At 35.7% G+C, this 72,089-nt stretch overlaps 5 protein-coding genes across 7 annotated transcripts in view; 4 read left to right on the top strand and 1 right to left on the bottom strand.

The window, feature by feature from the left end:
- The window catches only part of LOC117332900, a 9,291-nt gene extending 4,293 nt beyond the window's left edge, over positions 1 to 4,998 (top strand). Inside the window, exons 3-5 of the mRNA XM_033891964.1 lie at positions 1 to 17; positions 203 to 244; positions 3,209 to 4,998. The exon at positions 1 to 17 is cut by the window's left edge and continues 148 nt beyond it. Coding sequence (XP_033747855.1) covers positions 1 to 17; positions 203 to 244; positions 3,209 to 4,998 — 1,849 coding nt within the window. The remainder of the gene's footprint in view (positions 18 to 202; positions 245 to 3,208) is intronic.
- A 970-nt stretch (positions 4,999 to 5,968) lies between these two features.
- On the top strand, positions 5,969 to 7,189 carry LOC117332899 (serine/threonine-protein phosphatase 6 regulatory ankyrin repeat subunit B-like). Its single transcript, XM_033891963.1, has one exon. The coding sequence runs from the start codon at positions 5,969 to 5,971 to the stop codon at positions 7,187 to 7,189; it is 1,221 nt and encodes a 406-aa protein (XP_033747854.1).
- A 16,504-nt stretch (positions 7,190 to 23,693) lies between these two features.
- LOC117333687 (fructose-bisphosphate aldolase-like) lies at positions 23,694 to 46,006 on the bottom strand. 3 transcript variants are annotated; one of them, XM_033893106.1, is made up of 8 exons: positions 45,828 to 46,006; positions 38,664 to 38,784; positions 37,474 to 37,740; positions 33,202 to 33,362; positions 30,631 to 30,714; positions 29,270 to 29,444; positions 26,971 to 27,170; positions 23,694 to 25,294 (listed from the first exon to the last, which is right to left on the bottom strand). In XM_033893106.1, the coding sequence occupies exons 2-8, from the start codon at positions 38,773 to 38,775 to the stop codon at positions 25,202 to 25,204; spliced, it is 1,092 nt and encodes a 363-aa protein (XP_033748997.1). In that variant the 5' UTR covers positions 38,776 to 38,784; positions 45,828 to 46,006; the 3' UTR covers positions 23,694 to 25,201. The 3 variants fall into 3 exon arrangements, with proteins under 3 accessions (XP_033748997.1, XP_033748998.1, XP_033748999.1); XM_033893107.1 differs by lacking the exon at positions 45,828 to 46,006 and adding an exon at positions 40,868 to 40,953; XM_033893108.1 differs by lacking the exons at positions 38,664 to 38,784; positions 45,828 to 46,006 and adding an exon at positions 38,125 to 38,200.
- A 12,380-nt stretch (positions 46,007 to 58,386) lies between these two features.
- LOC117333720 (sigma intracellular receptor 2-like) lies at positions 58,387 to 61,979 on the top strand. The gene is made up of 3 exons (XM_033893143.1): positions 58,387 to 58,544; positions 60,364 to 60,508; positions 61,683 to 61,979. The coding sequence occupies exons 1-3, from the start codon at positions 58,434 to 58,436 to the stop codon at positions 61,931 to 61,933; spliced, it is 507 nt and encodes a 168-aa protein (XP_033749034.1). The 5' UTR covers positions 58,387 to 58,433; the 3' UTR covers positions 61,934 to 61,979.
- A 6,224-nt stretch (positions 61,980 to 68,203) lies between these two features.
- Positions 68,204 to 71,786, top strand: LOC117332919 (U8 snoRNA-decapping enzyme-like). The gene is made up of 4 exons (XM_033891988.1): positions 68,204 to 68,288; positions 68,824 to 69,036; positions 70,572 to 70,838; positions 71,467 to 71,786. The coding sequence occupies exons 2-4, from the start codon at positions 68,833 to 68,835 to the stop codon at positions 71,680 to 71,682; spliced, it is 687 nt and encodes a 228-aa protein (XP_033747879.1). The 5' UTR covers positions 68,204 to 68,288; positions 68,824 to 68,832; the 3' UTR covers positions 71,683 to 71,786.
- The last annotated feature ends 303 nt before the right edge of the window (positions 71,787 to 72,089 follow it).

The following is a 72,089-nucleotide window of genomic DNA, read 5'->3' as shown; positions in this document are numbered from 1 at the left end:
AATGTCATCTATCAAAAGTGAGTGAATGATACATCGGGGCTTTCTAATATGTGTACATTAATATGATTTTCAACTTTTTTTTTTTTTTTTTTTTTGTCAAAACGTTTTTCCGTTTTGTGCTTGAAACAGATCGGTAGTTATACCTTTTTATAACCACTACAATGAGTTCCGACTAAAATACTTTATATTTATTTCATTTTAGAAAGGGAAAATATTGATCAGACGGAGCAACGAAACATTATCAGTAAGTATCAATACATATGTTTCTGTATTTCGTCGGCTAAATTTGTCTTTCCTTTAAGCAATAGAATTTTCAAAACACATGAACGAAAACTAGCTTTATATTGTTTAACTAGCGTCTCTTAATCGTATAAGATTGTCCGGATGGTCTACCTAATGCGTTCTGGTCTGTTTAGTGTTAAGAAAATTACAGTGTGCCATAAAGTCATAACAGCAATAATTAATTGGCTGCAAAAGTTTTTAATACATAATCAATTTTAATAATACAGAATACTTCTGATTCGGCTAAATAAATCGATGATATGATAGACATACACTCACCTATTGGATTATTGAAGCGTCACACACTGAAGGATGACATGTTTTATTAAATAACCCTCTAGAAAAGAAGATATTGTATCAGTTATTTTGAGTAAAACTGACTGCAAGTTAATTTACTAGAAATTTGTTCAACAGGTTGTAAAAAAAACCTATAAACAGTCAAGAGAAATGGAAATCTTTTATAGAAATGGATGATAATTTTAATTGGTGTGATGTATATGCCAATACATTTAACTGTTCAATGGAAACAAAATTGCAAACTTTTCAGTATAAGATTAATCATAGGATTCTTCCAACAAATGATTTGTTAGTGAAAATGAAATTATCTACAAAAGGACTCTGTACATTTTATGATAGGGAATTAGAAACGTTGGAACATATTTTTGTTCATTGCCACTATGTACAGAGATTATATACAGCCATATATCATTCTGGGAAATCCTAGGTTTGGAAAGCTATTAAACCATCTATTAATTCTAATAAAACATCATATATATTATTGTCGCATGAATGACTCCATTCCAAATTTTAGAATATGTAAATTTAGTTTTACCAAAACTATGAAATTAGAGAAACACATTAGAAGGAAAAACAGATCTCTACAGCACTTCTGGAATAAATGGGGTATCCTTGAACAATCTTTGAATATTTTTGACTCCTAATAAGAAAAAACAGAGAAAAAATGTAAAACGCTCTGTTTAACGAAAAGTAAGTTCATTCTCCTTTTCGAATCATTGTACATGTATAAATCACTATTGACTCCACTGTTGGGGTTGTCCAGTGATCGGTTGGGCATTTGGGAGGTTCTCGCCCGCTTCATCTGCAGCTGCCATACACATATCATTCACAGAGTGATCACAATGAGAGTGAAGGATAGTAAGTGATGGCAAAGAGTGAGTGATTACAACGAGAGTGATAACATGAGAGTGATGACAAAGAGTGAGTGATTACAACGAGAGTGAGGACAAAGAGTGAGTGATTATAATGAGAGTGATGACAAAGAGTGAGTGATTATAATGAGAGTGATGACAAAGAGTGAGTGATTATAATGAGAGTGATGACAAAGAGTGAGTGATTATAATGAGAATGATAACAATGAGAGTGATGACAAAGAGTGAGTGATTATAATGAGAGTGATGACAAAGAGTGAGTGATTATAATGAGTGATGACAAAGAGTGAGTGATTATAGTGAGGTGATGACAAAGAGTGAGTGATTATTATGAGAGTGATGACAAAGAATGAGTGATAACAATGAGAGTGATAACAATGAGAGTGATGATAAAGAGAGTGATGACAAAGAGTGAGTGATTATAATGAGAGTGATGACAAAGAGTGAGTGATTACAATGAGAGTGATAACAATGAGAGTGATGACAAAGAGTGAGTGATTACTATGAGAGTGATGACAAAGAGAGAGTGATTACTATGAGAGTGATAACGATGAGGGAGTGATTACAATGAGAGTGATAACAATGAGAGTAATGACAGAGTGAGTGATTGTAGTGAGGTGATGACAAAGAGTGAATGATTACAATGAGAGTGATAACAATGAGAGTAATGACAGAGTGAGTGATTGTAGTGAGAGTGATGACAAAGAATGAGGGATAACAATGAGAGTGATAACAATGAGAGTAATGACAAAGAGTGAGTGATTACTATGAGAGTGATGACAAAGAGTGAGTGATTACAATGAGAGTGATAACAATCAAAGTGATGACAAAGAGTGAGTGATTGCAATGAGAGTGATAACAATGAGAGTGATGACGAAGAGTGAGTGATTACAATGAGAGTGATAACAATGAGAGTAATGACAGAGTGAGTGATTGTAGTGAGGTGATGACAAAGAGTGAATGATTACTATGAGAGTGATAACAATGAGAGTAATGACAGAGTGAGTGATTGTAGTGAGAGTGATGACAAAGAGTGAGTGACTACAATGTGAGTGATAACAATGAGTGATGACAAAGAATGAGTGATTACAATGAGAGTGATGACAAAGAGTGAGTGACTACAATGAGAGTGATAACAATGAGAGTGATGACAAAGAGTGAGTGACTACAATGAGAGCGATAACAATGAGAGTGAGTGGTTGCAGTGGCGAGGATGCACACATGGACCTTGTTTAGGGCTATAATCTACTGTAACGCAATTATGAAATGTTGATACGTTGTTTAGAGTGAAAGTTCACTATTCTGTTGTCAAAATGATGAAAATGATTTGTGTGAGAGTAGGTCTATGTGTGTGTGAGTATGTGTGTGTGTGTGATAATTTGTAAAACTTTCATTAGATGGGATGTAGATATTCTCGTGGCGAGCGAGAGCCCCCCTTTGTGGGGACATGATTTATATATTGAAGGCTGACCCCAAGGCCCCAATCTTGGCAGCCTTCTTATGTTTACATGTCTGGGTCAATAAATGTTAGTGCTGAAAAAAAAATTTAAAAAAAATTTAAAAAAAAAAAAAAGTTTTACAATAGGAAACTGTATCGTTGTATATAGGAGAAATACATCACTGTGTTGAACTTTTTTTTTTTCTTTTTTTTTATGCGGCATAGTTGGTATTCGATAATTAACAAATAATGGTTTTAAGTTCAATGCTATCATACAAAACTAAATCAAGATCAACAGGATATTCATTTATATTTTCAGGTCAAACAGAGAACTGGGTACAGGAACAACGAAGTACATTTCAGTTCGTAACGACGAAGGCCTTTGACTGTGCCAAAGAGAAAATCAAAGAGAAAAGGTTTGTGGTTATAAGGGGAGACTCCGGGTCAGGAAAAACACGTTTAGCTACTGAACTTTTAGATTGGCTTCATTCTCCAGCGCAAATACACGCATTTAACTGCAAGAAACCCTTACGCCTCCCAAGCCTTCAGCGCTGGGATAAGGTCATTTCAGCTAATGCAAATCTTTCCATTTTATTGGATGACCTGTTAGGTTATAGTTCTGAGGTATCACAAGATTTGACATGGTGGAAACAGCATGGCGAAATGCTCAATTCAATCGTAGTCGGGAAGGAATCAGCAAATCATTTGATCATTACATTAAGAAATGACATATATAACGAGTACAAATCTAAGTTCGATTGTCTCTCACTGTTTGATGATGGGCATGTCATTGATCTCAGCTCGCCTGAATACATTTTACGGGAGGAAAGGGAAACCCTTCTCACGACATATACACAGACGATAGATAATTTCAAACCATTTTCAGAAATTGAGATCAATCAAATCACTGCCGTTTCTCCACCGATCGGATTTCCTGAATGTTGCCGTATATTCAGAAAAACGCCAGATTTGCATCCAGAAAGAGTTGAGTATTTTAGAAAACCATTGCAAAGTATTAGATCAGTTATCACGGAAAAGTTTAACAGAGCAAAACAAACAGCGCTGATATACATTTTGTTATCTCGAGAACCTGTCTCAACAAATTTGCTGGATTTTGAAAGTGTATGTTTCGACAAAGAAGGGATAACACGTGCGTTCAATGTCTCTTCTCATGTCTTTCCTGATTCAAAGCATATAACCGCAGACATTGCAACACAACTACCGTGTCTACAGGAAGGCCTTGATGTTTTATGTGATTCATTTGTGCGTAAAGAGAAAGGTATCTATAAATTCTTCCATGACTCGATACAAGACGTTATTGCTATCCTCTATGGGAAGAAAACACCAAGAGGTTTCCTTGATAACTGCCCAAGTAGTTGTTTGCATTATGTAGCAACAAGTGAATGTAAAGATATACTACATAAGGTAGTGATAGAGATGGACAATTATAAAATCGCTTACAAACGTATAGTGCGAGAACTTGAATCAAAGCAGCACTCAAGTTACATTGCGGTATCTTCGATGTCATCATGGAATAACGAAGAATTTCTCATTGGATTTTTCAATTGGCTCAAATCAGAGAAGTATTCCGCAGAAGACTATTTTATTAGATTGGAAACAGGAGAACCATTAATGTATTCGGATAACAGATTGATTCCTTTCATGGATATTGCGAAAAAGAGGGGATACGCTCCAAGTTGCTTTCTGATCTACGCTGCTAAAATGAATTCGATTAACCTGATTAGCCATTTCACTAAACGTTTAGATAGACTAGACTTAACAAACCATATGAAGTATGCATTAGACGTAGCACTCTCAGAAGGAAGCTTTGAGTGCTCGACCTATCTCCTTCACAAAAACATTGAACCTGATGGTACGTCATGCTTCTGTGCAGCACTTGGTGGAAACATTGAAATAATGAAGATATTAGATAAATTACTAAAAAAACTCACAGACAGCGAAAAATGGGATATTTTATGTGCGGCATGCGTTGTTGGACAGCACGAGATGTGTGGCCATCTTTTAGAGATATTCCCGGACCTGTTGTCACACAGGGACAAAAACAACAATGACCATTTGTTACACATAATTGCAAAACAGAGTCTATAGACTGTTTTCGAATAGTAGCTAACTTATTCATTCAGGAATGTCAGAGTAACGAGGAAATAAAACAGTCAATCAAAGCATTAACAAATCAAAACGGTTCCACTGTTTTACACCTGGCATTTCAATCAAAACAAAGAATTATGATAGTGTACCTGATGAAACAATATCCCTATCTGTTAACACAAAATAATCCAACAAGTGTTAATGATCTGTCTTCGACAGCAATGTCTTGTAAACTAGGTATACTTACAGAAAAAGACATTGAAAGTGTTATAAAGAGTATTTTTCAGAACGAAATGATGGAATCGCTGATAGATGAAGATGGTGACTCAATTTTACATTGGATGTGCAGGTGTGGAAATGAAGAACTATGTGTAAAGCTATTACCCATATGTCCGCCGTATTTTCAGAAAAACCACAAAGGTATTAGCTGTCTCCATTACATAGTATCGAGTGGCAAAATAGAATGTTTTAAATCAGCAGCTGCCTTTAATGATTCAGGGTAAAAACAACGAGGAAAGTGAAAAATTCATGGAGAGTCTATTAGACAATGATGGTTGGACAGTTTTACATCAGGCATGTTTGAAAGGGAAACAAAGATATGTGCTTGTACTTAATCGGAGAATATCCTAGATTGCTTTACAAAAAAGACCGACGTGAGCAGCATTGCCTTCATTTGGTCGCTATATCCGGAAATGTAGAGTGTTTTCAATCAATAGCTGATTTAGCTCTAAAAGATATGAATGAATCAGAAAAAGAAATATTCATGGAGAGTCTATTAGACAATGATGGTTGGACAGTTTTACATCATGCATGTTTGAAAGGAAACAAAGATATGTGCTTGTACTTAATCGGAGAATATCCTAGATTGCTTTCCAAAAAAGACCGACGTGAGCAGCATTGCCTTCATTTGGTCGCTTAATCCGGAAATGTAGAGTGTTTTCAATCAATAGCTGATATAGCTCTAAAAGATATGAATGAATCAGAAAAAGAAATATTCATGGAGAGTCTAATAGACAATGATGGTTGGACAGTTTTACATCATGCATGTTTGAAAGGAAACAAAGATATGTGCTTGTACTTAATCGGAGAATATCCTAGATTGCTTTCCAAAAAAGACCGACGTGAGCAGCATTGCCTTCATTTGGTCGCTGAATCCGGAAATGTAGAGTGTTTTCAATCAATAGCTGATTTAGCTCTAAAAGATATGAATGAATCAGAAAAAGAAATATTCATGGAGAGTCTATTAGACAATGATGGTTGGACAGTTTTACATCAGGCATGTTTGAAAGGGAACAAAGATATTTGCTTGTACTTAATCGGAGAATATCCTAGATTGCTTTCCAAAAAAGACCGACGTGAGCAGCATTGCCTTCATTTGGTCGCTGAATCCGGAAATGTAGAGTGTTTTCAATCAATAGCTGATTTAGCTCTAAAAGATATGAATGAATCAGAAAAAGAAATATTCATGGAGAGTCTATTAGACAATGATGGTTTGACAGTTTTACATCGGCCATGTTTGAAAGGAAACAAAGATATTTGCTTGTACTTAATCGGAGAATATCCTAGATTGCTTTCCAAAAAGGACCGACGTGAGCAGCATTGCCTTCATTTGGTCGCTGAATCCGGAAATGTAGAGTGTTTTCAATCAATAGCTGATTTAGCTCTAAAAGATATGAATGAATCAGAAAAAGAAATATTCATGGAGAGTCTATTAGACAATGATGGTTGGACAGTTTTACATCATGCATGTTTGAAAGGAAACAAAGATATTTGCTTGTACTTAATCGGAGAATATCCTAGATTGCTTTACAAAAAAGACCGACGTGAGCAGCATTGCCTTCATTTGGTCGCTATATCCGGAAATGTAGAGTGTTTTCAATCAATAGCTGATTTAGCTCTAAAAGATATGAATGAAACAGAAAAAGAAATATTCATGGAGAGTCTATTAGACAATAATGGTTGGACAGTTTTACATCATGCATGTTTGAAAGGAAACAAAGATATGTGCTTGTACTTAATCGGAGAATATCCTAGATTGCTTTCCAAAAAAGACCGACGTGAGCAGCATTGCCTTCATTTGGTCGCTGAATCCGGAAATGTAGAGTGTTTTCAATCAATAGCTGATTTAGCTCTAAAAGATATGAATGAAATCAGAAAAAGAAATATTCATGGAGAGTCTAATAGACAATAATGGTTGGACAGTTTTACATCATGCATGTTTGAAAGGAAACAAAGATATTTGCTTGTACTTAATCGGAGAATATCCTAGATTGCTTTCCAAAAAAGACCGACGTGAGCAGCATTGCCTTCATTTGGTCGCTGAATCCGGAAATGTAGAGTGTTTTCAATCAATAGCTGATTTAGCTCTAAAAGATATGAATGAAACAGAAAAAGAAATATTCATGGAGAGTCTAATAGACAATAATGGTTGGACAGTTTTACATCATGCATGTTTGAAAGGAAACAAAGATATTTGCTTGTACTTAATCGGAGAATATCCTAGATTGCTTTCCAAAAAAGACCGACGTGAGCAGCATTGCCTTCATTTGGTCGCTGAATCCGGAAATGTAGAGTGTTTTCAATCAATAGCTGATTTAGCTCTAAAAGATATGAATGAAACAGAAAAAGAAATATTCATGGAGAGTCTAATAGACAATAATGGTTGGACAGTTTTACATCATGCATGTTTGAAAGGAAACAAAGATATGTGCTTGTACTTAATCGGAGAATATCCTAGATTGCTTTCCAAAAAAGACCGACGTGAGCAGCATTGCCTTCATTTGGTCGCTGAATCCGGAAATGTAGAGTGTTTTCAATCAATAGCTGATTTAGCTCTAAAAGATATGAATGAAACAGAAAAGAAATATTCATGGAGAGTCTATTAGACAATGATGGTTGGACAGTTTTACATCATGCATGTTTGAAAGGAAACAAAGATATTTGCTTGTACTTAATCGGAGAATATCCTAGATTGCTTTCCAAAAAGACCGACGTGAGCAGCATTGCCTTCATTTGGTCGCTGCAATCCGGAAATGTAGAGTGTTTTCAATCAATAGCTGATTTAGCTCTAAAAGATATGAATGAAACAGAAAAAGAAATATTCATGGAGAGTCTAATTAGACAATAATGGTTGGACAGTTTTACATCATGCATGTTTGAAAGGAAACAAAGATATGTGCTTGTACTTAATCGGAGAATATCCTAGATTGCTTTCCAAAAAGGACCGACGTGAGCAGCATTGCCTTCATTTGGTCGCTGAATCCGGAAATGTAGAGTGTTTTCAATCAATAGCTGATATAGCTCTAAAAGATATCAATAAAACAGACAAAGAAATATTCATGGAGAGTCTAATAGACAATTATGGTTGGACAGTTTTACATCATGCATGTTTGAAAGGAAACAAAGATATTTGCTTGTACTTAATCGGAGAATATCCTAGATTGCTTTACAAAAAAGACCGACGTGAGCAGCATTGCCTTCATTTGGTCGCTGAATCCGGAAATGTAGAGTGTTTTCAATCAATAGCTGATTTAGCTCTAAAAGATATGAATGAAACAGAAAAAGAAATATTCATGGAGAGTCTATTAGACAATAATGGTTGGACAGTTTTACATCATGCATGTTTGAAAGGAAACAAAGATATTTGCTTGTACTTAATCGGAGAATATCCTAGATTGCTTTCCAAAAAGGACCGACGTGAGCAGCATTGCCTTCATTTGGTCGCTGAATCCGGAAATGTAGAGTGTTTTCAATCAATAGCTGATTTAGCTCTAAAAGATATGAATGAATCAGAAAAAGAAATATTCATGGAGAGTCTATTAGACAATGATGGTTGGACAGTTTTACATCATGCATGTTTGAAAGGGAACAAAGATATGTGCTTGTACTTAATCGGAGAATATCCTAGATTGCTTTCCAAAAAAGACCGACGTGAGCAGCATTGCCTTCATTTGGTCGCTGAATCCGGAAATGTAGAGTGTTTTCAATCAATAGCTGATTTAGCTCTAAAAGATATGAATGAATCAGAAAAAGAAATATTCATGGAGAGTCTATTAGACAATGATGGTTTGACAGTTTTACATCATGCATGTTTGAAAGGAAACAAAGATATTGCTTGTACTTAATCGGAGAATATCCTAGATTGCTTTCCAAAAAAGACCGACGTGAGCAGCATTGCCTTCATTTGGTCGCTAATCCGGAAATGTAGAGTGTTTTCAATCAATAGCTGATTTAGCTCTAAAAGATATGAATGAAACAGAAATGGAAAAATTCATTGAGAGTTTAATAGACAATAAGGGTGGGACAGTTTTACATTATGCAGGTTTGAAAGGAAACAAAGATATCTGCTTGTACTTAATCGGACAATATCCTAGATTGCTTTTCAAAAAAGACCGACGTGAGCAGCATTGCCTTCATTTGATTGCAATATCCGGCAATGTAGAGTGTTTTCAATCAATAGCTGATTTAGCTCTCAAAGATATGAATGAAACAGAAAAAGGAATATTCATGGAGAGTCTAATAGACAATGAAGGTTTGACAGTTTTACATCATGCATGTTTGAAAGGAAACAAAGATATTTGCTTGTACATAATTGGAGAATATCCTAGATTGCTTTACAAAAAAAACCGATGTGAGGAGCATTGCCTTCATTTGGTCGCTGAATCTGGAAATGTGGAGTGTTTTCAATCAATAGCTGATTTAGCTCAAAAAGATATTAATGAAACAGACAAAGAAATTTTCATGGAAACTCTAATAGACAATAATGGTTGGACAGTTTTACATCATGCATGTTTGAAAGGAAACAAAGATATTTGCTTGTACTTAATCGGAGAATATCCTAGATTGCTTTCCAAAAAGACCGAGGTGAGCAGCATTGCCTTCATTTGGTCGCTGAATCCGGAAATGTAGAGTGTTTTCAATCAATAGCTGATATAGCTCTAAAAGATATGAATGAATCAGAAAAAGAAATATTCATGGAGAGTCTATTAGACAATGATGGTTGGACAGTTTTACATCATGCATGTTTGAAAGGGAACAAAGATATGTGCTTGTACTTAATCGGAGAATATCCTAGATTGCTTTCCAAAAAGGACCGAAGTGAGCAGCATTGCCTTCATTTGGTCGCTGAATCCGGAAATGTAGAGTGTTTTCAATCAATAGCTGATTTAGCTCTAAAAGATATGAATGAAACAGAAAAAGAAATATTCATGGAGAGTCTAATAGACAATAATGGTTGGACAGTTTTACATCATGCATGTTTGAAAGGAAACAAAGATATTTGCTTGTACTTAATCGGAGAATATCCTAGATTGGTTTACAGAAAAGACCGATTCGATCGTGAGCAGCATTGCCTTCATTTGGTCGCTGAATCCGGAAATGTAGAGTGTTTTCAATCAATAGCTGATTTAGCTCTAAAAGATATGAATGAATCAGAAAAAGAAATATTCATGGAGAGTCTATTAGACAATGATGGTTGGACAGTTTTACATCATGCATGTTTGAAAGGAAACAAAGATATTGCTTGTACTTAATCGGAGAATATCCTAGATTGCTTTACAAAAAAGACCGATTCGATCGTCACTGCCTTCATTTGGTCGCTGAATCCGGAAATGTAGAGTGTTTTCAATCAATAGCTGATTTAGCTCTAAAAGATATGAATGAAACAGAAAAGAAAATTCATGGAGAGTCTATTAGACAATAATGGTTGGACAGTTTTACATCTGCATGTTTGAAAGGAAACAAAGATATGTGCTTGTACTTAATCGGAGAATATCCTAGATTGCTTTCCAAAAAAGACCGACGTGAGCAGCATTGCCTTCATTTGGTCGCTGAATCCGGAAATGTAGAGTGTTTTCAATCAATAGCTGATTTAGCTCTAAAAGATATGAATGAATCAGAAAAAGAAATATTCATGGAGAGTCTATTAGACAATGATGGTTGGACAGTTTTACATCATGCATGTTTGAAAGGAAACAAAGATATTTGCTTGTACTTAATCGGAGAATATCCTAGATTGCTTTCCAAAAAAGACCGACGTGAGCAGCATTGCCTTCATTTTGTCGCTGAATCCGGAAATGTAGAGTGTTTTCAATCAATAGCTGATTTAGCTCTAAAAGATATGAATGAATCAGAAAAAGAAATATTCATGGAGAGTCTAATAGACAATAATGGTTTGACAGTTTTACATCATGCATGTTTGAAAGGAAACAAAGATATGTGCTTGTACTTAATCGGAGAATATCCTAGATTGCTTCCCAAAAAGGACCGACGTGAGCTGCATTGCCTTCATTTCGTCGCTGAATCCGGAAATGTAGAGTGTTTTCAATCAATAGCTGATATAGCTCTAAAAGATATGAATGAAACAGACAAAGAAATATTCATGGAGAGTCTAACAGACAGTCATGGTTGGACAGTTTTACATCATGCATGTTTGACAGGAAACAAAGATATTTGCTTATACTTAATCGGAGAATATCCTAGATTGCTTTCCAAAAAAGACCGATCGTGAGCAGCATTGCCTTCATTTGGTCGCTGAATCCGGAAATGTAGAGTGTTTTCAATCAATAGCTGATTTAGCTCTAAAAGATATGAATGAAACAGACAAAGAAATATTCATGGAGAGTCTAATAGACAATAATGGTTTGACAGTTTTACATCATGCATGTTTGAAAGGAAACAAAGATATTTGCTTGTACTTAATCGGAGAATATCCTAGATTGCTTTCCAAAAAAGACCGACTGTGAGCAGCATTGCCTTCATTTCGGTCGCTGAATCCGGAAATGTAGAGTGTTTTCAATCAATAGCTGCTTTCGTTCTGAACGATATGAACAAAACGGAAATGGAAAAATTCATGGAGACTCTGATAGACAAAAATGGAGAAACATTTTTACATCATGCCGGTAAGAGAGGGAAAACAGAGATGTGTCTGTATTTGATCAGTGAATTTCAATGGTTGTTATCCAAGCGAAGTCAATGTGGCAGTCACTGTCTCCATTATATTACACAATCGGGTCAGATAGAGTGCTTTAAATCTGTACTAGCTCTAATTCTGAAGGGCAAGGATCAGAAAGAGAGAGATAGGTTCATTTTAGATTTAAAAGATAGCAGAGGAATGACTGTATTGGACAAAGCACGTGCAAATGGACAAACAGAAATGTGTTCTTACTTGAAAGTTCAGTTTCATTTTCCGGAACATCATTTCAATTACGCGTAGCTTTGAATAAATGGGGACCGCGGTGGTCGCGTGGTTAAGGTGTCCCGACACTTTATCACTAGCCCTCCTCTGGGTTACGAGTTTGAAACCTAAGTGGGGCAGTTGTCATGTACTGGCTGTAGGCCGGTGTTTTTTCTCCGGGTACCCTGGGTCCGGCTTTCCTCCACCTCGAAAATCTGGAACGTCTTTAAATGACCCTGTCTGTTAATAGGACGTTAAGTTAAACAAAAACAAACCTTGAATAAATACGTTATCGTTTCCATACCGTCACATTAAGTTCTGATGAAATATTTGATGGATAAGATTGATAATAATCCTACGCTCAAATGCTGTGATTAAGCTTCATGAGTGATAGCAGCGATGAACGTTACCATATTATATATATATATAGTAGTAATAATACAAAACACAAACCAGAAAATCACAAGCACTTTCACATGCTTTGAGAGCAAGCTCTTCAGGTGTAATAAGTATATGTGTAGCATGGAAAACTGAGATCAATGACTCCAAAGCATATTACATTAAAGTTGCATATAGAGACATACAAGATATCGTGTTGAGGGGTTGACAGTGTACATTACAACGGGACGGTACAGTAAACCTGTATATAGAGACATACCCGATACCTGTGTTCAGGAGTTGACAGTGTACATTACAACGGGACAATACAGTAAACCTGTATATAGAGACATACCCGATACCTGTGTTCAGGAGTTGATAGTGTACATTACAATGGGACGATACAGTAAACCTGTATATAGAGACATACCCGATACCTGTGTTCAGGAGTTGACAGTGTACATTACAACGGGACGATACAGTAAACCTGCATATAGAGACATACCCGATACCTGTGTTCAGGAGTTGATAGTGTACATTACAATGGGACGATACAGTTAACCTGTATATAGAGACACACCCGATACCTGTGTTCAGGAGTTGATAGTGTACATTACAATGGGACGATACAGTAAACCTGTATATAGAGACATGCCCGATACCTGTGTTCAGGAGTTGATAGTGTACATTACAGTGGAACGATACAGTAAACCTGTATATAGAGACACGCCCGATACCCTTGTTCAGGAGTTGACAGTGTACATTACAATGGGACGATACAGTAAACCTGTATATAGAGACACGCCTGATACCTGTGTTCAGGAGTTGATAGTGTACATTACAGTAGGACGATACAGTTAACCTGTATATAGAGACACGCCCGATATCTGTGTTCAGGAGTTGATAGTGTACATTACAGTGGAACGATACAGTAAACCTGTATATAGAGACACGCCCGATACCTGTGTTCAGGAGTTGATAGTGTACATTACAATGGGACAATACAGTTAACCTGTGTATAGAGACACGCCCGATACCTGTGTTCAGGAGTTGATAGTGTACATTACAATAGGACGATACAGTAAACCTGTATATAGAGACACACTTGATACCTGTGTTCAGGAGTTGATAGTGTACATTACAGTGGGACGATACAGTAAACCTGTATATAAAGACACGCCCGATACCTGTGTTCAGGTGTTGATAGTGTACATTACTTTTGGACGATACAGTAAACCTGTATATAGAGACACGCCCGATACCTGTGTTCAGGTGTTGATAGTGTACATTACTTTGGGATCGTGCAGCAAAACTGTATATAATTATTATTGTTTAACATTTTCCTGGTACACCATTTATAAAAACGGTGTTATTTTCTAATATAACATATATTCTAGTCAGGTTTAAAATAGATTTTCTCATTTTATATGATTCCCCAGAAATGTACATGTATATTGTATTGTCTTTAGCAAGAAGTATCAAAACGTGGTGTATTGAAATAACTGTTTCTGATTAAACATGTATATATTTTGTATTTATTATGTTATTGAAGTAAATGATGAGATAAACTAATAACATCATGAAAATGTAAAACAGTAAAATGTTTTAAAGGTAAAACCGATTTTATATGTTATACAGATGTACAACTGATTTTATCAAAAGTCTGTATAGTCTGTATGATGGAAATTCTGAATTGAAATAAAACACAAGACATTCCGTGTATGGAAGTAAATTAACTTAAAATATACACTCATATTCTAAACATTATAATTAATTAACTGTTACTGAAGGGAAATCGATATTGACCAATTTCAAAATGAAATTCACAAAATACCTTTATCTTATTCATAGTCATACCCATGACGTTGATCAGTGATGTCAATATCATTATTTCATGATGTTGTAGTTCTTGATATAATGGTACATGTATATAATAAGCTTATAATCAGTGATATATTGATATAATGGTACATGTATATAATAAGCTTATAATCAGTGATATATTGATATAATGGTACATGTATATAATAAGCTTATAATCAGTGATATATTGATATAATGGTACATGTATATAATAAGTTTATAATCAGTGATATATTGATATAACGTTACATGTATATAATAAGCTTATAATCAGTGATATATTGATATAATGGTACATGTATATAATAAGCTTATAATCAGTGATATATTGATATAATGGTACATGTATATAATACGTTTATAATCAGTGATATGTTGATATAATGGTACATGTATATAATAAGCTTATAATCAGTGATATGTTGATATAATGGTACATGTATATAATAAGCTTATAATCAGTGATATATTGATATAATGGTACATGTATATAATAAGCTTATAATCAGTGATATATTGATATAATGGTACATGTATATAATAAGTTTATAATCAGTGATATATTGATATAACGTTACATGTATATAATAAGCTTATAATCAGTGATATATTGATATAATGGTACATGTATATAATAAGTTTATAATCAGTGATATATTGATATAATGGTACATGTATATAATAAGTTTATGATTCGTGATATATTAATAAATTGTGTTTAAGTGAGACATGAGATATGAGACACATGTATAGTGATTATAAATGACATCAAAGCAACACGAGAATGTGTACATGCAATTGATTGGTGTTATTCAGCTCACAGGGCTTTAAATAATTAATACAACAGTAATTGTCTATATGAATTAGTATATTATAAGAATAAACAATTTGATTTGATTTACTAACATTATTCAATAAGGTAAAGAGTCAATTTCTATTTGTTTCTGTAAATAGCCATATTTTTATGCAAATATTTGAGTGAAACTATGACTCGCCAAGTTTATATTTTTGTGTGTATTCAACCACACGAGAGAAGTGTCAATTACTCAGTGTGACAAAAAAAACTTGATAATTGTTTTTTGTAACTAGATCATGTTACTTATGTTCATAATTTTATGTAGCTAATACTCGCCATGTTTACATTTTTTGTATTCAACCACACGCGAGAAGGGTAAATTACCCAATGTGACAAAAAACCTGGTAATTGTTTCTGTAAATAGATCATGATTCTTACGCAAATATTTATGTGAAATAATGACTCGCCATGTTTTATATTTTTTTGTATTCAACCACACGAGAAAAGAGTCAATTTCTTATTGTATCTGTAAATAAATTATGTTTCTTATGCATGTATTTATGTGTAGTTTTGACTCACCAAGTTTATATTTTTTGTATTCAACCACTCGTAGGAGAAGAGTCAACCGTTTTTGTAAATAGATGTTTTTATTCATATATTCATATGTTGGTATGACTCGCCAAGTTTATATTTTTGCATTCAACCAAACGTGAGAAGAGTCGATTTCTAATCGTTTCTGTAAAAAGATCATGATTCTTACGCAAATATATATGTGATATAATGACTCGCCAAGTTATATATTTTTTGTATTCAACCACACGAGAAAAGAGTCAATTTCTTATTGTTTCTGTAAATAGATTATGATTCTTGTGCGTAGTTATGACTCGCCAAGTATTATATTTCTGTATTCAACCACACGTGAGAAGGGTCAATTACCCAATGTGACAAAAATCCTGGTAATTGTTTCTGTAAATAGATCGTGTTTCTTATGCAAATATTTATGTTTAGTTATGACTCGCCAAGTTTATACTTTTTGTATTCAACCACTCGTGAGAGAAGAGTCAATTTCTAATCGTTTCTGTAAATAGATGTTTTTATTCATATATTCATATGTTGGTATGACTCGCCAAGTTTATATTTTTGCATTCAATCACACGTGAGAAGGGTCAATTACCCAATGTGACAAAAATCCTTGTAATTGTTTCTGTACATAGATCGTGTTTCTTATGCAAATATTTATGTTTAGTTATGACTCGCCAAGTTTATACTTTTTGTATTCAACCACTCGTGAGAGAAGAGTCAATTTCTAATTGTTTTTGTAAATAGATGTTTTTATTCATATATTCATATGTTGGTATGACTCGCCAAGTTTATATTTTTGCATTCAATCACACGTGAGAAGGGTCAATTACCCAATGTGACAAAAATCCTTGTAATTGTTTCTGTAAATAGATCGTGTTTCTTATGCAAATATTTATGTGAAATAATGACTCGCCAAGTATTACTTTTTTTGGTATTCAACCAAACGAGAGAAGAGTCAATTTCTTATTGTTTCTGTAAATAGGTCATGTTTCTTATGCAAATATTTATGTGAAATAATGACTCGTCAAGTTTTATATTTTTTGTATTCAACCAAACGAGAGGAGTCAATTTCTTATTGTTTCTATAAATAGATAATGTTTATTATGCATATATCTATATGTAGTTATGACTCGCCAAATTTTTTGTATTCAACCACACGTGAGATTATTATTCAACCATTAAATACGGGTACAGAATGTATCCGTATTTAATGGTTCCTACTTTTGTTGTAAATACTGTTATATTTTTTTGTATTCGACCAAAGTCCAAGTGTAATTGAATAAAATGAAGTTTATGAACATGATGATTGCAATTATTATCGTATACATTAGACTCGCTAAATACATATGTAATATTTGCTTGTCGAAATGATGTAAATCAGACATCATGGACGTTATCTCCCCTGCATGTTCCTTGAGATTGTGTAAATATTTACACTAATCAAAATTGAAATTATTTTTGATTAATGGTGTTTCTGTACGTAGTAATTGTATAGTAATCAATTATGTCATTTTTATTTGCAGAACATTGGTAATTTCTCTTGACCTTTTATTGTTGATTACGTGTTCTGTTAATGTTCCAAGAGATATTTCGTATGTTATCTCATAGAAAACAACACTTGGTTACTAACTTACGAAATTATTTCTGTTTCTGATACATATTACCTATATGTTGTATATATATATATATAAGTATGACTCACAAAATTATGTTTGTCTATTTCATACACTGAGTGTTTCTTAAATAATTAATTTTGCCATTGTTTGTACGCTGAGTGCTGCTTTCTGATTGGTTGAATTTTGTTCATACCACTATGAAAAATATACCGAGAAATGCGCGAAAAATGTGACGTCACAATACGACAATTGACGTTGCGTATTTATTTGAGGAAAATAATCCCATGTAAAACCAGTAAAATTATAAATAAAACATGTTTTTAATTAGATACTTATTTTCAAAAATTAATTATAAGCGTTGATGTCTATTTTTTTAGGTTCATAGGGGTATGAAAACAAATTTGGTTGCAAACTTCTGTAAGAATCCGACAGTTTGCAAACATAATTTTTTTCATACCCCAATGAAACAAATAAAAATGACGTCAATGCTTAAATAATGTTTGTTATATCATTTTTGTGGTGGTATTTGTGTATAATGTTTAAACTTTGAGATGTCTGGCTTTATTTTTAAATACACTAAATCACTGTTTTGTTAATTTCTGAAACAAAGGTAACCTATATATATATATCTTATGTAAAACATTTGAGGTACATATAACTGTAAATATTTAAACTTTTATTGTGATTTATTATATAAAGAATTCGACATATTTAAATAGATATGATCAAAACAAACTTTTTATTACAATTCATTACATAAGGAACTGAGCATATTTGAAAAGATATAATCAATCTCATTTCTTATGACGTTTTGTTTCATCAGGAACAGTACATGTTTTAAAAGATAGTATCAGTCATAAACTTCAATTACGATTAATTTTATAAGGAACCGGACGTATTTGAAAAGATATGGTCTGTCGTAAAATTTGATTTTGATAAATTTTATTAGTAACTTGACATATTCAAAAAGATTTGATCAGTACTATCGTATTTTATATTTTTTTCATGATATCAGGAAATGAGAATGTTTATAAAGATACGGTCAGTCCTTAACTTTTATTATGACGTATTATATAAAGAACTCAGCATGTTTGAAACGATACGAACGGTCTTAAACGTTTATTACGAAATTATTATATCAGAAACTGGACATGTTTGAAAAAATATGAACGGTCTCAAACTTTTATTATGATTTATTAAATTAGGAGCTGGACATGTTTGAAGATATGAACGGTCCTAAACTTTTATTACAATTTTATATAAGGAGCTGGCTACTTTGAAAAGATATGAACGTCCTAAACTTTTATCACGAATTATTAGTTAAGGAACTGGACATGTTTGAAAAAATATGAACGGTCCTAAACTTTTATTACGAAATTATTATATAAGGAACTGGACATGTTTGGAAGAATATGACCGGTCCTAAACTTTTATTATGAATTCATAAGGGAACTGGACATGTTTGCAAAGATATGAACGGTCCTAATCTTTCATTACGAAATTATTTTATCAGGAACTAGACATGTTTGAAAAAATATGAACTTTCCTAAACGTTTATAACGATATATTATGGAAGGATCTGGTCCTAAATTTGTATTATGAATTCAAATAGGGAACTGGACATATTTGAAAAGATATGAACGGTCCTAAATTTGTATTATGAATTTATATTAAGAGCTGGACATGTTTGAAAAAATATCAACTTTCCAAAACTTTTATAACGATATATTATCGAAGGAACTGGACATGTTTGAAAAAATATGACCGGGCCTAAACTTTCATTACGATTTTATATAAGGAACTGGACATGTTTGAAAAGATATGACAGGTCCTAAATTTTTATTAAGATCTATTATATAAGGAACTGGACATGTTTGAAAAGATATGACCGGTCCTAATTTTTTATTAAGATTTATTATATAAGGAACTGGACATGTTTGAAAAGATATGACCGGTCCTAAATATTTGTATTAAGATTTTTTTATATAAGGAACTCGACATGTTTGCAAAGATATGAACGTCCTACATTTTTATTAGGATTTATTATATAAGGAACTGGACATGTTTGAAAAGATATGACCGGTCCTAATTTTTCATCTAGATTTATTATATATGGAACTGGACATGTTTGAAAAGATATGACCGGTCCTAAATTTTTATCAAGATTTATTATATAAGGGACTTGACATGTTTGAAAAGATATGACAGGTCCTAAATTTGTATTAAGATTTATTCTATAAGGAACTGGACATGTTTGAAAAGATATGAACGTCCTAAACTTTTATTACGATTTTATATAAGGAACTGGACATGTTTGAAAAGATATGACAGGTCCTCAATATTTGTATTAAGATTTATTATATAAGGAACTGGAAATGTTTGAAAAGATATGAACGTCCTAAATTTTTATTAAGATTTATTATATAAGGAACTGGACATGTTTGAAAAGATATGAACGTCCTAAACTTTTATTACTATTTTGTATAAGGAACTTGACATGTTTGAAAAGATATGACAGGTCCTAAATATTTGTATTAAGATTTATTATATAAGGAACTGGACATGTTTGAAAAGATATGAACGTCCTAAATTTGTATTAAGATTTATTATATAAGGAACTGGACATGTTTGAAAAGATATGAACGTCCTAAATTTTTATTAAGATTTATTATATAAGGAACTGGACATGTTTGAAAAGATATGAACGTCCTAAACTTTTATTACTATTTTATATAAGGAACTTGACATGTTTGAAAAGATATGACAGGTCCTAAATATTTGTATTAAGATTTATTATATAAGGAACTGGACATGTTTGAAAAGATATGAACGTCCTAAACTTTTATTACGATTTTATATAAGGAACTGGTCATATTTGAAAAGATATGAACGGTCCTAAATTTCTATTATGAATTTATAAAGGGAACTAGACATATTGAAAAGACATTATCAGTCCTACACGTTTAATACGATTACATTTATCTATATGGAACTTGGCATATTTGAAAACCTATGAACAGTCCAAAATATGAACTACGACTTATCTTAACAGGAAGTGAACATGTTTGGAAAGATATTATCAGTCCTAAACTTTTAGATTTAGACTCGTATGAAAGAATATTTCAATATTTTGCACTCGTGCTTCGCACTCGTGAAAATATCGATATTATGTCATACTCGTGAAATATATGTTATATGCAACGGGAAACCATTCAATACCCTCTGTATAAATCAGGGTCACGATACTATATATAAAATTTCGATCCTCCTTACGATTTCAGTTTTAAAGAATTAACATCAAACTTCACGTAGTGGAGATTCACACGTTGAACGAGTTTTTGTTTCAAGGTGCCAAAGTCAAGGATAAAGGACATGGTTACTAACTATCCATAATCTTACCACTCTTGAGATTTAATTTAAAAGATTTATATCACATGGTCAAGCACACCTCGAACGAGTTCGTGTTTCAGGGTGCAAAGTTTAAGGTCACGGTTGCAATATATATATATATACATACATAGCTATATTACATTTTCAGCGCCTTACTGACTATATATATTTCCAGAAAATACAATTGCTATGATAATGTGTTATTAGATAATATTTGATGCATAACAAGGTTAACTGTTTTTATCTGGCAATAAGCTATGCATGTATTCGTATATTAAGTCACTGCTATACAATGTACATAGTAATGATATGTTCTTGAATAAGCCTTATGAAGCACAATGTTATAAAAGAAAAAAAAAAAACCGGTTTTTGAAATGTGAGCAATCGACAAAAGTTCTAATAAATATGTTAAGAAGAGGTTTGAAAGTAGTTTTGAATTCAGAAGTAGATTAGCACATTCTGAATAGTAGGACTTGTCAGTGACGGTAAAGAACGAAATTATAAAACCCCAGTATTTTTTTTTTTTTTTTTTTTTTTTACTTCCGTGATATATATTTTTTCTAATTACAAATGCACTTGTTTAATTGATAGGAATTATTAGTCCCTATAATGAAATGTATAGTGTTAACTTGTCAATTTTGGGCTAGGGTTACGGCCTAGCTCTAGCCCTGTTTTAAGACATTCACATTATCTATGCTAACTGAAAGATTTTTGTGTTTTATTTTTATTTTTTTTTATTTTTTTTTACAAGATTCTGTATCTATATGAAAAAAATGTAATGTGTGTTATATTTTTTCATACAATAATAAGAACATTCTTGTTTGTAAGACAAGAATTAAAGATGAATTTTTATTCTTATTTGAAATTACATTAACGGTTTTTAATATTTTTTTGTGTATTTATGTTCTATGAATATATTTTATAGAATGACTATGATTTACTATTTATGTATATTTATATTCTATAAATGTACTTACTTGAATGGCTTATATGATAATCTATGTTTTGATTTTATATTCTATAGTACTTATTAGTAAAAATATCAGCCTAATTTGATATTTGAGGGTTTTTGCAATTCGGTGGCATTTGACATGTTTTGAAGACATGAAATTATGCTGTATTTGTTCATAAGACAAACGAAATGTAAAATATCCATAATTCAATAAATACTAAAATAAATGATAAATTTTATGTTCAATACTGGACATAGATAAATAATGAGTACTATAAAGTATATATACGACCATAAGATAGATCATGTCGTGTAGCCTATTTAAAACATTACGATATGTACAATATTTTAACTGTAACTTTAAAATGTTAAAATAAAGATTTTGTAATATCACTCTTGATTACTTATTCTTAATTAATGTCATTTCATCTCTAAAACATTTGTTCGTCCATTATAACGTATCAAAACGAAGCATCTACAAAACATATCCTGAATGTAACAAAGTTAGTTGATGTTTGTACAAGAGTATAATCACATCAACTTCTACACCGCATTACAATTTTACGCTCAATATGTCTAGGTTAAAGCAAAACAGTCACACTTTACCACTTCCGAAGTAAAAGTACTGTTTGGACCATCAGTCAACGATAAAGGATGAAAGGTCAAGGATAAAAGGTGAAAGGTCAAGGATATGATGAAGGTGAATGACAAAGGAACTATGTCCAATTGGCATTTGATTGCATATTATACAAATTATATCAGCAGGCAGAAAGGATATCAATTCATCGACCTCATACGAATGTAGTTACATATTACGGCTGCTGGAAAAACGAAAACATGTTCATCGTTATGGTATTTTGACCTCGGATCATTTCACTATGCTTCAAAATACCATGCTACACTGGGTTACCTACTTGCCAAACAGCAGTGTGATATTTTTGTTCACTCTAGAAGTTAAACGAACGCTTTTGATATATTTTACAACTGTAACCTTGAAAATAGGTCAAGGTCATATATATGATGAAACTTCATAGTGCTTTCGGTCTTCTGGAATTCAAAGTTAATAAAAGGTATCTACTATATGTGAACTCTCTGGCCTTAAAAATAGGCAAAGTTTGTTTATTCTGGAACTTTTGGGGATTTAATTGAATTTAATTATCAATGATCTAGATTTTATAACACTTGAGAAAATAATTCACATTTTTTTTAAAGCACGTTTGATAAATGCAACATTGAACATAAGGCAAGGTCATTCACATAAGGAAACTTCATAATATTCCATCATTAGTACAGCTGATATAATATCATCCCTCTGGGTTTCTGGAGCTTCAGAAGAATATTTTAAAGCATCGTAGAAACTTTCCTGTACCTTAGCTATATCATAGTTAAATAATAGTACCAAGTTACTTATAGTTTTCTAGAAGAAGTTGACTGACTGACGATCAGTAATTTATCATTCTTCTCTCAATGATTGCAAAAGCTCACCGGCAGCAGCAATCACACTATGCATTTATTTTCTATGCATGTGTAAGCTTGTCATTTTGAAATTGTATGTCACATAATATCGCTCGTAGACCTCTAATGAATGTATAAACCAAATAAGAAGGATGTGGACTTACAAGCTTTTCAAAACATATCTCCAAAATCTTTAAAAAGGGTTTTGTGCCAACAAATTAAGTCCACTAAATGGTAAAATGCAAAACAAAAATTACATTTTTTTCTGTATGATTTTGCCATAACATCACCCCTAGACCTCTAATGAATGTATAAACCAAACTAGAAGGGTGTGATGTGTATACTTTTGGACATAGAAGCTTTCCAAAAACTGATCCCAAAAACTTTAAAGTGGGGGTGGGACGGCGACGCCGACGCCGGGGGTACAGCATTAGTTCACAGTTACTCGTACCTGGTGAGCTAAAATTAAATGATTAAGACAAAACTCCATTATAAAAATAATCCCTCCGGTTTATTGTTAACAGTTTAAAAATATGTGAATGATACCAAGACAATAACAAAGTCGAACTTCCTTCTCACAAGATCATTAAAATCTACAAAAAACATACAGGTGATATGGCTTCCGTCTCCACAAGGTCATTAAAATCTACAAGAAAATACAGGTAATATGACCTTCTATATTGCTTCTTTAACACTGACTGCTTGAGGTGTCACCGTCTCCACATCGGTTTCGCTTAATCACTATTTCTTTGTGAACATTGTCGATTGGTAAAATTGTTTTTAAAATGTATTTTCATTGATTAAGCAACAATGTTAGCCTTTATACATAAACAATACAAATTGTTGGTTTTAAACAGAAATGACATGTCCCCTTAAATTAATGTACAGACATATATCAAAATCCAATATGATAAGGAAATAAGGTAATTTTACTGCAAAAGTTTTCCAAACAAATATCATTGTGTATTTTCTTATGTAAACAAAACTTGTGTTATCTGAATTCCTGTATCAACCAGAACTAAAATACGGATTGAATAAAAACATACATGTACAGTAATATTCTAAAACTAATCTAAAATTATAGCTAAAAATTGCTTTCAGTAGGTATAATTATTACATGAAAGATATTTCAGTAATATCAAATGAGCTCAAGGTAAAATGATACTTTTCTAATCTACTATTTCTCTGGTTAGATGTCAAATATACCCCGACTCACTCTCTACATTCCATAACTAACACCCATCGAGCGCTGAAACATACTGTCCACCTCCTACAACATCTATAACTATCTTCTTATTCATGCCGTCAAATTAAAACATTTACAAAGATTTCCATTCTCTGAAGCTTTGAGCAATAGCAGACATGTTGAAATCATTATTTCAAAATAAAAAATAGATTTTTTCGAAACAATTAATCACAATATTTTGCTACATTTTCCGAAAAATAAAAACAAAGCTTATTCACAGCATTTCTTATGTAATAAATACTGACCATATATGTAATTTATAAACTTAAAATTTGTCAGCATGTAGGATGTTAAATGAAAATTTTAAATATTCCATAATTTTGGTAAATTATACTGAGAATATCACAAAAAATAATTTCAATAGTCCCATATGACTTATTTCATTAGCTTGTATGTATGGAGTAGTCTCCCTTTAATCGGACAAGTGGAGATTTATTTTTGGTGTCATTCATCATGTGATGACTGACATGGTTTAACTGTTTTGTTACTAACAGCTCTTTGTAATACAATAAAGGTCATAACAAGAGTAGCCTCCCTTAGATGGAACAGTGACGTTTTAACAACTTTGCCCTGACTAAGCTACTCCTTAAATAAAGTTAGATGTACATTAAGCTCACATATTCAAGTGTTCTTCAACATGATAATATAAAGATGACTCATTTTTGCTGGAGAAAATAGAACGAAACTGCGGATATTTTATAATTTTTTGATGTTGAAATCCTCCTTCAAGGTTATCCATCGGAAGAGGTTGTTAGTAGGTATGTTTAGGGACAAACAGGGATTCGCTGGCTGCTGAGCTTCCATCTTCTCCATTGTACTGACCCATGGCTGCCAGTCCATTCAGCTACAGAAAAAAGATGATAATATTATCAATTGGATACTGGATCTTGTGTACAGCGAAACCTGACTTTACTGACACTTAACTTTGTCAAATCTTTTATACAGAGACATATGAGTTTACTGACACCCCAATTTAAAGACCTCCTGTAATATACAGTAAAACCTGACTTAACTGACATCTATCTACAAAGACCTCCTATAATATACAGTAAAACCTGACTTAACCGACATCTATCTACAAAGACCTCCTATAATATACAGTAAAACCTGACTTTACTGACATCTATCTACAAAGACCTCCTATAATATACAGTAAAACCTGACTTAACCGACATCTATCTACAAAGACCTCCTATAATATACAGTAAAACCTGACTTTACTGACATCTATCTACAAAGACCTCCTATAATATACAGTAAAACCTGACTTTACTGACACCTGTCTACAAAGACCTCCTATAATATACAGTAAAACCTGACTTTACTGACACCTGTCTACAAAGACCTCCTATAATATACAGTAAAACCTGACTTTACTGACATCTATCTACAAAGACCTCCTATAATATACAGTAAAACCTGACTTTACTGACATCTATCTACAAAGACCTCCTATAATATACAGTAAAACCTGACTTTACTGACATCTATCTACAAAGACCTCCTATAATATATAGTAAAACCTGACATGACTGACACCTGTCTACAAAGACCTCCTATTATATACATTAAAACCTGACTTTACTGACACCTGTCTACAAAGACCTATAATATACAGTAAAAGCTGACTTTACTGACATCTATCTACAAAGACCTCCTATAATATACATTAAAACCAGACTTTACTGACACCTGTCTTTAATGACCTATTATATACATTAAAACCTGACTTAACCAACATCTATCTACAAAGACCTCCTATAATATACAGTAAAACCTGACTAAACTGACATCTATCTACAAAGACCTCCTATAATATACAGTAAAACCTGACTTAACCGACATCTATCTACAAAGACCTCCTATAATATACAGTAAAACCTGACTTAACCGACATCTGCCTTTAATGACATCATGTAATATACAGATAAACCTAACTTAACTAACACTTTTCTTCAAAGACCTCCTGTAATATAAAATAAACCTGACTTTACTGACACCTGACTTAACTGACACCTGTTTTTAATGATGTACTGTAATATACAGTAAACCCTGACTTAACCGACACCTTTAATGACCACATGTAATATACAGTACAACCTGACTTAACTGACATCTATCTTCAAAGACCTCATGTAATATAAAATAAAACCTGACTTTACTGACACCTGACTTAACTGATACCTGTCTTTACTGACACCTGTCTTTTATGACATTCTATGATATACAGTAAAACCTGACTTAACTGACACCTGTCTTTAATGACGTACTGTAATATACAGTAAAACCTAACTTAACTGACACCTATCTTCAAAGACCTTCTATATTATACAGTAAAACCTGACTTAACTGACACCTGTCTTTAATGACATCCTGTAATATACAGTAAAACCTCACTTAACTGACATCTATCTTCAAAGATATTAAGCCCACTTACCACTTACTTTTTAAATTAACCATTAATAGGACAGATATGTGACATCTCTTAATTATCCTGTGCTAAGCAAGCATCTTACTTACTTTTGCTCGGTTAATGAGTGTGGCTTGAGCATTGGCCAGATTGCTGTCTTGACCTTGCCAAGCTTTAAGGACACTGGCTTGGAGGGCTCGGCCGAAGGAGAAGCTAAGTGCCCATGGCTTACGTCCTTGGTATTGGTTTATGGCATTAAGGTTTTCAGTGGCACTAACTTCGGACTGTCCACCAGATAAGAACGTGATACCTAGAGAAGATGAAATTGACAGATATCTTGTTATCCTTTCACTCATCACAACAAGGGGAGATGATCAGTGTATCCCAACAAGGGGAGAAAACTAGTACATCACAACAAGGGGAGATAATCAGTACATCACAACAAGGGGAGATAATCAGTACATCACAACAAGGGGAGATAATCAGTACAACACAACAAAGGGGGGATAATCAGCACATCACAAAGGGAGATAATCAGTACATCACAACAAGGGGAGATAATCAGTGCATCACAAGGGGAGATAATCAGTGCGTCACAAGAAGGGGAGAGTACATCACAACAAGAGGAGATAATCAGTACATCACAACAAAGGGGGGATAATCAGTACATCACAACAAAGGGGGGATAATCAGTACATCACAAGGGGAGATAATCAGTACATCACAAGGGGAGATAATCAATACATCACAACAAGGGAAGATAATCAGTACATCACAACAAGGGGAGATAATCAGTGCATCACAGCAAGGGGAGATAATCAGTGTAACACAACAAGGGGGATAATCAGTACACCACAAGGGGAGATAATCAGTACATCACAAGGGGAGATAATCAGTGCATCAAAACAAGGGGAGATAATCAGTACATCACAAGGGGAGATAATCAGTGCATCAAAACAAGTGGAGATAATCAGTACATCACAAGGGGAGATAATCAGTGCATCAAAACAAGGGGAGATAATCAGTGCATCAAAACAAGGGGAGATAATCAGTGTATCACAACAAGGGGAGAAAATCAGTACATCACAACAAGGGGAGATAATCAGTACACCACAAGGGGAGATAATCAGTACATCACAACAAGGGGAGATAATCAGTACATCACAACAAGGGGAGATAATCAGTTCATCACAAGGGGAGATAATCAGTGTATCACAACAAGAGGAAATGATCGGTACATCGCAACGGGAGATAATCAGTGTATCACAACAAGGAGAGAAAATTAGTACATCACAAGGTAGAATAATCACTACATCACAACAAGGGGAGAAAATCAGTATATCACAAGGGGAGATAATCAGTGTATCACAACAAGAGGAGATGATCAGTACATCACAAGGGGAGATAATCAGCACATCACAACAAGGGGAGATAATCAGTACATCACAACAAAGGGAGATAATCAGTACATCACAACAAAGGGGGGATAATCAGCACATCACAAGGGGAGATGATCAGTACATCACAACAAGGGGAGATAATCAGTGCATCACAAGGGGAGATAATCAGTGCGTCACAAGAAGGGGAGAGTACATCACAACAAGAGGAGATAATCAGTACATCACAACAAAGGGGGGATAATCAGTACATCACAACAAAGGGGGGATAATCAGTACATCACAAGGGGAGATAATCAGTACATCACAAGGGGAGATAATCAATACACCACAACAAGGGAAGATAATCAGTACATCAAAACAAGGGGAGATAATCAGTGCATCACAGCAAGGGGAGATAATCAGTGTATCACAACAAGGGGGATAATCAATACACCACAAGGGGAGATAATCAGTACATCACAAGGGGAGATAATCAGTGCATCAAAACAAGGGGAGATAATCAGTACATCACAAGGGGAGATAATCAGTGCATCAAAACAAGTGGAGATAATCAGTACATCACAACGAGGGGAGATAATCAGTTCATCACAAGGGGAGATAATCAGTGTATCACAACAAGAGGAAATGATCGGTACATCGCATGGGGAGATAATCAGTGTATCACAACAAGGAGAGAAAATTAGTACATCACAAGGTAGAATAATCACTACATCACAACAAGGGGAGAAAATCAGTATATCACAAGGGGAGATAATCAGTGTTTCACAACAAGAGGAGATGATCAGTACATCACAAGGGGAGATAATCAGTGTATCACAACAAGGAGAGAAAATTGGTACAACACAAGGTAGAATAATCACTGCATCACAACAAGGGGAGAAAATCAGTATATCACAAGGGGAGATAATCAGTGCAGCACACGAGCAGATGATCAGTACATCACAAAGGCAGATAATCAGTAAATTACAACAAGGGGAGGAAATATCTTATACAAAGGGAAGCAGATTACCTGGTACTGCGGCAGGCACAGCTCGGCTGAGAGCTTGGACGGTGGCACGAGCATTATCCTCAGGTTTGTATTTCTTTGCGCAAGACTGACCAGCGGTCACCATGTTTGGTTTAAGAAGAGTCCCTTCAAGGTAAACATGATGGTCTGAAAGAGCCTTGTAGGTAAAGGCCAGAACCTGGAACAGACAAATTGACATGAACTCTATGGTATGAAATACTTCTACCCATAGAGATCAATCACAGTTCTACTGTGAAATGTTTCTACCCATAAAGATCAATCACAGTTCTATTGTGATATGTTTCTACCCATAGAGGGTAATCAAAGTTCTATTGTGATATGTTTCTACCCATAGAGATCAATCACAGTTCTACTGTGTTATGTTTCTACCCATAGAGATTAATCACAGCTCTATTGTGTTATGTTTCTACCCATAGAGATCAATCACAGTTCTATTGTGTTATGTTTCTACCCATAGAGGGTAATCACAGTTCTACTGTGTTATGTTTCTACCCATAGAGATTAATCACAGCTCTATTGTGTTATGTTTCTACCCATAGAGATCAATCACAGCTCTATTGTGTTATGTTTCTACCCATAGAGATCAATCACAGTTCTACTGTTATGTTTCTACCCATAGAGATTAATCAAAGTTCTACTGTGATATGTTTCTACCCATAGAGGGTAATCACAGTTCTATTGTGTTATGTTTCTACCCATAGAGATTAATCACAGTTCTACTGTGTTATGTTTCTACCCATAGAGATCAATCACAGTTCTACTGTGATATGTTTCTACCCATAGAGACAAAGTTTTATTATGTTGGACTCCAAACCATAGAGTACTGTAATTGCGATTCTATCATGCCATTCTGATTACTCATGTCCATACAGATTAATCATCAACATTCTACTATAATAGACTCCAGAGAATTCTATTATGTTGTACTTATACCCATACAGAGTAATCAGATTATATCAAACTAAACACGAAAGGATAGAGAATAATCAGAACTATATTATATTAAACTCTAAACCTTAGAGAATAATAAGAATCATATTATATTAAACTCAAACCATATAGAGTAATCAGAATTATATTATATGGAACTCCAAACCATAGAGAGTAAAAATGATTATATCATATTAATCTCCAAACCAAAGAGAGTAATTCTGAATGGCGTATGTCGAATTTTAGGCAACTTTTCATGGACTCAAATGACCTACTTCTGTTAGCATCCTTTTATTCCATAATGTAGCCACATTCAAATCTTGTAAGACAGAAAGCTTGCCAAGGACAAAATCCTTATGTCCCAAACCATGATATGTCTGAAGGAGTTAAACACAGTTTCAAATAAAACTTGCCTGTTCTGTGACTTTCTGTGCCGTTTCCAGATCATGGTCTCCGTCACACAACACTTCAGGCTCCACGATGGGCACCAGTCCATTCTGTGAGCAAAACAAGAGTCAATCTAATAATATATCAAATATTTAGAAACATAAATCATTGTAAATATTACACATTGTCAATTGTACATCCCATAATTTACCCACAATACACCTACACAACATTATGAATATGTATTTCTCCAAAAATATACTTACAAAAATGAGATTAATGTGTTTCCCTTGATATTGCACTTTTCATCAACATCATTTTGATCTACGTACAACACCAGAGTTACTGCCCTTTGTTTCATCACTCACATGTTTCTTTTTCATCAATGTTTGCTGTAGAAATACTCTGTTGTAATTTGTCCTTTCGTGTTGTGGTTAAGATATAAAGCATGGTTGTGGTCTAAATACAACACATTTAGATGAATTTCCTGTACCACAACTTTTCTTAAGATAACTATTTAGGGTTAGATACAGGGCTCTAAGCGCCACCTATTTTAGTGGCCATGGCGCCTTAAATTCACTATTGGCGATCAGTTCTTGACCTATAAGGTACCTGCATGGCCACTAAAAAAAATTGTGTAAATTTGCAATTTGGTTAATCTATCAAAAAATTACAGAGAGATGTAATACTGGTGTTCTTTATTGAAGACAACTAGGACAGGCGACTAACTTTTCCAGTCGGCAACTGGATTAATATGACTTGGTCGCCAAATAGGCAATCCAGTAAAAATATCCACTTTGAGCCCTGAGATGGGAATCTTTAAGTATCACAACATAGTAAGTATGTGGGGGGAAATTTCGTACAGTTAGGTTATAGGCACAGTATAGATAGCATTTTGATCTACCAGAGTTATCTCCCTTCATTTCTTTCTACCACAGTTATCTCCCTTCATTTCTTTCTACCAGAGTTATCTCCCTTCATTTCTTTCTACCACAGTTTCTCCCTTCATTCCATTCTATAAGTGGATTGTGTAGTGATAAGACTGATTGCCAGTAGCAGCACGTACAGCATTACAACATTATATCAAAGTTGTCTCCCCTGAAATATTTCTTGATTCCAGTGTATCAGACTAGCCAGGTGTCGCCACCAACATATGTGACTGTATCTCTTTGTACACAGTGATTTCAATACATGTATATTATTGTTTGTAAGTATCAAAACAAACAAAAAATAAAACTACCAATATAAAAGATACACAAAATATTCTTAATATAACAAAATTGCCCCAATCAAATCAGGCCTATCAAACAATAAACTATTTTCTTTTAAGCCAAAAGATCCAAGAGGGGTTTTGCATTGGTGACGACCAATGAATGATTTTTATTGGATCTATATATGCAGGACATCTTTCCTCTAAAATGAATAAAAAAAAAATCAAAGGGATTCTACATCTGAAATACGATAAAGATCTGTCAAGAACTTTCGAAATGGACAAGAACTTTCGAAATGGATATATATAACAGACCTCAACTAATAAAAGAAGAACTTACTAATGATATTTGAGAAAGATGTATGTGGAACTCTTCTGTGAAATAACAACAACAAACTTGTGTTTCTATTCATACATAACCTAGGATCAAGACAAACCTACAAATGGAATTTGAGAAAGGTTCATAAAAATCTGTCAGAGATATAGCCATCAGAATAATTGTTTACAGACAGACCACAGACAAATGGTCACTTGAGCTGCCCTCCGTCTAATGATAGTGCGCTAAAAAGCTGCTTGTTTTTCGGCATAGCCTCATCATATAATTTTGGCCCCGTATATGATGCGACAGGTTGTGTTACTGGTCAAAATGAAGTATGTGATTGTCAATGTAGCGGTAAATGCAAAATGCAGATATGCAATTAAAAACCAAACAAAGCTAAGATTGAATGCAAGCTGAATAAGTGGATGTATCTTTTCACACGACACATTAATAAAATTATATTCCTGATTTAAATGCAGTCTTATAGTTATTATTACCAAAAACGATTCAAATTGATCTAATTTTGTTATTCATGCTGAGACAGAATTAGTTCCTGAATTTATTTTACCAGCAGTTTTACAGTATAAACCACCAGCATTAAAACTATGCCGTTTATCTTTTTTAAAGACATTTCTTGCTTAAATCTAATTTTGACAAGCAGGATGGGTTTTGCTTTTAATGCTAAAGCAATACATGTTCCCGACATGCCCTCGATAAAAATAGTAACGATGACCCTTGACCCCCCAAAAAAACTCAAACTTGTCCAAGATATATAAGTTTGATGAAAATCTCTGAAGGAATGAAGACACTAGAGCACAGGCAAACTTTGGCGTTACATATGTACAAAACGGACAGAAAGAAAAACTATTATAGTCCCTTCCGTTTCACAGACAGGGGACTAATAAATGTTTTATTTCATCTAAAGCAAATTGATGACATTTGAAAAATACATAGCAGACCAATGATTACGTAGCATTTGTACATACCTATTTCCGTAGATACAGACCAATTGGGCCTATTACCAGGCATTGACAAATTGGTGACAGATAATGATGTAGTCAGACCTACCTGCTGACAGATACTGGCGTAGCGCGCAAGAACGTTTCCATTTTCAAACATGGCCTGATATGAAGGTGTTTCTTTACCGATCTTCAGAACACATCGCCATTTAGCGAACCTGGCGCCATCTTTGTAGTACTGGGCACACCTCTCGCCAAGGCCATCCAGACCTGAAATATACACACAACAATAACAAGAGATGTCTCATAGCCGCATAATGCAAATTTGTATTGGACAAGAGGCCCATGGGGCCTGTATCGCTCACCTGGTTGGATTTGACCAAATGTCAAAATAATGTTCATGTTCAATTTGTTAATACATATACAACAAGAGGCCTATAGGCCTAAACGCTCACCTGCTGTGATTATAGCCCCATATCATTTTTTTACATCCCCCTACAAACCAACTAGAGGCTGATAGCTGCATGGCTGGTGGGCAGTATATTACCAAGGGTCTATCTCAAAGAATGTAAGGTTAAAATTTCTGGAGAATGTGATTCTGGAGATGGCAAAAAAAATGGATATCTTGAATGATGAAGTTTTTGTTGTTGTCATCATTTTCATCATCAAAATGTCGAATGCCAAGTTTGCAATATTTCGATATCAGGGTTTTTGCCAGGCATATTTTGGGTCCGGTACACGGACCCATTCCCAATTGAAAATTGGCATGTATTTTCCCAATTTCGGTCTATATTTTCCCAATTCCGGTCTGTATTTTCCCAATCATAAGACAACCTAAAAATTTGGATTGATACGAGCTTCCAGTCATTATTTTGTCCACGTTAAAATGTTACCGTGAGTCATCGTGTTGTTGTTGGTTTTGCGATTCGCGCATGCTCTTGGATAGTCTTATTGAAGTCATATCATATCTGCGTTTGAATCGCCCCTTTAAAGGGGAGTTTAATGCAAAGCGTTTACGTACATTGACTCGTTCTATTTACCGAGGTCAAATCAAGTACTGACTCGGGACGATGTCACACAATTCCAAATATTACGCAAAGAAGATTTTTCTCAAAGATTCGAAAGATTTAATGAAAGTTACGAGCTTTTTCAAACGAAATACTGGTAATTCCCGATCTGAAAGTCAGGCAGCTGCTTCAAACGATCTCCAACCTGACTGATTTCCCTCTTGACAAGCTTGTTAATGAGTTTAAGCACACTAAAGACAGAAAATTAAATATTCTCTGATTGATTAAAACAAATATCCTGAAAAGAGATGCTGACTTGTATTCATTTGTACAAATATTATGAAAAGAAACAGCTAAGCTTGTATAATTCATATATTTTTCCAATTTTATAATATATTCCCAAATTTGATGAAACACCGATGGTATTTTCCCAATTTGTGGAAAATGCCGATGATATTTTCTCAATTTTTGTTCAGGGACCCTTTCCCAAAATAGCTGGCAAAAACCCTGGATATATATATACATATTAAGTTGAAGTAATGACATTACAGTATTTTGTCAACTTATTGAGGCAATCTAGACAAAATAATTACCTAATATAATTATTGAAAAAGTAGGTAACAGTGACCTAATTTTGCAATATCAGTTATCGGCATGCATTTATCCTAGATGTCCATTTCTGTTGCCCTAATATAATTATTGAAAAAGAAGGTCACAGTGACCTAATTTTGCCATATTAGCTATCGGAATGTCTTTTCATCCTAGATGTCCATTTCTGTTGCCCTTATATAATCACTGAAAAAGTAGGTCACAGTGACCTAATTTTGCAATATTTGTTATCGGCATGCCTTTCTCATCCTAGATATCCATTTCTATTGTCCTAGCATAATTACTGAAAAAGTAGGTCACAGTGACCTAATTTTGCAATATTTGTTACCGGCATGCCTTTCTCATCCTAGATGTCCATTTCTGTTGCCCTTATATAATCACTGAAAAAGTAGGTCACAGTGACCTAATTTTGCAATATTTGTTACCGGCATGCCTTTCTCATCCTAGATGTCCATTTTTATTGTCCTAACGTAATTATTGAAAAGTAGGTCACAGTGACCTAATTTTGCAATATTTGTTATCGGCATGCCATTCTCATCCTAGATGTCCATTTCTATTGCCCTAATGTTATAATTGAAAAAGTAGGTCACAGTGACCTAATTTTGCAATATTTGTTATCGGCATGCCTTTCTCATCCTAGATGTCCATTTCTATTGCCCTAGCATAATTACTGAAAAAGTAGGTCACAGTGACCTAATTTTGCAATAGTTGTTATTGACATGCCTTTCTTATCCTAGATGTCCATTTCTATTGCCCTAGCATAATTACTGAAAAAGTAGGTCACAGTGACCTAATTTTGCAATATTTGTTAACGGCATGCCTTTCTCATCCTGGATGTCCATTTTTATTGTCCTAACGTAATTATTGAAAAGTAGGTCACAGTGACCTAATTTTGCAATAGTTGCTATCAGCATGCAATTATCATCCTAGATGTCAGTTGATGTTTTCCTATCATTATTCCTGCTTAGAGCAATGTAAAGACATAAATAGTATCAATGTGACATGTTTTCCACTTGCACAGTATCACTACATAATATAATATATGTATATGACTAATGAATTAGAAAACTGAAGACTCTCTCATTTAAATTATCAGAAGTTTTCTAATCTTTACCATATTTACACATTAAAGCTAGACACTGGCTAACTGGGCAGCTCTGGAGATAGGGCTCCATTCCCAGACCTCTGCTGTCCCTTTATCTAATTAATTTTATTGTTTTCCTGTGTGCCCCTGAACCAGCAATATCATGGTTTCATGCAGAGATTAAGCTAACAGGTTTTCTCATCAAAACTATTTGGTATCAGAGAGGAAAAAATCCAAAAGCCTAGTTATCTTAAACAAAGAAATGTTCTACAGAACCCCCAATTTGGGACCCCTAGCAGCAATGTTCACACTGAAGAGATATACAGTGTATACAGACAGGTACATACCATACAATTGAATTACAAAAAATGTAATTAAAAATCAACCACTCATTATACATACTCCAAATTAAACTCGTCTCTTTATCATCTTTATCTGAACCTTGTTATTGAAAATTAATTCTAAATGATGTTCCAGTCATTAGATATCTTGTTCACAAACAAAAAATAAATACTTTTCCATAGCTCATCAGAAGATACTTGCTGTGGTGGCCATCTTGTAAATTCAATGAGTTTTTGAAACAACACCTCTTATTCAGAAATGTCACTAGAACATTCCTAGAAAGTCTTATTACTACGAAGCAAATAATATTGGAGTTATAAGGAAAAACATAATTTCAAAGATGGCGATCATGGCAGCCATCTTGAATTCTATTTTCACTTAATGAATACAAATATCTAGTCAGGACCTTCTAACTAATCATTCAATGCTAATTTCAACACTCTCGGTTAAAAAAAGTTAACGGACGACGCACGACGCACGACGCACGACAGACGCCGGATGATACCCCATAGCAAAAGCTCACATGAGCCTTCAGCTCAGGTGAGCTAAAAAAAAAGACAAAAGGTCAAATAGGCCTGTAAGTATTCCATTTTTTCAATAGCAAAATTTGATTATAAACCTGATCTAAGAATTATAGGTCTCATATAACTGAAAAAATGTTAATTTATACTTAATGAAATAAATACAATTTCAAAAATATTGATATCATTAAATTAAAGGTGTTTTAATGTAACCATGCACAGGGGGAAAATTCTGTGTGTAATTTGGGTGGAAAAAATATCAACATTTTCTTACCTGTATTCAATTACATAGATTTATATCATGAAACCAATCTTGAGAGTTTTTCTTAAGATATTTTTTTTTTTGATAAAAGGTTAGAAATTTTAGAAGGATATACTAGTAAATCTTTGAGGTGATGATCGTTTTACATTTTTTCCATTATTGCCATCCTCTTATCCTTAAAAAAGGTGGGATGAGTTACAGCTAGAGGCAGGTGAGCTCATTTGGTCAAATGTGGTACAGGTTTTGAGCTCTTAAACAAAAATATAATGTTTTGAATATTTTTCCAGCATTTTTGGAGAACAGTATATTTGAAACTGTTTCAAAATAAGATAAGCTCTCTGATTTTGATAAAAACTTCTGGAAACTGAATCCCAGTCGTGGAGACTCTTTGCTATATAAAACAATCAGGTATTAAAAGCAACTCCAAGCTTAAGAATGAAAATTACATTTACAAATAAGAACTTTTCTCTATTGGAGATACACAGAGAGTAATGTGGTACTCTACCTTAACATGAAAATATATTTATATTTTAAACGATGGAGTTATCCCCCCTACCTTGTATAGTAGATTCTCCATCAGTTCCCGCCAGAGGGACCATGCCCTTGTCAACCTTGATTCCTGGTACGATGCCCATATCCTGGAGAGCTTTCACCATGGAGACACCTTTACTCGTTGTCTGGTAGAATGTTTCGTGGAAAAGGATCACCCCTCCGATATTATTAGCCATGGCCTTGTCAGCGGTGAACAGCAACTCACGATAGCGTCGTCTGTTATCCTCGTTATTTTCAACATTTATAGTCGCGAATCTTTTCCCAATGGTTCCTGTGAAACAGAGCATAACTTACTTATTGTTATCAATGAAATAAAAAACTTATAAAGATTTTCCTGTCACAGTGCAATTCCAATGGATTAAACAATAATGGCTTCAAAATGACAAATAGATTACTTCTTCATTCACGTGAACATTCACAGACGTCAGCAACTTGGTTCCCATTGTCATGTTATTATTAGTAAGGAATCATTAACAGCTAAGATCCCCTTGTTTGGAGTCACACTTACCTGTAGACTCATCAGCAGCTAAGATCCCCTTGTCTGGAGTCACACTTACCTGTAGACTCATCAGCAGCCAGGATCCCCTTGTCCGGAGTTACACTTACCTGTAGACTCATCAGCAGCTAAGATCCCCTTGTCTGGAGTCACACTTACCTGTAGACTCATCAGCAGCTAAGATCCCCTTGTCTGGAGTCACACTTACCTGTAGACTCATCAACAGCTAAGATCCCCTTGTCTGGAGTCACACTAACCTGTAGACTCATCAGCAGCTAAGATCCCCTTGTCTGGAGTCACACTAACCTGTAGACTCATCAGCAGCTAAGATCACCTTGTCTCGAGTCACACTTACCTGTAGACTCATCAGCAGCTAAGATCCCCTTGTCCGGAGTCACACTTACCTGTAGACTCATCAGCAGCTAAGATCACCTTGTCTGGAGTCACACTTACCTGTAGACTCATCAGCAGCTAAGATCACCTTGTCTGCAGTCACACTTACCTGTAGACTCGTCAGCAGCTAAGATCACCTTGTCTGGAGTCACACTTACCTGTAGACTCATCAGCAGCTAAGATCCCCTTGTCCGGAGTCACACTTACCTGTAGACTCGTCAGCAGCTAAGATCACCTTGTCTGGAGTCACACTTACCTGTAGACTCATCAGCAGCTAAGATCACCTTGTCTGGAGTCACACTTACCTGTCGACTCGTCAGCAGCAAGGATTCCCTTGCCAGGAGCCACTATGGCATTGGCAGTCATCCTCAGCTCTTTTTCCTGAGCTTCTGTCAAGTATTGTGGGAAGGTAGGCATGATGGTGATCTGCAAAATTAGAAGCAAAGTTGACTTAGGTGATCAGCAAAAACCAAAACAAACATCTACAGAGTACAGTATCGATCCTGAAAGAAGTCCTTTAAATTTCTTTTAATGTTATTATTATCATAAAGGATTCTTTTGCAAGACAATGAAAAAGCGCATTATACAGCTTACAGAAAACATGCATGCTTGAGATTTGCTAAAGCAATATATGTCCCCTATACTGACCCTGCTAAAAAAAGTAACATTGACCTTGACCCAAAAACCCTGAAACTCAAACCTGATCTGTACTCATACTGAAGTTATATACAAATTTTCACTACCATACCTTGAAGCCTAGCTGACTTAGTGCAGAAAACTGAGAGTGGACAGACTAACGGACTGGGAGGAAACCTTTAGCTCCCCCCCTCCCCCCCAAATTTCATCTGTTCATTTTATCAAACGTTATGGAGAAAACAACATTGTTTGCCTAATTATTTGATTCTAAATTAAATGTGACACCTCCTGTACATGTTATTGGTTTCTTAATAGTTTAATAGACCTCAGACACTTCTGATTTGAACAGAAATAAAGTCTTGAATATTTCTATACCAGAGTTACATTGTACTGAACACTGAAATAAAATTATGTCCTGACTAACTTATATTAAGGCCATGTTTAGTTATTATTTCCTTTCCCATTTCTCTCCTGATTCTACGAGGGTTGAGATGAACTTTAATTGAGTTATTATTAATATCATAAATTTAATTTTTATTTGTACATGTCAATATTTTGCTCATTTGGTTTAGTGCAATCAATATTTTTGCTAAGTTTGTCCCAATTCGTTATCCAAGCTAGCTTAATGAACCTATATATACCTACACCGAACCACTATGTATATACTAAGGTCATGATGTTGGCTCCGCCCTTAAACAGGATCTATATGATTAGACTGACTTTAAGTGCTAAAAGAAATTAAATGAAAAAGACATGATGTGAAACTAACAGGTACATATACCTGGTATATATATATATATATACACACTCTGTCATGCACTAGTACATATATATAATACATACATACTTACTCTGAGTATCATAAAACATTGTACCCTATATATCAGTCTTGGTATATATGATACATGTACATTTTGTACCTACGTATACATATTGTACGATACAGATATACTGTCATGACAATCACTGTACATTCAAATTCTAGATCATTATATACATTTGTACCTACGTATATACATATACATATTGTACGATATTGTCACTGTACATTCGAATTCTAGATCATTATATACATTTTGTACCTCCGTATACATATTGTATGATACTGTCACTGTACATTCGAATTCTAGATCATTCTATACACTTGTACCTACGTATATACATATTGTTTGATACCGTCACTGTACATTCGAATTCTAGATCTGTAGAAAAACTACACATTTGTACATACATATACATTCGAATTCTAGATCAATATATACATTTGTACCTATGTATGAATACATATTGTATGATAGATCACTGTACATTCAAATTCTAGATCATTATATACATTTGTACCTACGTATATATATTGTATTATAGTCCGAGTTTCCTCTGACCCTGACACTGTGTTACCTACGTACACCAGACATATGGTGTCAGGGCCAGAGGAAACTCAGGCTAATTGTATGATACAGTCAACAATCTGTATAGGAAAATTACTACGATATACGTATACACACAAGCTTGTCGACCTTGATTATATCTACCTAGATATCTATATCAACAGGTAAGGCAGACAACATGAAAATATATATTCAGCCTGTTTTTATACAGCTTTTCACCCTGACAGACTACAACTATATATACATATGAAGCTGGTCTGTGACTGACTATTAATAAATATAACTATATGTGCATTGTATGAACATGTAAAACAGGGAGATATTGAGATGAGGGTAAAATTTCTGACCCTGAACTTTTAAAAGTAGAAGATAAATTACCCTTCATAATTAAGCAATACAATTTCTGTAATACATAAATGATAACCTGCAAGTTTAATTTACAATAGCCCAGAAATAAATATTCCTAAAACAACATATATATATACCTGAAAAAAATTAACTTAGTTATAAGAATGAGAGGATCCTGGATCCTGTCCACTTGTCCTAGGCCTGATCACAGAGAGAAGTAGGTCACACCAGGACACATTGATAAGACAGTACTTATCATATTGTATTACCATAATTACACTATATGACGCCCCTTTCTAAATCCCGATAATGAACTACCACAAATATATGCTTAATGCTACACTCAAAATTAAATCACTGTTCAAGCAAACTTTATATCCAGAATAACCATTTTCAAGGTCGAGAAATTCTATATTAAACATGACCAGACACATTACCAAAAACATCCTAAATATGACACTTGAAATTCAAATACTATCAAATTGCATTCTATTACCGTAATTTCCCTAATGGTGTCCCTCTCTACATCATGAAAATACACTAAACATAAGAGAATATTTTGTAATAGGAAGAAGTTATAAAAAACACCCTGTCCGTATGTGGTGGGGCTCGAACTAGCGACCTCTTATAACTCTCAAGCCAAACATTCTACCACTAGACTTAAGTTTGTTTGTTTGTTTTTGTTTATCGTCCTATTACATAATTAACACCCAGGGTTACAAGGCCAGATTTTGGAGGTGGAGGAAAGCCGCTGCCCCAGGTAGGTTTCGAACACGCAACCCAGAGGTGGAGAGCTAGTGATCAAGTGTCGGGACACTTTAACCACTCGGCCACCGCGGCCTAAAGGGAGATATCCACTAGTCTGATGAGCTAGTAATATATATTGCAATATTACCAGAAATATCCTAAATACGATAATCAATAACGAATACTGACTTATAATTAGCAACCTTATCATGGGAATTAATTACTCTAGTAATGACCCGCTTTAGATCCCAACAAAAGCCCTATATCTAGATATGAATTTGAACCACACAAGCATCCTAAAAGTGATGTTCTGATATTGTTATAAACTGCTTTATGACCAGGATCACAGATTTTTAATGTTGCCTTTCTTAGAATTTAATGGTGGTTGCTGTTAGATAAGATAAAATGTTAACCCTTTCAACCCCAAGAAACTAAAGTGGACTCTGCCATTTATTCATCATTTGAAGTTCAATATGGTCAGTGGGGGTGACAGGGTTTTAAATAAAAGTTTAGTTAGCTTTGAAGGTACTGATCACTTTTTTTTCACTTCTTCTTGAAAATATTTTTGCCAACCATTAATTAAAAAAGTCTACTCCTTAAGATTATTGATTAGCCTCTGGGTTAATTACAGATTACTACGGTATCCATGTATTTTTTTCTTATTTTTTTTCCCAATACATGTACCGTATCTGGATTTATAAGGTGATTAATTTAGAAATATGAAATAACTAAGTACTGCTTTATCATTTCAAGTTTTGTTTGATGTTAATTGAGATGTTATACATCGTTTTGGACCTGAATACGGGAACATGCTCAAGTGAGATCGTATGTGTACGGAACGTGTGGCTCACGATCGCGATCGACTTGGATAAATCCACGTAATTGCTAATAGATACACAATTTCAAGGAATTAAACATTAAAATAATTATTCATTTCTTTGATTATTTGTTAACTATTACTTTCTAAATGCTTTATATATGTTATATATATATATATATAAGTATTAAATCAATCCTGCTGTGAAAGGAAACGATCGCAAATCTCAGTGAAATCACATTCATTCTGACTGGGAAAAGGCTTGTACTTGCGTATAGTGCGCAGTGGTCTTTTTCACTTGTCAATTTTTTTTTTCCTGTGGAAATTATTTTTAATAATCAATATAAGTTCATATAACACGCTTCACCATTGTTTTGAAAAGAAACAAAGTTCACATTTTTTTACGCACTACTATTGTAATCATCATTATTTTTGAAATGTTCTTATTGACCATGGAAAAAATTATTCATAATTTTGAATTTCTCCTTTAGGTGTTTTACTTAGCACAATCAAATACAGAGAATGTCCAAACAGAAGCTATGCTTGTTGTGTATACTATATGACAATGATATATCATCAAGGGCACAGGCACTTGTCTTAATTCATATACCTATGAGTTTAATTGTTTAATGTATAATGTTATACAAAACAACTCATATTAAATCGAGACTAGCCCCTGTGCTCTAGACCTGAAATCCATTAGTCATGAACAGGATGTATATATCCCATACCTATCTAAGTTTAAAATGTGACTCATCTCAGTTATTGAATCGATGAAAACTTTAAATATCATACACTGACATTAAATGGGTTATTTTCATTAGAGAGACAAAGTAGTATGGCGGTACAAAAGTGTCTGTTATAATAATTACTCCTGCAAACTGTGTAGGCATAACTTCACTATAAAAATTCTAAAATTCTGTAGCCATATATATTCACTATATAAATTTCTTTGTAGGCATATATTCACTATATAATTTTTTTGTAGGCATATATTCACTATACAAATTTCTTTGTAGCCATAATGATATTCACTGTAAAAATTTCTTTTTAGGCATATATTCACTATAAAAAATTATTTGTAGCCATATATATTCACTATACAAATTTCTTTGTAGGCATATAGTCACTATACAAATTTCTTTGTAGTCATATATTCACTATACAAATTTTTCTGTAGTCATATATTCACAATACAAATGTCTTTGTAAGTATACATTCACTATACAAATGTCTTTGTAGCCATATATTCACTATACAATGTCTTTGTAGCCATATATTCACTATACAATGTCTTTCTCTGATTATACAGTAAGAGGAACATGTCTGTTTGACTTGTATATAGTCAGTGTTAAATAAAAGTCTTTGACATTCAGCTGGTGAAACATGTTTTTTGACTTAATTTTACAGAGCTGGGCCCTGGATTTTCACTTATTATTGGAGTACTTGATGACAGCAGAACAATTTACCCCAAATTACTCAAAACTCCCACAAAACCACCCTAACTCATGCTTTAAGACAAGAAAATATTAAGATATACTAAAAAATAACTTTGTTCATGCTTTTTCAGCTGCAGGTAAGGTTAGACATATACATTGACTTATATATTACAGTTACTTTAGTTACAAAAGGGGAGATAATCCTACAGACTGAAGCAACATATTTCAATAGATGATTTAATAATTAATAAGTACAATGGGACATATCTATATCATTTTTAATTTGTTGAAGCTCATATAATAATGATTGAACTCATATCTTTTATTTTGCATCTGAAGCGTATATTCTGTCCATTCTTACACTTTGCTAAATATATGTACATGTACTTACAACTATTTTTATATTGGACAATGGTCTTTTACTGAATACATAATGGTTAAGCACCGACATGTGTATCTTTGCTTCAGTGATATCGATGAATCTTATGTAATTGTGTATTGTTTCATTAATTGTGCTAATAATGTATTCATAATTTTTTAGCTAATTAATCAATTTTAATCCATCTTCTGTTAATACTTATCAATACAAAATCTTGCTTATTGTGATACATCATTAACACGTTTACTAACAGAGGACCCTGTGGAAGACTAGCTTTGCTAAACAGGTTTTTATTCAATTCAAAATTATTTCATTATTCCAAATATATACAAATACATGTTCAATATACATACAATCAATAAAGCTAATTATATTAGAAATTTAAATATTATTTATGTATATTATTATCATTTTTGTTAATTTTTTTTGTTTATTTTTTTTTTAATATTTATATATATGAAATAATAGGATCAGACAACAGGATTACCCTATATAAGTCTTTTCCATAGACCGGTTGCAGATAGGTATAATAACAGGTTTTTATCATCAGTAAATAAAGTTTATTATTATTATCATTATTAAAAGAATTATAGTGACCAAGGGTTCTACGCCGAAGTTTTAACAGTTAAAGGATTGACTCGGTTGGGTTCCCATACATTTCTGATTACTTACAGCGGTACATCTAAAAGGAATTAGCTAAATTTATCACACATACAATTTTCATATTGACTTTTTGTCTCTGCGTACTAATTATTGATATTTTGGGGGTAAATCCCTCTGCATCTTGACAGGAATTGTGTTTTATTTGTTCTTTCATAAACTAACTGTTAACATGATCATTATTGTACATTAAACAATAAGAACAAAAACCGGCCAGTGTCTCAGCTATGTCCAAATATCTGATATAATTTAAAAATTGAAGTACCATTACTTTCATGATTATAGGTTACATAGCACTGAGCAGTACATACATGACCTTCCAGTGGCATGGCCACACTTAATTTGTCTAGGAGAGAACTCATTTTTGGTACCATTACTAAAATAGTTCCAATTTAACTCATCTTTTTTACTGATAAAACCCACCAACAAGCAAGATGGCACACATATTTTTTTTCCAGTGATGTGTTTTAAGTTAATATATCTGATATATATATGTGTGTTAGCTACAGTTTCCTCTGGTCCTGATCATGATCACTAAATATATATTCCAGCATGGTGTGAGGGCCAGAGGAAACTTGTGCTGTAATAGTGTGAATGATATGTATGTATCATAATTAGGAAACCGAGGAGGCGGGAGTAACCAGAGCGTGTAAATCTAAAGTGAAATACAAACCATATTGAAACTATTTAGAAAATGAAAGCATAGAGTTTCGAGGTGTGTGTATCTGCATCACGAAACATATATCATTATATGTAAAATTAAATGTTTTTTCCCACGCCCAGGGTCCAAAGTCCAAACAGATCCCCCTCCCCTAAAAGGGTTATCAAAACTCGTCATTGGACATTTTTGACCATATTATCCTGTTTTATAAGTAAGTCCAACACTGAAAGAAAAGTCTTAGATCTATAAATAAGCACAGGTAAACGTTTCATAATTTCTAACTTTCCACCTTAGACACGACTTCAATGAAGCTGAACGTTACGTGGCCTCGGGTAGAAGCAGCAGAGCTATATATGACTACTTACCTGATTTAAAGATTAGAAACTTTACTTACGTGTATCTGGACTATTAAACAGTTAGGTAGGCAAGAAATGAACAGTTGGATCGTGTGGTGTGTTTTCGTAATCGGCCAAACTTGTGTTACTTTCTCGACGATACCGGAACACCGTTGTTTACTTTTAGCTTGGGTAGACGTGTGCTGAGGTGGAGGTGTGTCGGATAACAGCAATCTGATTGGTCAATGATATAACCTTCACCCTGACAAACCAGCTGGGACCACTCGTAAATAGTCGGCTGTTTCCGTAGCTGAAAGTTTACCGGAAGTTAACGCAAGTTCTGTTGCCAGAGTACAGGTCTCACACAACTAATATTAGTTCACGATGTGTTATTACCAGTGACTCCATCCCCACAATCGATCATATTAAGTTAAAATGATGTGAATTTTATATCAAATTAAAGTTTAAAGATTTCGATGTTATTGGATAGGTTTAATTAAGCAATAAACTGCCTAGATGCGGCAGACCTACTGGTATAACTGCCACATGTGTCACAGACAAACTGCTAGCGCGCACCATGATTGTTTGTCTGTGACACATGTGGCAGTTATACCAGTAGGTCTGCCGCATCTAGGCAGGTTATCGCTTATATTTACGTTCTATTAATGAATCGCAAAAATAAAAAAATATGAAAAAAATCTTCCAAAATTCAAATTTCCCGCTTTCTACCGTCAGGGCAACTTCAGTTATACTCTCATAGATGAAGCTGCTTTTGGTAGGGATTTACTAGTAATATATAAGGGCATTGCCACACCAAATGTAAATATTAGCATATAAGAGCACACTAGTACTTAATTTAAAGACAGTAAGGGTTACTGTCTTTAAATATTTACAATGGATTTGGAAACCGCTATCATCGGCCCCAGGTGGAAATCGTCTAAGCCAGGGACAGGGAACCTCCATCTGGGGAATTCCCGCCTTTTTACACGTGTAATCCTGTTTATTTTATTCTCCCATTTAATATGTTATCTACTCAGTAAACAGTTGCAAACCTAAGAAACACATTTTCTTGTGAAAAAACAACAACTGATTGACTGAATTTAGTTGTGCGAGACATACACATGTATAACCGTGCATCGTAATCTTTAGATATAAATCAACAAATTAATATAATTCATGATACATATTGTACTTTACGATTAAGACATTTACAGATAACTCGCTAAATATTATCTATATTGTCTCCCTCTTTTCCCTTTCTTTTTCCCGCCTATCGACTATCTCGTGGTTACTACACAATCACGCGTGAAGAGGTGAGACTTTTATGTTGATGGAATAGTGATAAGGGACATTATCTTATTGACTGTCCTGCATTTAATAATTCAAAAATCAAACTTTTTAACGAGGGTAATGAAAATCAGTCAACATTTCCATCAGTGGCAAAGGAAGCTGAAAAGAAGTGAGGGGACACTTGAGAAATCTTCATCTTTTTTTCAATTTAAATCTAACATATGTGTATTTCATGCATATTTGTTACAATGGATTTATTTCTTTATTCTTTGTATGTATATGTGATGGACAAAGTTTAACCTTGCCTTCTTTATATTGATTTTTTTTTTTTTTCGGCATTCCCGTATGATATTCTTTTGGCCCCGGATATGACGCGACAGGTGGCGTTACTGGTCAAGATGAAGAATGTGATTGGTCAATGTAGCGGTAAATGCAAAATGCAGATATGCATTTAAAAGCGAACCAAAGTTAAGATTAAATGCAAGCCGAATAAGTGGATGTATCTTTTCAAATCACATATCAATACAATTATATTCCTGATTCAAATGTAATCTTTTTATCACCGAAAATGATTCAAACTGATATAATTTTGCTATCCATGCTGAAACAAATAAGTTCGTTGATTTATTTCACCAGCAGTTTTACATCAAAACCACCAGCAACCAGAAATTGCAAATGGTTAGATGTGTAATTATCTGCCTCTTCAATACAAAAAAAAAAAAAACTGTTGAATGCAACCATTCTCAACCATGGAAAAATTCGGTTCACGTTACTGGTAACTTTGTTACATTTTTATAATTTTTTACTGACATTGAAATGAACTATTGTATGATAAGTTCAATATAACTATACAAAGTGATAGTCTGAATTCATGTTAAATCTAACCTTTATTTTTACCTGACTATAAGTAATTAGGTCATTATTAGCGGTTACACCGGCTACAACGATACATGTTCCGTCAGGTATTGTATAAATTTAGTTTTTAATGTTACCATTACAAACATATGTTCGCTCGGGTTCGAAAATACAGATATATTTACTGAAGTTAATATTAATTTTTTTTTCTTCTAGATTTTAGATGACAAAAGTGGGAGGGGGGGGGGGGGGGGGGGGGGCAAAAAGTATTGCTTTGGTGGTTCTGTAGTGTGGTGTATGGTGGTGTGTGGTGCTGGTGCTGGTGCTGGTGGTGCTGTGCTACGTATGTGGTGCTGTAGTATGCTGTGTGGTGGTGTGATGGTGATGTGTTGTGTGGCGGTGGTGGTGCTGTGCTGTGTGTTGTTGTAGTGTGGTGTGTAGTGTGATGGTGTTGTGTTGTGTGGTGGTGTGTGGTGTGTGTGATGGTGTGTAGTGGTGTGTGCTGGTTTAGTGTGGTGGTGTGATGGTGATGTAGTGTGTGGCCGTGTGTGGCGGTGTGTGATGTGTGGTGGGATGTGGTGGTGGTGGTGTGTGGTGGTGTGTGATGGTGTATGGTGGTGTGTGGTGGTGTGTGGTAGTGTGTGGTGGTGTGTGGTGTGTGGTGGTGTGTGGTGGTGCCGTAGTGTAGTGTGTGGTGTAGTGTGGTGTCGTGGTGGTGTAGTGTGGTGGTGTGTGGTGGTGCCGCAGTGTGGTGTGTAATGGTGTGTGTGGTGGGATGTGGTGGCGTGGTGGTGTGTGATGGGATGTGGTGGTGTCGTGGTGTGTGGTGGTGTGTGGTGTGGTGGTGTAGTGTGTTGTGTGGTGTAGTGTGGTGTGTGGTGGCTTGTGGTGGTGCCGTAGTGTGGTGTGTGTGTGGTGTGTGTGTGTGGTGTTTTGTGGTGGTGTTGTGGTGTGTTTTGGTGTGGTGTGTTTTGGTGGGTGTTGTGTGTTTGTGTGTTGTGTGGTCGGGTGTTGTGTGTTTGTGTGTTGTGTTTGTGTAATGTGGTGTGTGGTGGTGTGTGTTTGTGTGGTGTGGTGTGGGTGTGTGGTGGTGTGTGGTGTCGTGGTGGTGTGATGGTGGTGTGATGGTGGTGTGTGGTGGTGTGTAGTGGTGTGTGGTGTCGTGGTGGTGTGGTGGTGGTGTGTGGTGTGACATGGTGGTGTGGTGGTTGTGGTGGTGTGTGGTGGTGTAGTGGTGTGGTGGTGGTTGTGGTGTTGTCTGGTTTGGTTGTGTTGGTGTTGTGGTTGTTGGTGTGTATGTGTTGTGGGTGTTTTTGTGTTTGGTGTTGGTGGTGTTTTTGGGTTGTGTGTGTTGTTGTTGTGTGTGTGTGGTTTGTTGTTGTGTTTGTTGTTTTTTGTTTTGTGTTTGTGTGGGTTGTTTTGTGTTTTATTGTGGTTGTGTGTGTTGGTTAGTTGTTGTGTTTGTGTTTGTTTTGTTATGTGGTTTGTGTGTGGTTTTGTGGTGTTTTTTTTGGTGTGTTTTAGTGTTTGGTGAGTGTTGTTGTTGTTTTGATGTGTTTATGTGTTTGTATGTGTGTTTTTTGTTGTTTGTGTGTTTGGTTTGATTGTGTGTGTGGTGGTTGCTTGTGTTTGTGGTGTGTGGTGGTGATGGTGTGTGTGGTGGTGTGTGTTGTGTGTGTTTTGTGTGTGTGGTTGTGTGGTTGTTGTGGTGTGTGGGTGGTGGTGTTGGTTGTTGGTTGCTGTGGTGTGTGGGTGTTTTGTGTTGTTAGGGGTGTGGTTGTGTTGGTTGGTTGATGTGGGTGGTTGTGGTGGTGTGTGGTGGTGTGGGTGGTGTGTGGTGGTGTGTGGTGGTTGTGTGTGGAGTGGTCATGGTGGTGTTGGTGTGTGGGTGCGTGTGGTGTGTGATGTTGTGGTGTGTGGTGGGTGTAGTGTGGTGTGTGGTGGTGTCATGGTGGTGTGTGGTGGTGTAGTGTGGTGTGTGGTGGTGTCGTGGTGGTGGCGTGGGGTGGTGTGGTGGTGGTGTGTGGTGGTGGTGTGTGGTGTCGTGGTGGTGTGATGGTGGTGGTGTGTGGTGGTGTGTAGTGGTGTGTGGTATCGTGGTGGTGTGATGGTGGTGTGTGGTGGTGTGTAGTGGTGTGTGGTATCGTGGTGGTGTCGTGGTGGTGTCGTGGTGGTGTGTGGTGTGACATGGTGGTGTCGTGGTGGTGTGTGGTGGTGTAGTGTGGTAGGGGACATGGCGGTGTGTGGTGGTGTGATTGTGGTGTGTAGTGGTGTGTGGTGTCGTGGTGGTGTGTAGTGGTGTCGTTGTAGGGGACATGGTGGTGTGTGGTGGGATGTGGTGGTGTGTGGTGTGGTGGTTGTGTGTGGTAGTGTGTGGTAGGGTGTGGTGGTGTGGTGTGGTAGGGGAGGGGTGGGAGACGGTGATGTATATGCTTCCAGGAGATTTACCAAAGGATTTACATTTGTTAGTTTATGCAGAGTGAGGTCCTCAGCAAAGTTTAATCCAGTATTCGCCCCCAAAATTATGATAATTTAAGTCAACATTATGATGATAATTAAAAGTATCATTGTCGTGATGATTAGATAGCCTTGTGATAATATTCTCTCGCTAAGGTAACATGAGATAATTAAGACAACATATTCAGTTATTAATTTACAGCCCTTCGAAGCTTTTGTTTGTTAGCGCCATCATCATTGATTATCAAACTGTATAACTTAAAACATTGGACATATTAAACTAGTCACGAACTACTACAAGGCTAACCCGCCTCAAAATGACCCTGGCTGTTCCCGGGGTGATAAACCCAGCAAACAATCATATTAACCTAACACGATTGTCTTCAGACTTCACTCTTTGTTACGTCATTTTCCCACACAGAAATGAAGTGGAAATTTTCATTGTTGCTGTTCACTTCATATATTTCCGTAAACACTTTGAAAACATTGAACATTACTGTCGTTGAGGGACGACACAGTTGTGATATGATGTCCCTGCCGTCACTTACGAGTCCTACAAGGACGACACCGATGTATAATGTCTCTAGCATCACTGACGAGTCCTCGACTTCAAGGACGTACAGCTAGGCTATGTGATGTCCCTAACATCACTGACACGTCCGAAAAGGACGACACAACTATATGAAGTCCGAGAAGGACGACACAACTATATGATGTCCGAGAAGGACGACACAACTTTATGATGTCCTAGAAGGACGACACAGCTGTATGATGTCCCAGAAGGACGACACAACTATATGATGTCCCAGAAGGACGACACAACTTTATGATGTCCCAGAAGGACGACACAGCTGTATGATGTCCCAGAAGGATGACACAGCTGTTTGATGTCCCAGAAGGAAGACACAGCTGTTTGATGTCCCAGAAGGACGACACAGCTGTTTGATGTCCCAGAAGGATGACATAGCTGAATGATGTCCCAGAAGGACGACACAACTGTATGATGTCCCAGAAGTACGACACAGCTGTATGATGTCCCAGAGGGACGACACAACTATATGATGTCCTAGAAGGACGACACAACTTTATGATGTCCCAGAAGGAAGACACAACTGTATGATGTCCCAGAAGGACGACACAACTGTATGATGTCCCAGAAGGACGACACAGCTGTATGATGTCCCAGAGGGACGACACAACTATATGATGTCCTAGAAGGACGACACAACTTTATGATGTCCCAGAAGGAAGACACAGCTGTATGATGTCCCAGAAGTACGACACAGCTGTATGATGTCCCAGAAGGACGACACAGCTGTATGATGTCCCAGAAGGACGACACAGCTGTATGATGTCCCAGAGGGACGACACAACTATATGATGTCCTAGAAGGACGACACAACTTTATGATGTCCCAGAAGGAAGACACAGCTGTATGATGTCCCAGAAGGACGACACAACTTTATGATGTCCCAGAAGAACGACACAGCTGTATGATGTCCCAGAAGGACGACACAGCTGTATGATGTCCCAGAAGAACGACACAGCTGTATGATGTCCCAGAAGGACGACACAACTTTATGATGTCCCAGAAGAACGACACAACTGTATGATGTCCCAGAAGGACGACACAGCTGTATGATGTCCCAGAAGGACGACACAGCTGTATGATGTCCCACTTTGACTAAGAATTAAAAAATACCACGACACAATAGTAGGTAGCTATAAGGGGTATTTTGTGTAAGTTTGGCCGTGTTAAACCCATTACAATTTCCAACCAGTCGTTCATGTGCTGTTAATACATATATTAATTAATTGGCATATACAGATCCGTGTACGTGTATGCTAGTTTGGTGAGTGTTTTTTCACAAACAAAATAAAAACACAGAAATGATCAAACAATTTAATAGATACCCAATATGCATCCCATTGCCCATTTCCGGTTGTAAAAAACACTTCCGGTTCCTCCAATGAACGCAACATGCGACAAAGAAGGTCTGCGTGGATAGTCAAGCATATAGTCAGTTTCCACTTAATGAAAATAATCCTCCGATATCAACTGATTTGCCGAATTGGGAAGATGCTTTTCTACATCAATATCCGGTCCCAGATAGCTGGGGGTAAGCTCTAATACTAAAGCCGCTATGACATTGTGCAATCTTCCAGAAAAACTCGGTTTTTTCACTTAAAACCAGCCGACGATATGAAGAAAATGAAGCTGGAGAAAATACAAAGTTCCAAAAAAATATGTAAGGTATGGAATGCCTAAACGCTATTGACGCAAAATATTTTCCCATTGGCTCGTCATCAAGGATAAAAAATATAACAGCGGAGATTATTTTACGATCAGTCTTATCACAGATAACATAGAAATACGTGTTGACGATTTGTGGGTGTACACAGATAACATAGAAATACGTGTTGACGATTGGTGGGTTTATACAGATAACATAGAAATACGTGTTGACGATTGGTGGGTTTACACAGATAACATAGAAATACGTGTTGACGATTGGTGGGTTTACACAGATAACATAGAAATACCTGTTGACGATTGGTGGGTTTACACAGATAACATAGAAATACATGTTGACGATTGGTGGGTTTACACAGATAACATAGAAATACGTGTCGACGATTGGTTGGTTTACCCAGATAACATAGAAATACATGTTGACGATTGGTTGGTTTACACAGATAACATAGAAATACATGTTGACGATTGGTGGGTTTACACAGGTAACATAGAAATACGTGTTGACGATTGGTGGTTTTTTTTTTTGTCTTGTTTTAGTTATACAATTAACTTAATAAGGTAGACCGACCCTTCTGTGACGTCACAGACATGAGTTCGGCGATCCGGCGACCGGCGTCCGGCGATCCGGACCTTTGATTATATTTACGAATAGTTACATCTGGTTTAATTTTCAAGTCAGCTGGAAGATAAATGTTTAGGCCTACAAGAGAATGCGGTCAAGAGGTAAAGGGGTCAGTTTACAATCCTTTGACATTCAGCTCATAATATACACCATTATAATTTGATTTGTCGTCGTGCGTCGGTCTTCTTCTTAATTAAGTAAAATATTCTATACCCGATATTTATAGCATATTTGAAAGGTAATGTTTTTAATACACCAGATTTAATATTCTACACATCAGCTCTATATAAGATTGAAATCGATATCGAAAGTTTACCTGATAAATTTATCTTATACACAAGTTTAAACATAACCGCTTTACATCAATAAAACATACATACATAACATACACAATCAAGAGGAGTGTAACGTTTAATAACTTCGTCCTCGGTTGATATATTTTTATCGGGTTAATAAAATCATGGGTCGACCTTATCAAAAGGCTATAACTGTATAGTACACCATATGCCAAAGTTTACTAAGTTAGAGTGGGGTACACGCTTTGATCAATTTGACGAATTAATAGCAACATAATATTCAAAATCAAATATAAATATACATATTTTCACCGCAATACAGCTTCAGCAGCGGAATATCGATCATTTGAAATTTGATAATTTCGATTATTTAAAAACGTATGAGGTGATAAACAGCTCTACACACATAACACTGACTGAACTGTCTCTGTTTTCATTTGATGTTTAGGAATAATAATAATATTAAAAGCCTTTTGGGATGTAAAAATTAAACGGCAAAATCAGTCATATTCCAAAAAATAATGAGACAAAAAATCGCTCTTACAAATCCTGCAAAAGAGGCAGCAGGCAGGATGACATCCTACACCTTAATTTCCTTGAAGGCTTTAAAGCAGAAAATCTACCTTTTGGCAGACAAGAAGACTGTTAAGTTTAAATCAATTATGTTGCAGATAAAAGCAAATGGATTGGACGAAAGTTTTACAACTTACTTACGTCCTTTCCGTAACAAGGGAATTTATACAAAATTTGTCACGCAACAGATTATTTTAACTTATATTGTATTTTAACGAAGAAGGAAATAAAGATAGAAAGGGGCAGAACAGAAAAGGAACACCAACGAAAACAGAATGTGGAGTTTTGTCAGATGGAAAACATGATGTATGTGTTTTATCTTGTCTTGTCGACGTAGGTGGACTGCTTTTCTTTTGGTATCGTTCTCCATGTTAACTCGTAATCCTTCTTTGGTCTCACTTCGAATACATATCCTTAGCTACCTTCGCCGACAAAACTGTCTACATTATCGAGGCCAGATCAAAATATCGGAAACATCAAATTTAATGACAACTTGTCCACTTAAATGTGTTTCTATTGCAAAAACAATGTCTCTGTCATTAAAAATTGTCTAAGCACCGTATTCGTCTCAAATATTTGATCTTAGAATGTAATTTCTCTGCATACTTTGTGTAAATAACAAGGATACAGTTGCTTTGAAATTATAGAATGTTCAATATTTTACACAATACTTTTTATATTTTGTATAATGACGAGAAGTTTTTGCAAAAGGACCAGACTTTCCGAAAGAGGGCACAGTGATTAACTACAAGGCTTGGTGATGGATTTCTTACGGAAAACATAACATTGAAACAAAAATAAACAAAAAACGCTAAACTGAATAATCAGTCTTGACTGCTACCAAATTAATTAAAGGCATTGCTACAGTGTATATACAAATAACCAATCTAATTAAATCTATATGGTCATTCTCACTACGTTACATGAACATCTAACAACATCCCATCAAGGGTCACGTTTGCGTCAGGGTGACCTTTTGGATTAGACAAACAAATGACTACTTCCAGAATCTTAGAAGTGAATTTTATGTCCGAATTAGCATGACTACCTAGAGTGCATAGCTTGTATAATCCGTCAATTTGATTAAAGTAATTTCGTCCCATAAAGCATATAGTTATTTACTATGCCGAAATGACTTGTTTCAAATGTATGCTGTGACGAAATGTTTTGCTTCGATGACATTGATAAATCGACAATTCGCCCTGAAAGTGAAATACCCACATCTCAAAGGTCATCAGAACGTGACCCCTTCTGGGATGTTGTTAGATGTTCATGTAACGTAGTGATAATGACCATCTAGATTTTAATTAGATTGACAAATAACATTCTAACACGATTCGTTTGCAACGCGTGTTTTGATTGGTTGCGGACCGACTTCTAATTAAGCAATAAACTGCCTAGATGCGGCAGACCTACTGGTATAACTGCCACATGTGTCACAGACAAACTGAATGGTGCGCGCTAGCGCACCATGATTGTTTGTCTGTGACACATGTGGCAGTTATACCAGTAGGTCTGCCGCATCTAGGCAGTTTATCGCTTATATTTACGTTCTATTAATGAATCGCAAAAATAAAAAAATATGAAAAAAATCTTCCAAAATTCAAATTTCCCGCTTTCTACCGTCAGGTCAGGTGAATATCTCAGGGCAACTTCAGTTATACTCTCATAGATGAAGCTGCTTTTGGTAGGGATTTACTAGTAATATATAAGGGCATTGCCACACCAAATGTAAATATTCTGCGTTAGAACCCTGACATATCGTGTTAAGCCACGCCCCGTTTCTAATCAAAACAATATGGCGTCAAGTTCGACTCGTAGCGAAATTCAACACTCTGCACCATTTATGATTGATGACCCATGAATTGGAATCGAAAGTGAAGAAATCGAATAGAATGAATTAACTAAATAAATTCAGCAAAAATCGTTAACATCATTCTTACCGTCATTTATTGATTGAAACGTTCATTTCGTCCGTGTGTAACGTTAGGCATCTAAGGTCAAGTAAAATCCGAAATGAAATGGAACAAGTGCACACAACTTCACATAACGGTTGAGCCCGTAGAAACACATCAACTCTGACTTTGTTGAAATGCACATGTCGTTATGCATACTGCGTAAATCCAAATATGTCTTTAAATCTTCGGAAACAGGCTTTTCCAAACAATCCAAATACACCGCTTCGTCAACATACAGATCGAACTCCGCCAGTATGGGCGTGGCCAAATGACCGACTTTGAAAGCTTCGTTTTGATTGGTCAGATCGCTACAGTATGACATGTCAATAGCAGGGGTCACAGAGTACTTTACGGCGTACTTGTACGATGTAAAACAATGTTTGTACGTATATTTCAGCGTAAATGTGTTAGAATGGGGATAGTACGTTGTTTTTCGTGGCTATACTGGCGATTAGAACATGAAATTTGGTTTAAACTCTCGACCTATCGGTCTCGAGTTCAAACCAAATTTCATGTTCTAACTTCTAATCGCCAGTATAGCCACTCAAAACAACGTACTATGCCCTAATTATAAGTTGTTCCTGGGGGAAAATATATACCATGAATAAAATCCAAACACGAAATAACCAGAGAGCCGCTGCAGAATATTAATTACTGCTGCTTAAAGTTCAGCATAGCAGGAGTGGGAAGACAATCGCCTGCGATTCTGTAAATAAGATGTATTGTATATACATGTATATCTATGTATATCTATATCAATTCGACCAATCGGTACAGTGTGTGTTATTGACGTGCGTGTGTTGGTAAATTATTTATCGTCATTTGGTCTTTTGTATTTTCTTTATGTGTCAATATCGTAACGATGCACGAGTTGATGAAGACTTTAGCATGACTCGGTTATGCCCCTGTCACACTTGACCGGATTGGTGTACCGGACATCAACGGATAGAAATTTTTGTTATCCGGTGGTATACGGTGGCAAAGTTGTCAGTCCGGTAGAAAAATCCAAACCGACGACGTACTTGCACCGAATATGGAACGGATAAAACGTACCAATAACGAACATGTAACGTAGGCCTACGGCTACCGTACTACCAACCGGGTGTCTCCGAATGAGTAACGAACAACAAACGAACATGAACCGGTGAATCAGGACGTGACAGGATGCATTCCGGACAAACCGAACACCTAACGGACATTGACGCGCGCGTGCAGAAAAAAACAAGATATATGCATTTCTCCGGCGATCAGTTGTCAAAAAGTTACTGTGCTGACTGCCTCGCCAAAATGCCTTGCGGTAGAAAAAAAAAACAAAAAAAAAACGTGCCTGCAAAAGCGCAAGACACAGAAGAAGTGTCTGTCGATGCTGTTGATGCTGTTGCACAGGAAACCGAAACTGAAACTGAAACAGAGCATGATAAAGGTGGTGATGATATTCCAGTTGAACCTTCCAAGAACCTTTTTTATATGCCTGCGATAATTAATCAGTTTCTGTCGGTAGTCAGTTCCTCCCCCTGTAGGTATCCTGTAGGTATTCTGTATTCATCCGTTCTGTGCGTGTTATCCGTTTTCAATCCGTTTGTCTATTTGTCGTGTCCGGTGTTAATCCTGCAAGCATCCTGTGTTTTTCCGTTATGTGTTCGTTATGTGTCCGCTGAAGGTCCGGTTTATGCGTGGCGTATGCGTTCAAGTTCCATCAACGGACTGGGTAACGCATGCCCCCCCCCCCCCCCCCCCCCCCCCCCCTACCGCATATAAACGAACAATGACAGGATATATACAGGACAAAACGGACATGCACAGGACAGCCAACGAATATTCTTATCCGTTACTGTCCGTTTCAAGTTTTGTGCATGCACAAAACTTTCCAACGGATACCACCGGACGCACCGTACATCACCTGACATGAAACGAATGAACCGAACATAAAACGGACATAAAACGGATATTGACGATCATCACCGGATATCCAAAAATGTTATCCGTTTCACGTACGGTGGCCCAATCCGGTAAAGTGTGACAGGGACATAAGGCTTCCATATGATAAAGCGTCAAAGTAACCCTGAAGAGTCGGCGGGTTTTCCTTTATGTGGTCAACACGATTTGTAGACACATATACATATTATGTATGTCTTCGCACTATTTGGTATGGGTAATAATCTAGATTTGTGATTGTAACTGGTAGGTAATGTGAAGGAAATATGTTGGTCGTTAGAAAGGATTATTTTACTATTCAAATTGAGGATATATACGATCAACGGTCACAAATAACATAAAATACAGAGAAATCGAATGAGCAAGTCTAGTCGGTCTCTCCACATAAATAAAGGGATCATTCATTTTGTTTACACACGATCATGGCGAGACTACTGGACTTTGTGTTCCTGCTTTACTTTGCTAGCCACATTCCGATCACGATTTTCGTCGACTCACAGGCCCTGTTCCCTCCCTGGCTCTACCCTCGACAGGTAATTACTAAACAAAACATGGAAGTTGGATAAATGAGAGGGGCGGTATAGCCGACACACATGGACCTGAAGTTAACGTTACGGTGCGGTACTCCACTGGTTCCACCTCTTCAAATGCTACTAAGAGCGAACATAAACGTGACCCCCAGGAGTATCGAGGATCATATAGGCTAATGTATTGGGCCTTTATGTTCCTTTTTCGTATCATCTTCCATAGGACTATTTGTTCGGCATAGCCGTTTACTTTTCTTTTGGCCCCGGATATGACGCGACAGGCAGCGTTACTGGTCAAGATGAAGTATGTGATTGGTCATTGTAGCGGTAAATGCAGATATGCAGTTAAAGACGAAACAAAAGTGGATGTATCTATTCAAATGACACATTAACAAAATTATATTCCTGATTCGAATGCAGTCTTATTATCACCAAGAAATTATTCAAACTGATATAATTTTGTTATCCGTGCTGAAACGCATTCATTGATTAGTTCGTTTATTTATTTTTACCAGCAGTTTTACATTATAATCACCAGCATTTAAACTATGCCGTTTATCTTTTTTAAAAGATATTCCTTGTTTTTGCTGTTCAGAACGATACAGGTTCGACTAATATCAAAAAAGTAAATATTTGAAATAAGAAATGTTAAAAATCACGCTATAAATCTTTTTAAGTAAAAAAAATAATAAAACATGGAAAAACTAATATAATAGTGTCAAAAAGTGCGGGAATCAGTAACATAATTCATGACGTCGTCTCTTAGTGACGTTACTCCATGTGCCCGAGTCTCCCCTGATTTTGGCACCAGACTTTGACATTCTGACACCAAGTGAGAGGTCTGGTGTCGGGATCATAGGAAAATTGGGTTACTTAGGTAAGTGCAGCTGTATTTAGATGTGAATGTAACATTTTCGGGCATTTTAGTGGTTGGGTCGACGTCATTTAGTAAACTGTAACACGGAAATCTACACAATCTAAGTAAAATCATTCTCGCTACGTTACATGAACATCTAACAACATCCCATAAGAGGTCACATCAGGGTGACCTTTTGGATTAGCCAATCAAATGACTACTTCCAGAATTTTTGTATATTTTGTATATGTCCGAATTAGCATAACTAGAATGCATAGCTTGCATAATCTGTCAATTTGTTTCAAGTCAGTTCGTCCCATAAATCATGCTGTGCGGAAATGGTTTGTTCCGATGGCTTCGACAAATTGACAATTTGCCTTGAAAGTGCAATGCACACATATCAAAGGTCACATCAGAACCTGACCCCTAATGGGATGTTGTTAGATGTTCATGTAACATAGTGGAAATGGCCATCTACATTTTAATTAGTTTGAAATCTACATCACCTATAGAGGATATCATTTTACTGAATAATGTGATTCTCATAATGGTATGTTTACACATCAAGAGAGTAGCCCGAGTTTCCTCTGGCCCTAACACCATGTCTGGTGTAGGGCAGACATGGTGTCTGGGCCAGAGGAATTCGGGCTACTGACGGATAAGCCTATTGAAATATTTTACTAACATACATAAATATAACATATAAATCATGTTACCATTTACAGCCGATCCCAACCTCGTACCACTACATGTGCCTGGACAGATTTGGGAAGACTTGCAAATTAATACATTTATGTCTACCTTTTTGTTTGGAGTGAAAAATGATTCGATGTTATGTACTTCAGGGCTGAATCAAAAGAAAATCAAAATCTGCCGCAGTACACCGTCAATCTATTTTGGGGAAGAAATGACAATGATGATGACGACAGGATGATTTCTGTACACATTATGATATTTGTCTATTCACAGTTACGTGATTTGATGACATGGTACTGCTCCGAGTTCAAGGACCCCATGATGGCCGCCCCTCCCACGTGGTTTAAAACTTTCGTTATGTCAGAACTCACACTTCAGTTTCCGTTTTTCTTTGTGGCCTCCTACGCTTTTTGGAAAGGTTTGTTTGAACTCAAAACGTTTGTTAATTAAGCTAAAAGTTGAACGGCATTAGTTAATTAGATCAAATGATAAGCTAAAACATGAAACAGAATTAGTTAATAAGATCAAAAGATAAGCTAAAAGTTGAACGGCATTAGTTAATTAGATCAAATGATAAGCTAAAAATGGAATCGCTTAATTAGATTAAAAGATAAGCTAAAAGTTGAACGGCATTAGTTAATAAGATCAAATGATAAGCTAAAAAATGGAATCGCTTAATTAGATTAAAAGATAAGCTAAAGAATGAAACAGCAATAGTTAATGAGAAAGTTAAGCTTAAGAATGAAACAGCATAAGTTGATTAGATCAAAAGATAAGCTAAAACATGAAACAGAATTAGTTAATAAGATCAAAAGATAAGCTAAAAGACGATGGATTGTTTCATTTTCGTTATGTGTTGAACTACGGACAATGTTCTTCAGTTTGTTCTATTGAAAGAAGTTTGGCAGATCGTTGCCAAATCGTTGTAGATCCAATGTTTGTATTTATCTCCCAAACAGTTACGATGGGTGTGTAACACATTACACAGTGCAGGTGTATTGCAGAAATTACAAATCTTAAAGGGACATTCCTTCGTTCGGACATCAGAAACATGCAAAATTTCTTTTGATGAAATATATGTCCGAACGATGATTATATGAGTGTCTGTGCCTACATGTAATGAAATTAATGCCGAAATGTACAGGAAAAAGGCGTATCGTATACAAATACTGTATGTTTTTGCGGTGATTAGTTATACTTCGGGTCGAATTAAGAATGTTCATGACTTAATACTCAAAGAACTTTGGTTTATCTTGAGAGCAAAACTGTCTTATTAATGTAAAGATTACAAATTCTTGTAATCGAGGGGGGATACACATTTTCCAGTGAGTTTAATTTTGACGACCTAAACTTTATTCAAACGAAGGAATGTCCCTTTAGGCCTATATGATGAACGCCAAAATACCGCCGATCCAAGTGTTTTTCATATCTTTAAAAACAATTCAGTTAAGCATTGATAAGGGTGATTTGCACCGGAAATTAGATAAATATGTAAAGTTTTGTTAATGAAAGGTTGATAAAAGATCTTCTCTATAATTAACTAATTTATTAATCTTAAACTATGTGTGACGTCACTTCCGTTTCTGTTTTAGGTATCCAGAAGTGCCAATGGATTCGTATTCCTCTGATCGTCTACTCATCACACGTTGCCACGACAACGGTTGCTATTTGCTATCACGTGCTCATGCACGACTTTACTGATGCGAAGCCTCCCGGTCCAGAGACATTCTCCGAACGATGGACTCTGTTTCTAGTATACTTCCCATACCTCCTCGTGCCTGTCATGTTATTACTGGACTCGCTGTTTAGTTCGGTTTATCGGGTCAAAGTGAAATCCAGTTGATTATTGTACGTGGCTGTTTAATAAATAATTTTCTATTTTTTCATTACAAAATGGTTCTTTTTCTTTCTCATCCGTCCATTCCTTCTTTAAGGTTTGCGACTCTCTGGACGGCTTATTGATCCTAACATCAAAAAATACTCTCCAAAGGTGAAACTATGGCATAGTTTTGGCTACGAATAAGCTAATCCTATGAATCAGACACTTGTATTCATATTACCGAAACAATTAAGGATTGAATTACTTCGCAGTTCATAATAGATTTGTCTCAAGACCTATTGAGGTTTATACTCCCATTCACCTCAACATAACTTTATTCAATCCTTATATTTATATTTTTTGATATGTTTGTATATATCTTGTCCTTGACAAATAGGGACTTCTGCAAGTCTACCACGGAACTTACCGAAATGTACGTCATCACTCTTCGTCTACATATGATTAGTACTTTCAGGATTTCTTTCGTGAACAAACTTAATAACGAGTTAAAACAAATGTTATTTTTAATGGAATTTATTTCATATAAGTAATTTATGATCACTTCTGAAAAAGATATAGTCCAAGCTCGATAAATGTATTCCTACGCCGGACTTGATATAGTTCACTGAAAAATGACTTGAGTTGACTGTGGTAGGTTCATTGAGTCTGAATTAAGCGATAATATATAAATATTACTAGTTTAACGATGCATTCCAGTAAAGCACACTCCACACTTTGTAGTGTCATCAGCCTGAAATGCCATACATCGGCACGATAGCAAACACATACATTTACAACGGACTGACCAGTCCTTAGGCTAACTGTCAAGTCAAGTAGAGAGTAGTAGCAACACTTTAGACTCGATTAGACTTGAATATTTCGCCCTCTTAAGGTTGAGTTAGGGGGATCTATACCTGGCGTGGTTTTTCTCTGGGTACTCCGGCTTTCCTCCGACTCCAAAACCTGACACGTCCTAAATGATCCTGGCTGTTAATAGGACGTTAAACAAAACAAACCAAAAATCGCTGTTCCAACTGACATTTCGGAGCGAGTGCAATTGAGATTGAATAATATGATGTAATGAAGGTTTTATAACATTCTACATCTGGCAAGTTGTCTATCTGTTAGTGATTTCATCCGTAGTTTGTAAACGGAATACATGTAGGTGAGGAAAATACAAGTACAATATAGTTGGGAAGCCCTAGTGATCATACAATGGATTAGTAAAAGGTAAAATCACAAACATTTCATATATAAAAACAACCGATCAGATTTTAAGATTTACTATAAACTATTATCTGGAAATGTTTTCAAGTATATACACAAACATTAAAACCACGACAACTTGACAAAACTGACTGGATCGACATTGTATATAGTTTTAGCAATATTGTCGTCGCCATCCTCGTCGTCATCGCACGCATAGATCTGACATCGACATGGAATAGTTCAGTAATCAAATTCGTCGAATATGCTCGGATTGTGAGTCCCCCCCCCCCCCCCCCCCCCCCCCCCCCCCTAACTTCCACGAAGGACTTCCTCAAAACTTCTATTGCCAGTGTTGTATCGCCCAAAAGTTGATGACTGATGGTATACGGAAAGAGGTCTGTGTCTTAAAAAGTTAAGTAAACGTCGAATGTTTACTGCTGCATCAGTATCCTCTGGATGTTTGGACAGGACCCTAGAAACGCCTTGTGGGTCTTTTCATAAATGCCCTGGTCGGATACCCGTGGATTCTTTTGGTGTGAAATCACCCTGAAATAGTAAATAGTACTCAATAAAATATTTGAAGTACAGATATTTTATATATGTACATAATTGTACCTTTAACAGGATTTAATCTAACTCTCTTTTTTTTGCGAAAATTATTTGATCGAAAGGTTATTTGTTTATATTCTGTTTATAAGTGTTGCTTGTAAAATCATCCAATATATTGAATTAATGTTATATATTATATGTCATGTATTGTCAGGTCCGTGGAATCTTATATGGACTCCTGCTAAAGAATAGAAATTATATCATCTGTGCTGAGATGTATCTTTAGCAAAGGTTAACAAAGGTAACAGGCCCAGACGTTGAAATTTTAACAAGTATGTATATGTTCCTTCAACAAGTTATAAAACGTATTTACAAAATTCAAAAAGAAAAATCGAATATTCTTTGGTCGTTGGAATACCTCATTGAATATTGTCTGTGTCAAACCTCATGTAATTCGATGTGTCACTAAGGATGACGGCAATAATGGAATGTAAAACTGGAGAAAATAATATAGAGGGCAGAAAAAGAGGAAGAAAATCAGTTACAGCAAATACATGTACCCACAACTAACAAAATGCACGCTTAAACAACACACCAACAAAAATAACTACTGTTATTATAAAGCGAAAACACATATACACACACGACAAAACCATTTAGTCCTTTTGCGCCTGATTCGTCAATGCCAAGAAGTCTTGAACATCATATTGATATTGCATTGTTGCATATACACAATATCGACTCGTCATCCAAATCAAAAGTCAATACGTCACTCTGGGTGGTTGTAACTTAATGTCTTAAAAACGATACATTTCTATGGCAGACAGTATGTTGACTATAGGTGATGTCTATTTTTTTCAAAAAATTAGTATCAATTTTCTTCTTATTATGACTCCCTTCCGTCAATAATGACGATTATGTGGAGTGTGTTTTGGTGTTGGGTGCACAGGGGCGCTGATTAAAAAGACATAGAGTGTTTTTTTAATATGGTTGGAAGGATAAAAACTTGTTTCACCTAGAGCAAAGCTACGTAATTTCGCACAGTACGTAAATTCCTCGCACACCTGACGATTGTTTAACGTTTTTCCTCCAAGTGGTCGAGGACTGTGTTTTTTTGTTTATATGTTGACTAATGCCAACCTTTAGTGGAACATTTGTCATTTTAAGTACATCTTTTCAGATTAAGTTCGTTTTGAAAACAAATTTTAACTTATACGACTCTCGTCCGATGAAATGGATACCGGATGATTCAATATTTTATTTAAAATAATCCCAGTTGTTGATTGGCATGTGAATTCGCAAATATTTAAGGAAAATATCATTTGATCAGATTATAAACAAAACTTATTACAAATCCACCAAGTATAACTAATAACAGCGCTGACCTGCAGGCACCCCGTCATTTTCATCGCCTTGTTTACATTACCTCCGTAGTGAGCGGTCAGTATTTATAGCAAAAATGGCGGTAAATTGACACTTTCCAATTTTACATTATTTTGTTTTTAAAGATTTTTTAATCATGGTATAGGGCTTTATCTTAGTTAAGGATGTTGTTTGTCTACAAAATGGCTGAAAACTATTTTTATCAACAAAATTAAAGAAGTTAGATGGGTGTGCGAAATTACCTACCCGATCGTCTTCAAACCCAGCAATAAACGCAAGTTAACAGCTCCCTTGCGCAGTGATACGTGTGCGCATATCAGGTTGCACACTTGTATGTTACGAAGCATTTGTACATCTAACAGTGTGAGGTATTCTTTCTTGATTTGAAATTGATTTGACAGACATATATTTAAAACATACTGAAAGTGTGCGGAATTACGTACCCCCACTGTGTTTGTTTATGAGGGGTTCAAGGACTGAGTGTGGTATATGTGTGCCTTGAAGCCTTCTAGTGTGGTGCACTGTACTGCTGCTACCGGGAGGAGGTTCCATTGTGTCTAGCATGTCTTGTACTGAGCTTGTGTTGTGGTATCTGTTTTGTACGTATTGTGCTGCTCGACGTTGTATCTTTTGTAACTGGTTTATTTGACTCGTGTTGTGAGGGTCCCATAACACCGTGGAGAAGGTTAACGGACTTGGGAGGGCGCAGGACTTGTGTCTCCTTGCATTAGGGGGCGCGGCGACGCACTTGGAGGGAGCGCGAAGCGTGAATATGGCCAGACATATATAGAGAGATTGGCTACTCTCTATTTGCCCTTATGTCTACGTGGTGGCCTCTGACTTTCCCACAATCCTTTGCGGTCGCTCTGTTCATTCTTCTCCTGATGCCATAATGGAGAAAACTTGAAAACCAGACACATAATTATCTATAATTTCTATTTGAAATCATCACCAAGATCCAATGATGTGCTTTAATTTCATTAATATCAAAGTGCAGAAGTGTCATCAATATGAAATATATCACAATTTGCTGTCAAAGTGTTCGTATTTTGAGTATGAATGTCAAGCACGCCACAGGGGAGATCGGCGGGAATCTCCAATTTACCTATGGGGTTTTCGAAAATACGGATAAATGACAACAATGTGCATGTGCATGTGCAAGACTATATCCCATAAGTATGATAGTTTTTGGTTAATGTGGTAACTTTTGTAGTGGCCTACATAAAACGATGTGCTTTTTGTGTGCGTTTAAAATTTACGATGTTTTGGTCTGACGTAATGGCGGCTTAATTACAAAACTAGGACATGTCGAATAGGACCCAATGGATTTTCGAAAATCGGATTAATGACAACAGTGTGCATAATCATCAAGACTATATCCTATAATTATGATAGTTTTTGGATAATGTAGTAACTTTTGTAGTGGCCTAAATAAAACAAATATTTTATAGATTCCCTTAAAACGTTCCAAGGAGAATATGACCATCAGGTGTTAAATTAAAAACAAAAAATTACACGGTGCAGATATGATTGACAAGTTGTCTTTGTTACATTACTATTTAAATATATAAAGTCAATTTTCGGGTCAAAATTATAAAGATTTCCGGCGAAGATAGACGACAGTTTTTTTTACAAGATTTACGGATATTTAAAAAACGCGATGAATTATGGATATTCATAAATCGCCTGTAAATATTCATAATTCGTATCTTAATATCCATAAATGAATTATGGATATCCATAAATGAATTATGGATATCCATAAATTGTGACTTTTTTCCACTTTGGCTTGCCATATTATTTAATATATCTGTGTTTCATTTATGTTCAGATCATTTTAAACATACACTTATTACACGAACACAGTATGATATCTACAATAGTCGTCTAAGGAATTTGCTCCATATTCGCCGTCGCCAGTTACGAGGGCCCTCCCTCATACTGCCGTCCACTGTGCATATGGAGGAGCAGTATGCCAGTTTGGGTCTAACAGTGGCCTTGTATGCATGCATGGTAAGTTGTGACGCTGGTTGTGATAGGTGGTTTCATAATAGATGTGTTTGTGATCAGTCAGATTTTCATTTTTCACGAGACAGTTTCGTTTGGCATTGTACTAAATGTTCGTAAATTCAAACTAGAATACAATAAGAGAATAGTACATACAAAAGTACATATGGTGATAAAAATATTTTATTGTGATAAACAATAATGAAAAGATAGGTAAATATATATAAAATCATTAAAATAAAATCATATGGGCTCTTTGTAGAACTGCGTCCTCGTCGCAGAGCCCGGAAACATTCTTATACCAGAATGGCTAAAAGTTCTACAAAGCTCGGGATCGGTTGAGTTATCTGCCCTTAGCACGGGCTCGGTGAAAGATCGTCGGCGCGGTTACAAAAATGTCAAAATTTGACACCAAGTCACATTAAATATATGTTGAAATATATATTTTTAAAATCAGCTATGTTTACTTGTTGTTTGTATCTAGTAATATTTCTCAATAATAGCATGTATCGGAAATAATCAGCAAAAAACATGAATAGTCACGCTTGATTTCCATTTTTCAATAGATATTGTCCAACTACAGTTTTATCCACTCAATTAAAATCATGATCAAGACATGTTTTAGTATATAGGTCTCTGATTGCGGGCTACACAAATTCTCCCCCTGAAAAATGAAAAATGTGTATTTTGGACGTTAAAATACATTTCATGAAAATCCACTTACACGGATTGATTTAAAACATGAAATCAAATCTTGGTAGAAAAAATCACTTTAGGCCATTCAGTAATGAAGGAGAAAAACGAAAATATCCAAAGCTCGGGCTCGGCTCGGGATACACAAATTCTCTACCACCGTTCTTTGATGTGTTGTGAGTTTATTTTTAGGTTCCATTTCAAAAATCCTAGTGATTTGTTAGCGTTTGATGTGATGTTGTTTATATGCATGTCCCATTTAAGGTTAAACTGTAATGTTATGCCTAAGTACTTGCTGGAGTCTACTTGTTGTCTTTATAAAAAGGCCTAGTGGCCGTGAAGATTGTCTGGTGACCAACTGTCTGTCTGTAGACACATGCGTGCTTCCATACTTCCATTAATCGCAACTATCAAACGCTTGGTTGACGTTGATCACAGGAAAACACCGAGTTATTTTTAGCTCCGTGATAAACGTGGCTTGTTGTGTCTGTAGTTGGGGAAGGTAACAACAAAAAACTTAGGGACGTTAGCCAAGCTGGTGAGTATCGGCTAAATTGGACATGTGTTTTGAATTCGAGAATTAGGCCAGTACGGTAAGCGAAGAAGACATTCGAGCTATTTAGAGCACTGCTGCATGTATATAGGCCTAGTAGTAGATTTGGAACTCGCCTGAATGTCTTTCAGTTTCATCATAATAGTTTGACCCTGGAGTCATTTTCACCACGATTCGAAGTACCATGAAACACATATAGTCAAGTATATTGACTTTTGGCATAAGACAGGTATATATCTATGTTTAAGCAGGTAAAGGTATGGTCTAAATTAGCCCGAGTTTCCTTGGGCCCACGCATGACATCATGCATGTCTGTACTCCAAATAATATCAGCGGTTAACACGATAGGAAACTTTTGACAGGCTGTCATGTAATCAGGTGGAATAAGACCTCATATTCGTATAGGAGTGTCATGCCTGGTGCATTTTAACTTCTCCATGTCTTTTCTTCTCATGTATGACCATTTATGTTTGATGTTTTATTAGGTACAAATTTAACCTTTAATTTATTTATTGTGTAGACAGAAGTTATGTCTGGGGCTAACTGGGGCCAGCTTGCCCCGTTTGAAAAGTATGGTCGAATGGTTGACCGAACCGAGGATTTTATGGTGATTTCCTACGAGGAGGCTATGTCGGAGACCCACACTTCACACAAACACGCCAGCCACACCATGATCCTGGCTCGCGACCCTCGAGTACTGTGGGATCTCTATCCGGCCAGGGCTGCTATCCTTGTAAGTGTTGAGATTATTCGACCATCTAAATCCTGATTTTATTAACCTCTGAAGTTTTAAAATGTTTTAAATTAAAATTTGATAAACTTTTGTCAGACCTCTTTGATTTCTTAAAATATGAATGTGCTTTGGCATATCACATCCATATTATGTGATATATTACCAAAGTTTTTTCACTTTTATCATACTGACCAACCTGACAAACATGTTTCATAGTTTCTCAAGTTTTAAATCAAAATATGATTAAGAATTCATCACATAAACTGTGGATCCATCTCTATCTGGTGGAAATTTCCCTATACCTTGTAGGAGCCTAGGAGGTGATTTGTTTCTTGAATTAGAGGTTGCTAGTTCGATTCCCAGCATGGGCAGGACATGTTTCAATTCTTTACTCTTTACCATACTTGCCAACATTGTAGAAATCTCACAAGGTCTCCCCAAATTAGGAGATTATCCTATATTTGTTCAATACGATTGGGAAACGGGACAGCTAGGGAGCCTGAAATTGGGAAACTCCCTATTAATAGGAATATGTTGGAAAGTATGCCTTACTTCCTTATACAGATTTGGTGCCATCGACCACAAAATGTGTAAACATCATTGAAGCTTAAGAACCTGGGCTGTTGTTGCCTTGTGGTTAGCTGCGATAACGTATACGTACCTCTGGACGATGGACGGACAATTTCTGACAGATGGTCGTATGACAGATGGCGGAGAGCAGTGTAGGCAGGGTACGAATATTTGTTCTACCTTGTGGTATGACAAGTTCGTAAAGGGGAGCAAACATCCCGGAGACCCAATAGGTTACTAGGTCTCACACAACTAGTTATTTCACTATTTGTTATTACTAATGACTCAGTCCTCTCAATCGCTCATTTGAAGTTCAAATGTTGTGAAATTTATATCAAATTAAAGTTTGAAGATTTCCCTACCAGAAAAATGGTGAAATTTATATCAAATTAAAGTTTGAAGATTTTCCTACCAGAAAAATGTTGAAATTTATATCAAATTAAAGTTTGAAAATTTCCCTACCAGCAAAATGGTGAAATTTATGTCAAATTAAAGTTTGAAAATTTCCCTACCAGAAAAATGATGTTATTGGAAGGTTAAATAGCATACAATAGCACACCAGTACTTGTAAGACAGTAACCCTGATATTTACAGTGCACAAGGGAACCCCCACCTGGGGAATTCCCGCCTTTTTACACCTGGAATTCTACATCTTTCTATTTTTTAAAATCTCAAGACCCTACTCATTATCCTCTTATATAGAAAGTACCCATTTCATGTATCATTTACTCAGGTAATAGCTATAAATCCAAGAAACACATTTTCTTCAGGGACTTGGTTCAGTTGAAACACCAGCTGATTGGCTGAATTAGTTGTGTGAGGCCTACTAGAATATTTAAACTCTCCTCTTTGCACACCTAAATAAGTCATTAAAAAAAATATTTTCACAGACACCTGAGTCCAAGTATCACTAAACAGGCTCATATAGGTATCAATAGTTTCAGTAAACTACTGATGTTTTTCAGATGCAGATGCGATTTGACGGTGTGATTGGGTTTCCGGGAGGTCTGGTCGACCCGGGGGAGGATCCCGTTGAGGCAGCAAATCGAGAAATGGTGGAGGAGATCGGCCTTGACCTTAAAAAACATTCCATAACCAAAGAAAACCACATTGTATCCTACTTTAATGCCAAAAAAGATCTCGTTCTCCATTTCTTTGGATTAGAGGTGATGCTAGAAGAATTCTGTGCCATTGAGCTACAAAACCTCCAGGCCCCAGACTATGGAGTAGAGGTAATACTCATAGGTATCAAACATCTGTATGACTCAGATTCAAAAATTTTCTCTGTGCAGTCCTCATATATTGCTTATTGTTAAACTCAGCTGGACCTTTACTCACTTTAAAATTTTAAATATTGGCAGAATATAGATAGGTATTTTTTATATTCATTAAAATTATCCCACATCCAATACTTACACCATCATATAAATTATGTGGTCCTCTTCAACATCATAAGACTGATTTCGGAATATTGTAATTTTCCCAATTTCCATGTTTGCCCTGTGGCATCACTGAAGACAACTTTGTTAGCCAAGGGTGTACAAGAATGTCGCCAGTATGTTTTGTCTCTTCTGAAAATAAATAGATATAATGTAGATGTATATATATTAGCAGTAATCTTATTTTAGCACCAGAAGCATTATGCTAAATTATATTTGTGCTCTTGCAGTAAACTATTTCTACCAATATAAGATAATTTGGTCCGCTAAAATCAATCTGCAAAACTGTTAAATTTCATAATTATATGTGCTAAAATTTGATTGTACCAAAAAAAAATATGTTTACAATTATATCTTAGCTATGGCTATTTGTATATCACAGATATATATAAACTAGATGTCCTTGTATGTTCCGTTACAGACCTTAGGGATCCTCCGCCCTCCACTATATACCATGGGAGATAACTATCGGGGCATGCCAGCCTTTCTCTCCAACAGCTTCGTTGGTAACGCCAGGGACGAACTCTTACATGGTCTACAGCACTTTAAAACTCACACGGCCGAGGAGATTGAGGCGGCGCTGACAGCTCAGCAGCAACATGAGTCCGCTAATCAGGACAGTCGGGGAAACAGTTGACCACGTCTAAACAGTAACTACACCGACCAAGACCAGAGAAATGTATTTTGTTTACATTCATTTAATTTTATCATTTTTTTTGTTTATATTACAATAAACAAATACAAAAACAGAAACTTTTTTAACATTTGACACATAACTGCCTTCACTCACACACACATACATGATTGAAAGGGTGGTCGGGTGGCACAGTGGTAACACACTTGCCTTTCACCTAGGTGGCCGGGGTTTGATTATCCGATTGGACATGAAAAGGTATATGGGGTCATCTGCGCGACCACATGGGTTTTCCCTTGGTACTCCGGTTTCTTCCCATAGTCACACCCCTCACACGCTTCAATCCGGGCCAACAAGAATGATTAATATAAGTTGATATAGCGGGATTAATATAAGTTGATATAGCGTGA

This window comes from Pecten maximus, chromosome 8, assembly GCF_902652985.1.
Source record: "Pecten maximus chromosome 8, xPecMax1.1, whole genome shotgun sequence".
Classification (NCBI taxonomy): domain Eukaryota; kingdom Metazoa; phylum Mollusca; class Bivalvia; order Pectinida; family Pectinidae; genus Pecten; species Pecten maximus.
This window is presented reverse-complemented; position numbering and strand designations above follow the sequence as displayed.

Bases quoted from the DNA above. Each gene is read 5' to 3' on its own strand.
- LOC117332899 (XM_033891963.1), top strand. From the start codon at position 5,969: ATGAATGAATCAGAAAAAGAAATATTCATGGAGAGTCTAATAGACAAT.
- LOC117333687 (XM_033893106.1), bottom strand. From the start codon at position 38,775: ATGCCTACCTTCCCACAATACTTGACAGAAGCTCAGGAAAAAGAGCTG. The intron at 37,741-38,663 runs GTAAGTGTGACT...TCTGTTTCACAG, and splicing joins TGCTGCTGACGAGTCGACAG to GAACCATTGGGAAAAGATTC. The intron at 27,171-29,269 runs GTAATCTGCTTC...CATCTTCTCTAG, and splicing joins TGTGCCTGCCGCAGTACCAG to GTATCACGTTCTTATCTGGT.
- LOC117333720 (XM_033893143.1), top strand. From the start codon at position 58,434: ATGGCGAGACTACTGGACTTTGTGTTCCTGCTTTACTTTGCTAGCCAC. The intron at 58,545-60,363 runs GTAATTACTAAA...GTCTATTCACAG, and splicing joins CCTGGCTCTACCCTCGACAG to TTACGTGATTTGATGACATG. The intron at 60,509-61,682 runs GTTTGTTTGAAC...TTTCTGTTTTAG, and splicing joins CTCCTACGCTTTTTGGAAAG to GTATCCAGAAGTGCCAATGG.
- LOC117332919 (XM_033891988.1), top strand. From the start codon at position 68,833: ATGTCTGGGGCTAACTGGGGCCAGCTTGCCCCGTTTGAAAAGTATGGT. The intron at 69,037-70,571 runs GTAAGTGTTGAG...GATGTTTTTCAG, and splicing joins CGGCCAGGGCTGCTATCCTT to ATGCAGATGCGATTTGACGG. The intron at 70,839-71,466 runs GTAATACTCATA...GTTCCGTTACAG, and splicing joins CCCCAGACTATGGAGTAGAG to ACCTTAGGGATCCTCCGCCC.